This window comes from Pleurodeles waltl, chromosome 6, assembly GCF_031143425.1.
Source record: "Pleurodeles waltl isolate 20211129_DDA chromosome 6, aPleWal1.hap1.20221129, whole genome shotgun sequence".
NCBI classification, from domain to species: domain Eukaryota; kingdom Metazoa; phylum Chordata; class Amphibia; order Caudata; family Salamandridae; genus Pleurodeles; species Pleurodeles waltl.
In genome coordinates, this window is record NC_090445.1 from 963,811,063 (window position 1) to 963,883,151 (window position 72,089).

Sequence of the window (72,089 nt, forward strand, 5' to 3'; positions counted from 1 at the left end):
TAGTAATATTAGAAGCTTGAGACCATTTACATTGAACATAAATTACTTGTATTACTGAAAGGTTTGGAGACCCCGGATGTACTACAACCAGACACATTTCACTTTTATTCTATGTATCTCTTACAAAAGAGAAAACAGAAGGCTAAAAATGTATGTACAAGAGAATTTGGAGGAGAGGGTGTGTTTAGCTGTGTATCATCAGCAATAAATATTTAACGCTGGAGGTAAAAAAACAGTATCGCAGGGAACCATAGTCTTAAATGGAATTACTCACACAGAGATCTCCATGTGAGTCAATGCCTTCCTTTGGGTGTGGAGTGAACAATGCAATGAAGAAATGTCAAAGCAGTCTGACAACCCCCACAGACTAGCATGTTTTTAGGTAGTCACAAACCATTTTTTAAAAATCTTTCCCCCTCAGAAACGGGTGGAGATTTACACCTATCAGTGGGACAAGTACATTCTTTTCCAGCATGGCAAGGGAAAGGAACTCTCCTCCATCAAACTTGCTGTGGAAGGAGGGAGAAGTTTTTATCCATGGGGAAAAATAATCCCTGAGGAGAAAAAAAGGAAGAAAAATGTTAGCAAGTACATGTGCACTTGCTCTGACTTTTACATTAAACAATACTCTAGAGTTGATGTGCAAATGAAAAAGGAATTCACTGAAGTACCCCAGAAAGCTGCAATAGATGTAAACTTCCAGGCATAAGCTAATTAGTAGTCAGAAATCTACACACACATGCAAATTTCTAACTGTTATAAAAACTGAGGGTTAGATGCACTAACCACTTAATGGTCACAAATGCTCCAATTCAGTATTTATGTTAAAAAATGCTTTTTCTTATGTACTAATACCTTTTTAGGTGTCCGAAAAGTTTCACAGCTTCCAAAATGGAACTGCGAATGGAAATCAATGAGGTATCTGGAAGGGGGATTGTTATGGGCATCCTTTTTGCCAACACCTCAAAGGTGGTGGTAATGCAGCTGCAAAAAAGAAGCCCTTTGTGATTGTAAACAAAGATTTGTTGAAGAGTAGAGAGTGCTCCATAGGACTACTGCCAACTCTTAAGCAGACAAGACAAGTAAGCTTTTCTTTTTAAATGCAGTTCTTTTTCCTTTAATGAAAATTGGTTGCATTTTTTTAAGTTTACTTTACTGAACAGCAATTGTTGACATGGTGGTCGGCTGTACCCAGCAGACCAAGATACCTCTAATGGTGTAAAATTGTAGTGAGTTGTGATTTGCGCCCTACATCCTTAATATTCATGAGATAGGCCTGTTTGGGGCCTACTATGAAGATGGTACATAGATCAGTTCTTAAAAGTCTTACTGGTTACAAAAATATTGGTCAAGATTTGCAACCAATATTTTGTGACCCAATACATCTGTCCCTGAGTGTTTAAAGACCTAGAGAGAGTGTGTAAAGTTGCAGGCAGCTTGTTGGTCTACAATAATACTTTGTTGGCCCTAGTATGTTAGAAGAAGAAATGGGATAACATAAGTGTGATTTGGGGATTTTTTATTTTAACCCACTAAAAACAGGCTACTACTAACCTGTTAGTGGTGGCTGCAATCTTGGAAATGTCTGTTTGTTATACTTCCATGATGGCCACCCAACAGTGAGACACAACATGACACAAGATGGTAAGAGGCAACGCAGCAGGCTTTTTGGATGAGTATTTTCTGTACTTCCAAGATGGCAGTAATATTCTGTGATGCAACATAGCTTGAGGTTATGTGATTGCCATCTTGGATGTGTAGTTTTTATACTTCCATGATGGCTTTCACATTGCAGGATGCCACATGGAATGACACAAAGTGGCATCCATCTTGGAAGTATTAAAAAGATAGCATTCCAAAATTAAAGAACACTTTTCACACTTTCAAGATGCCCGTTACCTCACATCCACATGCCACATGATGGCCTCCTTGAAAAGATACACATCTAAAATGTAGCTGAATGTGAAACCTTAAATTAATTTAGTTTATTTGGGTGATTGAGAACGTCCCATCATATTTTTCATAAATGAATAGTACAACTGCTTGGTGTTTTCAGAGTGTTCAAAACTGAACCATCCTGTAAAATGTACTTTGATGTACTGTCTGTAACAGAGCAGCTAACACTATGAAGCTGATAATATGAATACATTCTCCTCTTAGATCAAACTTCTGTGTGCATAGTGTGCTTCAACCAGATGTGTTTTCAATACAAATGACATTTCTCAAACAAGCATAGAGTCAAACATTTGATAAAAAAAATACATGCCTTTGATAGCAATTAAAAGTTTAAAGATATTTATTTATGACTATAATGTAAGTGACGTTTGATCTTTTACAACAAGTTAAACTATCACCAAGACTACCACACATGTGGTTTTGTTGTAAACAGGGATGTGAATGCAATAGCATTTATGGTTTCTCAAGTGTTGTACACCACAAGAGCCACCTTACATTAACCTCATCAAAAGGCTACTAAAGCTACCAAATCCACCCATAAAGATCAACTGGTACCTGAGGTAAGAGACACTTACTAAAGAACATTAGCACAAAAAAGAAATATTTCAAATGTAATATTTTTTTTTTTTTTAAATAGCTCTATATCAGTTTTAGAATATGCAGCCATATTGTACAACCAAGCACATCAACCTACTGTGAAGGGAACCTCATTTTAAATAGACGGAAATCCCCATCCCACCATGGTTGCAGCCAGTCCTTGGTCATGAGTCCCTGGCCATAGCTGAGGATCCATACAATATCATATCAACTCAACTCAACTCAGGGATAAGCAGAGCTCTAAACAATAACTTTGTAAAATAGCCAAAACAACAGTTGACTCTCGTCCATCCTGGTGTGCCCCATTTCACTTGTGACTAGACCCCTCTAATACCTACTCCCTCCTACTACTTGCTCCCGCAAGATTGCTACTTGTCGGACCGTTCTGTATTGTGGCCCAGTTTCATCTGCAGCCTTGAGGTCTCTAAGTGTGTCCCCTCCATTAATCACATTGTCGGTCAAGTTGAGAATGCCGCCGTATCTGCATTCTCAAGGCGGTCTGTCATCCTACTCCGACACCAATTTATCCCACACAGTGATTCCTGTTATCTGCCCTGTTTGATGACTGAGCGCTTACTTGGTAGCCTGTTCTACCACTGCCCATTTTTTTGGCTCCCTGTACCAGGATGGCACAGGTGACGGCTTCCACACCTTCCATGCCCTTACTGTGTGACATTTGTACAATGTCAACGTAAAGTGTATCACGCCACACTCTAATTTATTTTTGTTTGATCTATGCATCCAGCCAAGCAGATAGAGCCCAGGCTGAACATCACATTCCTCATCTACTAGGTCTTAGTGGCGGCCCATTGCTTGGCTGGGATCTCACAGTTAAAACATTGTGACTATATGACCCTAACATCCCCACACAATGTAAGGATGTGTGATGGCTCTTCTTCCACAACCATGTGACAGTAAACACTGTAATGTCACATTTACAGTTAGTTTCAAAGGGCCCTACAATGTCCACGCGTCATGAACAGGCCAGGGCCTATTTCGCATTGTTCTGCTAGTTGTTGGAGCATACACAACCTGCCCTTCTCATATAAGCCCCCCATCTGTGTGATTCCAGATTGTGTCCATGGTCGGCTTTCAAAGGTTTTAATGATTGCTTTCAGGTATGGTTGTGCCCATAGCTAAAGGAGTGCAGGGGCACGGGTGTTTCCCTGTATTCAAATATTTGGACCAGCAGTTGTTCACAACCTTATAAATTCTGGGCACCCTCGCTCCCGGCATTTGGTGTATCTCACTTTCTGGTTCACTTGGTGCTGAGAGCCATTGCATTGGCCACTGAAGGTGCGGCACTGCATAACGTCAATCATAATCTGGAGCACCCAGCCACCCTCTTCGAGCAGAAGTTGTCTCTTAGCGAGCACCACTCTTTGGTGTAACAACATGTTAGAATTATGAACTATACAGTAGCTGATGTACTAATTGTAGACATGAATAAAGTTCATAATGATCCACTGCACCAATTTCAAACCAGAATATAAAAGGTTTTGCTATATCATTGCCCCCCATAAGGTCTCTTAAGATGCAAATTAGGTCTTGCAGAGCCACCCAGAGGTCAATGGACAGAGACATAGAGCAATGGGATTGAGCTGATACAGAACTGCCACAAGACCACAGATCTCATTAAATATATGTATTGCTCAATAGTGATGGTATAAACTGAGCTTGATCTTCAAGATCTGCTGTTAATCGTAAGAATTAAAAGGGGAGGTAAAATACTTATATAGAAAATTTTTCCTCCACAGAGCCAAAACAAGTGTCTTCAATATGTCTTTTTCCTTTCTTGCTGGTTGAATGCAAGATTATGGCCCTCATTACGACCCTGGCGGTCGGCGGTAATTTGTGGAAGGTACTGCCAATGGGCTGGCGGTACCTTTTCCCAAATTAGGACATTGGCAATTGGCCAATGTCTCCAGCCAGGCGGCTGTCACATTCCCACCCTTGAGATTATGACCCCACCTACCACCATGGTTTTTGTGGCAATCTTACCGCCACGAAAACGTGGCCGTAGGCACTATCAGTGCCAGGGAATTTCTTCCCTGGCACTGATAGGGGTCTCTTACGCCCCCTCCCCAGAGTCCTACCCCACCCTACCTCTCCGCCTCCCAACCCCCGACATATACATACCTACACCCACAGACATACACACGCACACACGCATACTCGCATTCACCCACGCATGCATACATTCATACACACACACACATCAACACACACTGACATACATCCTAGCACACACGCATTCACACAACACAACATAAACAAACACTCACACTCATTCATGCACACATACATTCCACACGTCACACACCCGCATGCACGCACACACAAACATACACCCACACCCCCACACACACACACCCCCCCCTCCCCTGGTGGAGCACCTGACTTAACTGCTTGCAGGAGACGGGACACGGCGTTGCTGCCAGGTCGTATCATGTGTCATGTATCATGTGTTCTACTGGTGTGGCGTGGCGCTGCTGCCGGCAGCAGCCCCAACTCACCGGCATCCGCCGCCATGACTGTAGCCGAAATTCCGTCAGCCTTCTGGTGGAATTCTGGCTACGGTCATAATATGGCAGATGGTAGGTAGTTATTGAGACGGTCTTTTTGGAGGTCGACGCCGTGGCGGTAGGTGGCATTTCCCCCATAGGTCATAATGAGGGCCTCAGTACCTTAATTCCAGGCCAATAGGTTTTGATATAGAAAAATATTAGGTAAGTACATCAAATGGAAGGTACTTTGCTCAGTAATACTTAGGACTTTGGATAGATTCAATATTGTATTGCAACAAACTATTTTAAAAGTGGACATTGCAATTTTCAACAGTTCTGGGGGGAGGTAAGTAAAGTACAGTTTCTGAGGTAAGTACCACACTTACGGGTTCAGTCTCCAGGGCAGAGGTAGCCCACCATTGGTGGTTCAAGGCAACCCCAACCACCCAGCACCAGCAACACAGGGCCGGTCAGGTGCAGAGGTCAAACAGGAGCAAAAATAACGTGGGCGCCTATGGAGACAAGGGGGTACCCGGGGCCAGTCTGCTTGCAGGTAAGTACCTGCATTGTCAGAGGGCAGACCAGGGGGGTTTGGAGGAGTACTGTAGGGGCCCCAAGTAGGCACAAAAAGCACACCCTCAGCGGCACGGGGGTGGCCGGGTGCAGTGTGCAAACAGGGCATCGGGTTCTCTATAGAACTCTATGGAGGTACTCAGGGTCACTTAGCCGCTGCAGACAGGGCGCCGGGGGGCCTCTCCGGCAAGAGTCCATCTGGGCAAGGGTAAGGGCTGCCTGCTGCTTGTTTCTGCACTGGTGGTTGGTTTCTCTCGGGCCTGCAGTGCTTCTCCAGGTGTCGGATATCTTTGTCCCGGGAAGTCGTGGTCAGGGGGGTCCTCGAGATTCCCTCTGCAAGCGTCGTCATGGGGGTGCAGAGAGGTCAGCCCAGGGTGGACACATCACCGGAGTTGCCTGGGGGTCCTCTCTGGATAGTTGGTTTCTCTGGACACAGGCTGGAGTGTTGGGTGCAGAGTAGTTGGACTCACGCTTCTGGAGTGAGGTGAGAGTCCCATTAAACTTGGTTTCTTGGTCTTTTCTTTGGACAGGTCTGCTGTCCACGGGTGTTTCTTGGTCCTCAGTGATGCAGGCAGTCGACTGGAGGCTTTTCAGGGGTCGCTGGTGCTGCAGAAAGCATTACTTCTTTTCTTGCAGCTTTTCGAAGCAGGAGACAGGCGAGTAGGGCTGAGACCGAGTCAGTTGGTGTCTCCTCTTCGCTGCAGGGTTTTCAGCTCAGCAGTCCTTCTTCTTTCTTGAAGTCATTAGGAATCAGAAGAGCTGGGTTCAGGGTAGCCCCTAAATACTAAATTTATGGATGTGTTAGGGTGAGAGGGTAGTAGTCAAAGGCTAATGTCCCTGAAGGTGGCTACATCCTCCTTGTGCCCATTCCCTCTGGAGGATTTGTCAAGGAAGGGGTCACTTCAGCTCTGGACACCTTAGGGGTGGTCCTGGCTGAGGGGATGATTCCTCCTTGTTTTTCTCATTATCCCTCCGGACTTGCCACCAAACGTGGGGGCTTGTCCGGGGGGGGAGAGCGGGCATCTTCACTAGCTGGAGTGCCCTGGGGCACTGTAACATCAGGCTTGAGCCTTTGAGGCTCACCGGCAGGTGTAACAGTTCCTGCAGGGGGAGGTGTGAAGCACCTCCACCCAGGACAGGCTTTGTTTCTGGCCACAGAGTGCACAAAGGCACGCACCCCATGTGGTCAGAAACTCGTCTGGGAGTGGCAGGCTGGCACAGACCGGTCAACCTTGCACTAGCAGTTGGGCTAATAGATAGGGGGCATCTCTAAGATGCCCTCCGTGTGCATTTTTCAATAAATCCCACACTGGCATCAGTGTAGGTTTTTTGTGCTGAGAAGTTTGATACCAAACTTCCCAGTACTCAGTGTAGCCGTTATGGTGCTGCGGAGTTCGTAATGACAGACTCCCAGACTATGTACTCAGTATTGCTACCCTGCACTTACAATGTCTAAGAATTGACTTAGACACTGTAGGGGGCATAGTGCTCATGCAGCTATGCCCTCACCTGTGGTATAGTGCACCCTGCCTTAGGGCTGTAAGTCCTGCTAGAGGGGTGACATAACTGTGCCACAGGCAGTGGTTTGTGGGCATGTTACTCTGAGGGGAGTGCCATGTCGACTTTGGTGGTCATGACAACCCTGGCGGACGGTGTTAAAGCGGCGGTAAGACCGCCAACAGGCCGGCGGTAAACATTTTGCAATTACGACTGTGGCGGAAACCGCCAACAAAGACAGCCACTTTAACACACAGACTGCCACGGCGGTACAGACAAACAGCGCGGCGGTCACCGCCAACAGACAGGCGGGAGACAATGTACCGCCCACACTATTATGACAGGCCAATCCGCCACCTTTTCCGGGGCGGATTCACCGTGGATAAGAACACGGCGGAAACAGGCATTTCGAATGAAAAACGCTCACCTCTACACACTCCACGAGGAAGGAGGACAGCATGGAGACAGAACTTCATATTCTCCCAGCGCTAGTCTTCCTGCTCTTCTACGAGGAGCACCAACGCCGGCGGCGAAGAGCATGGTGAGTACTGCACCTACGACATAGGGGAGGCAAAAAACAGGGACACACACACTCAAAACCCCAACCCCCACCCGACCCTCACCCACTACAACACACACACCAATGCATATCTATACTTTACAGTAACACCCCCCAACCCCCCCGGAAGAATGCAAAGACAAAAGGAAATGAGTGTAACTATTGTAATATATCAAAATTCAGTAAGCAAAAATATACATATATACATACACTATAAACAAAATATACACCACGATTAGTACTCTAGGTTTTGCACCATTCATAGTCCGTGGACCACTGGGCCCAAAATGTATGGGCGAGGCCCACACAAGATACCCGAACATGACGGAGAGAACACTGCAGGGGCATCAGATAGAAATACAACAGGCACCTCAGGGGGAAGGGAAGGGGGGGTACCTTAGCCGGATGAGTGCACAACGCCAGATCCACGAGGGGGCACCATGCCCATTGATGTATCCTGGGGAGTGCAAAGCCACAGTCTCTCAGGTCTCTACAGTGGGTGGGTTGCCCACTGATCAATCCTGGGGAGTGCAAAGCCACAGTCTCTCAAGTCTCTACAGTGGGTGGGTTGCCCACTGATCAATCCTGGGGAGTGCAAAGCCACAGTCTCTCAAGTCTCTATAGTCGGTGGAATGCCCACTGTACCATCCTGCGGAGTGCAAAGCCACAGTCTCTCAAGTCTCTACAGTGGGTGGGTTGCCCACTGATCAATCCTGGGGAGTGCAAAGCCACAGTCTCTCAAGTCTCTACAGTGGGTGGGTTGCCCACTGTACCATCCTGGGGAGTGCAAAGCCACAATCTCTCAAGTCTCTACAGTGGGTGGGTTGCCCACTGATCAATCCTGGGGAGTGCAAAGCCACAGTCTCTCAAGGGGATGCATGTCTCCACTGGTTCTGGAGGGGGACTGGTGCCCAGAGTGCTTCATCCTGTGCAGGAGAGACGGAGTGGATGCATGTCTCCACTGGTTCTGGAGGGGGACTGGTGCCCAGAGTGCTTCATCCTGTGCAGGACAGACAGAGTGGATGCTGTTCTCCACTGGTTCTGGAGGGGGACTGGTGCCCAGAGTGCTTCATCCTGTGCAGGACAGACGGAGTGGATGCATGTCTCCACTGGTTCTGGAGGGGGACTGGTGCCCAGAGTGCTTCATCCTGTGCAGGACAGACGGAGTGGATGCATGTCTCCACTGGTTCTGGTGGGGGACTGGTGCCCAGAGTGCTTCATCCTGTGCAGGACAGACGGAGTGGATGCATGTCTCCACTGGTTCTGGAGGGGGACTGGTGCCCAGAGTGCTTCATCCTGTGCAGGACAGACGGAGTGGATGCTGTTCTCCACTGGTTCTGGAGGGGGACTGGTGCCCAGAGTGCTTCATCCTGTGCAGGACAGACGGAATGGATGCTGTTCTCCACTGGTTCCGGAGGGGGACTGGTACCCAGAGTGCTTCATCCTGTGCAGGACAGACGGAGTGGATGCATGTCTCCACTGGTTCTGGAGGGGGACTGGTGCCCAGAGTGCAGCACTCACCCCGTGACGGTCCCAGTTGCGTCACTACCCCTGCCGCTAATGGGCTAGCGGTGCTCACCTTAGCGGTCTTTGCCCTGTTCGGCGGTCCTTGCCCTGTACAGCGGTGCTTGCCATGGCGGTCTTTGCCCTGTTCAGCGGTGCTTGCCCTGTTCAGCGGTGCTTGCCATAGCGGTCCTTGCCCTGTTCAGCGGTGCTTGCCATGGCGGTCTTTGCCCTGTTCAGCGGTGCTTCCCCTGTTCAGCTGTCGTTGCCCTGGCGGTCCGTCATTGCCCAGCTGGGCTGTGGCTGGCGGTCCTTCATGGGTCAGCTGGGCTGTGGCTTGCGGGGCCCTCCTGGGCAGCTGGGCTGTGGCTTGCGGGGCCCTCCTGGGCAGCTGGGCTGTGGCTTGCGGGCCGTCCTGGGCAGCGACGATGGGGCTGGCGGTGGCCTCCTGGGCAGCGACGATGGGGCTGGTGGTGGCCTCCTGGGCAGCGACTATGGGGCTGGTGGTGGCCTCCTGGACAACGACGATGGGGCTGGCGGTGGCCTCCTGGGCAGCGACGATGGGGCTGGCATTGGCCTCCTGGGAAGCGACTATGGGGCTGGCGGTGGCCTCCTGGGCAGCGACTATGGTGCTGGTGGTGGCCTCCTGGACAGCGACGATGGGGCTGGCAGTGGCCTCTTGGGCAGCGACTATGGGGCTGGTGGTGGCCTCCTGGACAGCAACGATGGGGCTGGCGGTGGCCTCCTGGGCAGCGACTATGGGGCTGGCGGTGGCCTCCTAGACAGCGGGGATCATGGCGGTCTTCTCCGCTGTGCTGCTCCTCCCAGACTTTGCAGGTTTCTTCTGCCGCTTCCCCACCTTGGGAGGAGTCACAGCTGAGTCCACACTCCCCCCGGGACCCCTGTGAGTGGCTTGGTTGGCTGGAGCATTCCCCCTCTCCCGCCGGGCACTGTGCAACTTCTGGTGCTTCACAGGGGGGGGACTGGCTGTGCTGTGGCTCCGTGACAGACTGGCTGGCCTGGTGGCCGGTGCACTCCACATACCTGTAACAACAGGCACCACTGGTCCCGGATATTTTTTGGCTGAGGTGCAAGTAAGGGACCTATGAGTTGGGGGGGGGTGGGAAATAGGTTAAGGGGGGACAGGAAAAGTTGTTTAGACACACTGGGACGGGTAGCTGGAGGGGGTTTGGGAGTGGAGGAAGAGGTGGCGGTTGTAGGAGGTGTAACTTTTGTGGATTTGGGTGCAGGAGCATGCGTTGGAGGCTGTCGTGAGGTGGATGGCTGTTGGGTGGGTGTGTGACTGCTTTTGTGTATCTTCAGAGGGGGCATCACAGACACACTGGGAGAGGACACAGGGGACGTGTAAATGGTAGGTGGGGGTGGTGAGTGCACGTGAGCGGGGTGTGGTGGTGTGTGTGCTGGTGCGGGACGTAGTGGCTGTAGTGGTAGTGCATGCAGGTGTGAGTGTAGATGAGACCGGGAGGGAGGAGGGAGACGAGGAGGAGAGGGACACAGTGGAGGCAGTGGATGTTGGTGTGTCTGTATGTGTGTGATGCTTGCGTGAGTGCCTGTGGGATGTGTGGTGCTTATGTCTGCCTGAGCTTCCCTTGTGTGGTGAGGTGTGTGCAGGCTGGTCTGATGGTGTGCTTGGGATAGGCAGAGGTACAGGGGATTGGGTCTGGGTGGAGGAAGTTGGAGGGGGGAGGCTAGATACATTGACAGTGGCTGCCATCAGTGCTGAGGCCAGAGTTTGAAGGGTTCGATGAAGGCAGCCTGACCAGAATGAATGCCCTCCAGGAATACATTTGTGTGTTGCAACTCCCTTTCTACACCCTGGATGGCATTCAAAATGGTAGACTGCCCAACAGTGAGTGACCTGAGGAGGTCAATGGCCTCCTCACTGAGGGAAGCAGAGGTGACAGGGGCAGGGGCCGAGGTGCCTGGGGCGAAGGTGATGCCCACCCTCCTGGGTGAGCAGGCACGGGGCGAAGGCTGAGGGGCTGCTGGGAGGGCGGTGCAGGTAGGGGGTGGCGGCTATACCTGTTGAAGTGGGGGGCACAGATGTTGCCGCCACCACAAAGGAGCTCCCATCGGAGGACGAGTCTGTGTCGCTGGTTGCAGATCCTGTGACCTCCGTGGTGCTCCACTCGCCCTCCGTCCCACTGGTGTATTCTGTGTCCGTAGTGTGGGCCTCCATGCCCATGTGGGATGCAGCTCCCTCCTCCGGTGCCACTGTACCTCCGCCTGATGATGCTAATGCACACAAGAACAGGTAGACCGCAAAAAAATGGGGGTGGGGACAGAAGAAAGACAGGTTGAGTGCATGGCTTACCGCTACCGTTGGCGGACAATACAGACACAGCAGCCCCCTGCACTACGTCGCGCTGTTGGTCTCTACAGTGCAATTCCTGGGAAATGGCCTACAAGGCTATGGACGACATCTGCACACATAGATGACACAGGGGCATGAATAGCTGTATTTGGCACTCTACAGAGGTGGGGTGGGGGGCCACAGGGCCATGCCTTACAAATGGGCCTAGCCTACCGAACTCGCCCTGGCCTAGGGGAACCCACAGCCCTCCTCCCCCACCCAGATACCTTAAATGTGTGCAAAGTCAGCTGAATGATAGTGTACTCACCCCCTTGTGTCTGCTGTGATGCCCTCAAGTGCCCATCCAACTCAGGGTAGGCCACCGCCAGGATCCGGAACATCAGGGGTCATGGTTCGACGGGCACCCCTCCCACGTTGGGAGGCCATCCCCAGCTGAGCCTCCGCCGTCTTCTTGCTCCAGCGGCGAATGTCCTCCCATCTCTTCCGGCAGTGGGTGCTCCGTCTGTGGTGGACCCCCAGGGTCCGGACGTCCTTGGCGATAGCACGCCAAATATCCTTCTTCTGGTGGGCGCTGACCTACATGAAATGTACAGGGGAAGAAGAGAAGTCATTGGCAACTGCACCGTCAAAGTGAGTGGCCCACATCCCTACCCTTGCCATGTGGCACATGCATTCACCATCTTTCATGCACGCAGAACTCTGCCCCCTTCCTTCTTACAACCAGCCCTCTCCACACAAGCCTGTGTACTTACCTGTTGGTCTGGAGGACCGTAGAGTAGCGTGTACTGGGGGAGGACCCCGTCGATGAGCTTCTCCAACTCCTCTGCAGTGAAGGCAGGGGCCCTTTCCCCAGACGCACAAGCCATTGTCTCTTCCAGACCGAGGTCACAGCAGCACTTGCAGTGTAGGTCCTCTCCTGTCGAAGATCAGGTATCGAGTGATTAAACAGTTAGAAAATGGCGGTCACGTCCGCAGCGGTCACGTCCGCTGCGGTGCGCACCATCACCGCCGGCGTACATCATCATTGGCTCCTGGGACCCATAGGGTCCAATGTTAACAAATGCAGCATTTCGCCTACCGCGACGGTGTACAACGCCAGCGCAGTTACCTCACATCCCATTGTCCCGCTTTAGTGGTCAGGTAGCCGCCATTTCAGGGGCCCACATGGCCTAATTACCAACTGCGTCACACATACCAAGGCCTACTCTCAACACACATTCAGGCCAGATTTTGTGTATGATTGGTGTTCTGTGTAGACTGTGGGTACATACCTCTGAGTTGTTTGACTCTGTGCTCGCTGTTGTCCTTCATAGGCACCATCCGCTGGGACATGTGAGGAGATGGCGGAATCCTCCGGTGTACCGACCGCTGGTGGACCTGTCGACAATGGAGGAAAGAAATTTTATCATCACCTACAGGTTTGACCGTGCCACAATCCAGGAACTGTGTACCCATTTGGAGCCAGACCTGATGTCAGCAATCCGCCATCCCACTGGAATCCCCCTCAAGTGCAGGTGCTATCAGTGCTCCATTTCCTTGCAAGTGGGTCTTTTCAAACAACTGTGGCCGTGGCATCAGGGATGTCCCAGCCGATGTTTTCCTACATGTTGTCCAGAGTGTTGTCTACCCTACTGAAACACATGCGGAGCTACATCGTTTTCCCTCAGGTGGAAGACTTGCCTACAGTGAAAGGTGACTTCTATGCCCTTGGACATATCCCCAACATCATAGGTGCCATTGATGGGACCCATGTGGCTTTGGTCCCCCCCACAGGAGTGAACAGGTGTACAGGAACCGGAAGAGTTATCATTCGATGAATGTACAGATGGTAAGTTTGGCAGACCAGTACATCTCCCATGTGAATGCCATGTTCCCTGGCTCAGTGCATGACGCCTATATCATGCGGAATAGCAGCATCCCTTATGTGATGGGTCAACTACAGAGGCACTGGGTGTGGCTATTAGGGGACTCTGATTACCCCAACCTGTCATGGCTACTGACCCCAGTGAGGAATCCCAGGACCAGGGCAGAGGAACGCTACAATGAGGCCCACGGGAGGACTAGGAGGGTGATCGAATGCACCTTCGGCCTCCTGAAGGCCAGGTTTAGGTGCCTCCATATGACAGGTGGATCCCTATTCTACTCACCAAAGAAGGTGTGTCAGATCATCGTGGCCTGCTGTATGCTTCATAATTTGGCTTTGCGACGACAGGTGCCTTTTCTGCAGGAGGGTGGTCCAGATGGCGGTGTTGTGGCAGCTGTGGAGCCTGTGGACAGTGATGAAGAGGAAGCAGAGGAAGAAGACATTGACAACAGGGACTCAGTCATCCAGCAATATTTCCAGTGAAACACAGGTGAGAATACATTCCTGCCTACTACAAGTACTTTTACACTTCTACCTCTATCCTGTCTGTCGATTTCACCCAGTGTGTGGTCACTGAGTTGTCACTTTCCCTTACGGTTTCACAGGTGTGGGTTCCAACGTGTGTCATCTGCTTAGATTCCTCATGGACTAGAGCTGTGTGACATAGGTATGTTGACATTACTATTTCCTGGAAATTTTGTCACTGTAATTGCAAATACACTATTTCAAAATCACAGACAGACTCCAGATCTTTTGGTGCTTTAGGTGTGTTTATTTACATACAAAATATTGGAGCAGGAAGTTAAATGGTGAGGGGTGATGGCGGAGGAGTGTCCATTGCAGAGTCCAGTCTATTTGTCTCATAGGTGCGCTAAAGGACCTTAGGAAAAGAGTAGGAGAGGGCTGCTACATTTGTCCCAGCGATGCGAGGGAGACATGGTCCTGCCCTAGATGTGATTGGACTCTGGAGAAGCCTATGGGTCCTGACTCAGATCAGGCAGAACCCTCCAAATATAATGTGAGGATTCAGCTAATAAATTGCCGCTCTCTGCCAGCACACAAACTAGACATAAATGTCTTGCTGAGCGAGGGGGCACCAGATGCCCTCTTTTTGACAGAAACGTGGCTCCATGAGGGTTCAGGGCCGGATTTAGCTCTTGCAGTACCCAAAGGGTATGTGATAGCAAGAACCGATAGAGATAAAGGGAAAGGAGGGGGAATAGCAATTATTTTTAAACAAGATTTTCTTTTTAACTATAGTCCCCTTGCCCTAACAGGGTGTGAGGGAATGATTTTTTCCATTACCTTCAATCCTACGTTTACATTTACAGGAGTACTACTCTTCTGCCCCCCGGGGACTTATGATGAATTCCTGAACCTATTACCAGAACGGATGGCAAGTCTTATTTGCAATAGGCCGAATTTTACTTTATTAGGAGATTTTAATATCCAAGTTGATAATTTAGAACTGATGGCAACTAAGCGGTTAGTGAATGATCTGGAAGCTCTGGGATTACACCAATTGATCAGAGGCCCCACACAGGAGAAAGGGCATACTTTAAACCTGGTGTTTAGTAATCTTTCATCGTTGGTCGCACTACCCCCTACCCCTGTAGCATGGTCCGATCATTTTTTAATCACCTTAAAGGCTAATCTAACTAATAGGTTTGGACACCACCACCACTCCAACAGTAAGATTAGGAAGTGGAATCAACTAAAGAAAACAGAATGGGTCAATTCACTGAATAGAAATAAAAAATATTTTATGAGGGACCGGCAGATAGACCCTACCTCTTTTAATGAGTGGATCTCTGATAGTCTGGACAGAGTACTGCCCTATACACCCCTCTCTGGGCAAAAGAAGGGAGGAAAGGCTCCCTGGTTCAATAACCACTTAATGACATTAAAGAGGAACTGTAGGAAGATTGAAAGGAAATGGAGGAAATCACTAAAGGAGGAGGACAGAGAAGAGTACAGAGGTTCAATTAGGTTGTACCAGAAGGAGATCAGATTAGCCCAAGCGATCTTTTATGGAGATAAAATTGAAAAGGCGTCAGGATCTCCTAAATAAATTTTTGGTGTGCTCAAGGAGCTATTGTATATTCCTGCATGCCCGGAAGCAATGGAAGCTTCAGAAGAACATAGCAACAATTTTGCCTACTTCTTCTTAAAGAAGATTGAGGACATCTATGAAAACCTCTCAGGGGAAGTAGGGGGAGTCGCAGGGCATGCGATGGAGAAGAAGGAAGGTGACAATGTTTTACAGAATTTTCTTCCCATCTCTGAGGAAGGAGCTTTGGGGCTCCTCAGTAAATTAAAATCAGGCTCTCCACTTGATCCCGCACCTCCCCATATTATTATGCAGGGAAGAGTAGCGCTAAATCCGGTAATAACCGAGCTGTTAAACAGCTTGCTACAAAGTGGGATGGTGCCGGACTCTTGGAAACATGCAGTGGTCAAGCCCCTTCTAAAGAAGCCTAATCTAAATGGAGCGGTCTTTAAAAACTACAGGCCTATCTCGCTCCTTCCCATGATGGCAAAACTTATTGATAAGCACGTAAATATACAACTATTGCGCTTTCTGGAAGAACATAAGATTTTGCATATAACTCAAATGGGCTTTAGACCGGGCCACAGCACTGAATCTGCCATGATTGCGGTTACGGAAGAAGCGAGAAAACAAATGGGCCAAGGTCAGGCAACTGCAATAATAATGCTAGATGTGAGTGCAGCATTTGATACGGTCAATCATGATCTACTCATTCAAAGAATGGGAAATAGTGGGATTAAAGGAAGGGCGCTTAAATGGTTAAGCTCGTTCTTACAAAATAGAACCTTTTAAGTCCTGTATCGTTCTTTTTTTCTCAGCCCAGTTGAAACTTTTATGCGGAGTTCCGCAGGGCTCATCTTTAAGTCCCACTCTGTTCAACATTTACATGTCCCCCCTAGCAGAAGTCATAGAACCCTTTGGGGTATCGCTGGTGTCATATGCGGACGTCACACAGCTGGTGGTCTCCTTCTCCCCCAATATGGAGGCGGACAACTCGGCCTTGCCTGCCTGTCTCCAAGCGATTGCTGCCTGGATGACAGAAAGCAGGCTGCAACTCAACGAAGAAAAGACAGAAATCATGTTTTTAGGAAAACTGGCCAACCCTGCTAAAAAGATAGAACCAGTAATACATTTAGATTACTTACCCCTCCCCCCCCCTCAAAGCTCAGATTAAAGCCTTGGGAGTTTGGTTGGATCCCAAACTCACCATGGAACATCAAGCCAAGAGAACGTCAGCCACCTGTTTTGGGATTCTTAAGCTACTAAGGAAGATTATTGGTCTGCTTCCGCCATTGGCCAAAAGATTGGCCATTCAAGCCCTGATTTTATCCAGATTAGATTATGGAAACAGCCTCTTTTTGGGATCTCCAGGTTATGTAGTTAACAAACTACAGGTGGTACAAAATGCTGCAGCACGTCTGCTCTTTAATCTGCCTAGGACCACATCAGCTAAAAAAGCTCTGATTGAACTGCACTGGCTTCCAGTGGCAAAAAGGATGAAGTTTAAGGCTCTTTGCTTCTTCCACAGAGCTACATATAAAAAGGATCCTCATTATCTAAAATCATTAATTTCACTATATACACCCACAAGAGTTTTGAGATCAGCCTCTAAAGCCCTGGTAGTGGTACCCAAAGTAAAGAGAACATCATGGGGAGGAAGATCCCTGAAATACCAGGGAGCCAGACTTTGGAACTCCCTACCCACGAATATTCGCATGATGAATCAGGAGACTGAATTTAGGAAGGCCATTAAAACCTGGATATTCTAAATTCTTCTAAGTTCCCCCTCTCCAGGGAAGTTTGAGATTCCTCCAGTATGTTCTAAACTTTTCAAACTGATCAGCGCTACGAGGCCTCCGGGTAGCTGGCGCTATATAAGTCTCAATAACATATCATAACATAACATAACAGGTGCATTGCCCATATGGGCATAGGAAGTGGAGCTGGGGCAGTTCCAATATGGACAGGGTGACAAAGTGGGACAGTGAGTTGACAATCAGGGTGGTCTCCTTTCTTGGCGGGGGTCTTGGCATTGTGCTCTGTCTTGTTCCTGGATCTCAGGGACTGCTTGTGGGTGGTTCTCCATCTGCAGGGGGTTGGGTGCTGGTGCTGATGGAAGACTTGCCTACAGTGAAAGGTGACTTCTATGCCCTTGGACATATCCCCAACATCATAGGTGCCATTGATGGGACCCATGTGGCTTTGGTCCCCCCCACAGGAGTGAACAGGTGTACAGGAACCGGAAGAGTTATCATTCGATGAATGTACAGATGGTAAGTTTGGCAGACCAGTACATCTCCCATGTGAATGCCATGTTCCCTGGCTCAGTGCATGACGCCTATATCATGCGGAATAGCAGCATCCCTTATGTGATGGGTCAACTACAGAGGCACTGGGTGTGGCTATTAGGGGACTCTGATTACCCCAACCTGTCATGGCTACTGACCCCAGTGAGGAATCCCAGGACCAGGGCAGAGGAACGCTACAATGAGGCCCACGGGAGGACTAGGAGGGTGATCGAATGCACCTTCGGCCTCCTGAAGGCCAGGTTTAGGTGCCTCCATATGACAGGTGGATCCCTATTCTACTCACCAAAGAAGGTGTGTCAGATCATCGTGGCCTGCTGTATGCTTCATAATTTGGCTTTGCGACGACAGGTGCCTTTTCTGCAGGAGGGTGGTCCAGATGGCGGTGTTGTGGCAGCTGTGGAGCCTGTGGACAGTGATGAAGAGGAAGCAGAGGAAGAAGACATTGACAACAGGGACTCAGTCATCCAGCAATATTTCCAGTGAAACACAGGTGAGAATACATTCCTGCCTACTACAAGTACTTTTACACTTCTACCTCTATCCTGTCTGTCGATTTCACCCAGTGTGTGGTCACTGAGTTGTCACTTTCCCTTACGGTTTCACAGGTGTGGGTTCCAACGTGTGTCATCTGCTTAGATTCCTCATGGACTAGAGCTGTGTGACATAGGTATGTTGACATTACTATTTCCTGGAAATTTTGTCACTGTAATTGCAAATACACTATTTCAAAATCACAGACAGACTCCAGATCTTTTGGTGCTTTAGGTGTGTTTATTTACATACAAAATATTGGAGCAGGAAGTTAAATGGTGAGGGGTGATGGCGGAGGAGTGTCCATTGCAGAGTCCAGTCTATTTGTCTCATAGGTGCGCTAAAGGACCTTAGGAAAAGAGTAGGAGAGGGTTGCTACATTTGTCCCAGCGATGCGAGGGAGACATGGTCCTGCCCTAGATGTGATTGGACTCTGGAGAAGCCTATGGGTCCTGACTCAGATCAGGCAGAACCCTCCAAATATAATGTGAGGATTCAGCTAATAAATTGCCGCTCTCTGCCAGCACACAAACTAGACATAAATGTCTTGCTGAGCGAGGGGGCACCAGATGCCCTCTTTTTGACAGAAACGTGGCTCCATGAGGGTTCAGGGCCGGATTTAGCTCTTGCAGTACCCAAAGGGTATGTGATAGCAAGAACCGATAGAGATAAAGGGAAAGGAGGGGGAATAGCAATTATTTTTAAACAAGATTTTCTTTTTAACTATAGTCCCCTTGCCCTAACAGGGTGTGAGGGAATGATTTTTTCCATTACCTTCAATCCTACGTTTACATTTACAGGAGTACTACTCTTCTGCCCCCCGGGGACTTATGATGAATTCCTGAACCTATTACCAGAACGGATGGCAAGTCTTATTTGCAATAGGCCGAATTTTACTTTATTAGGAGATTTTAATATCCAAGTTGATAATTTAGAACTGATGGCAACTAAGCGGTTAGTGAATGATCTGGAAGCTCTGGGATTACACCAATTGATCAGAGGCCCCACACAGGAGAAAGGGCATACTTTAAACCTGGTGTTTAGTAATCTTTCATCGTTGGTCGCACTACCCCCTACCCCTGTAGCATGGTCCGATCATTTTTTAATCACCTTAAAGGCTAATCTAACTAATAGGTTTGGACACCACCACCACTCCAACAGTAAGATTAGGAAGTGGAATCAACTAAAGAAAACAGAATGGGTCAATTCACTGAATAGAAATAAAAAATATTTTATGAGGGACCGGCAGATAGACCCTACCTCTTTTAATGAGTGGATCTCTGATAGTCTGGACAGAGTACTGCCCTATACACCCCTCTCTGGGCAAAAGAAGGGAGGAAAGGCTCCCTGGTTCAATAACCACTTAATGACATTAAAGAGGAACTGTAGGAAGATTGAAAGGAAATGGAGGAAATCACTAAAGGAGGAGGACAGAGAAGAGTACAGAGGTTCAATTAGGTTGTACCAGAAGGAGATCAGATTAGCCCAAGCGATCTTTTATGGAGATAAAATTGAAAAGGCGTCAGGATCTCCTAAATAAATTTTTGGTGTGCTCAAGGAGCTATTGTATATTCCTGCATGCCCGGAAGCAATGGAAGCTTCAGAAGAACATAGCAACAATTTTGCCTACTTCTTCTTAAAGAAGATTGAGGACATCTATGAAAACCTCTCAGGGGAAGTAGGGGGAGTCGCAGGGCATGCGATGGAGAAGAAGGAAGGTGACAATGTTTTACAGAATTTTCTTCCCATCTCTGAGGAAGGAGCTTTGGGGCTCCTCAGTAAATTAAAATCAGGCTCTCCACTTGATCCCGCACCTCCCCATATTATTATGCAGGGAAGAGTAGCGCTAAATCCGGTAATAACCGAGCTGTTAAACAGCTTGCTACAAAGTGGGATGGTGCCGGACTCTTGGAAACATGCAGTGGTCAAGCCCCTTCTAAAGAAGCCTAATCTAAATGGAGCGGTCTTTAAAAACTACAGGCCTATCTCGCTCCTTCCCATGATGGCAAAACTTATTGATAAGCACGTAAATATACAACTATTGCGCTTTCTGGAAGAACATAAGATTTTGCATATAACTCAAATGGGCTTTAGACCGGGCCACAGCACTGAATCTGCCATGATTGCGGTTACGGAAGAAGCGAGAAAACAAATGGGCCAAGGTCAGGCAACTGCAATAATAATGCTAGATGTGAGTGCAGCATTTGATACGGTCAATCATGATCTACTCATTCAAAGAATGGGAAATAGTGGGATTAAAGGAAGGGCGCTTAAATGGTTAAGCTCGTTCTTACAAAATAGAACCTTTTAAGTCCTGTATCGTTCTTTTTTTCTCAGCCCAGTTGAAACTTTTATGCGGAGTTCCGCAGGGCTCATCTTTAAGTCCCACTCTGTTCAACATTTACATGTCCCCCCTAGCAGAAGTCATAGAACCCTTTGGGGTATCGCTGGTGTCATATGCGGACGTCACACAGCTGGTGGTCTCCTTCTCCCCCAATATGGAGGCGGACAACTCGGCCTTGCCTGCCTGTCTCCAAGCGATTGCTGCCTGGATGACAGAAAGCAGGCTGCAACTCAACGAAGAAAAGACAGAAATCATGTTTTTAGGAAAACTGGCCAACCCTGCTAAAAAGATAGAACCAGTAATACATTTAGATTACTTACCCCTCCCCCCCCCTCAAAGCTCAGATTAAAGCCTTGGGAGTTTGGTTGGATCCCAAACTCACCATGGAACATCAAGCCAAGAGAACGTCAGCCACCTGTTTTGGGATTCTTAAGCTACTAAGGAAGATTATTGGTCTGCTTCCGCCATTGGCCAAAAGATTGGCCATTCAAGCCCTGATTTTATCCAGATTAGATTATGGAAACAGCCTCTTTTTGGGATCTCCAGGTTATGTAGTTAACAAACTACAGGTGGTACAAAATGCTGCAGCACGTCTGCTCTTTAATCTGCCTAGGACCACATCAGCTAAAAAAGCTCTGATTGAACTGCACTGGCTTCCAGTGGCAAAAAGGATGAAGTTTAAGGCTCTTTGCTTCTTCCACAGAGCTACATATAAAAAGGATCCTCATTATCTAAAATCATTAATTTCACTATATACACCCACAAGAGTTTTGAGATCAGCCTCTAAAGCCCTGGTAGTGGTACCCAAAGTAAAGAGAACATCATGGGGAGGAAGATCCCTGAAATACCAGGGAGCCAGACTTTGGAACTCCCTACCCACGAATATTCGCATGATGAATCAGGAGACTGAATTTAGGAAGGCCATTAAAACCTGGATATTCTAAATTCTTCTAAGTTCCCCCTCTCCAGGGAAGTTTGAGATTCCTCCAGTATGTTCTAAACTTTTCAAACTGATCAGCGCTACGAGGCCTCCGGGTAGCTGGCGCTATATAAGTCTCAATAACATATCATAACATAACATAACAGGTGCATTGCCCATATGGGCATAGGAAGTGGAGCTGGGGCAGTTCCAATATGGACAGGGTGACAAAGTGGGACAGTGAGTTGACAATCAGGGTGGTCTCCTTTCTTGGCGGGGGTCTTGGCATTGTGCTCTGTCTTGTTCCTGGATCTCAGGGACTGCTTGTGGGTGGTTCTCCATCTGCAGGGGGTTGGGTGCTGGTGCTGATGGTTCTGAGTTCCTCCCTGAACCCCAAATATTGTTCCTCCTGCATGCGCTGGGTCTCCTGAAACTTGGCCAGGACCGTTGCCATCGTCTCCTGGGAATGGTGGTATGCTCCCATGATGGAGGAGAGGGCCTCATGGAAAGTGGGTTCCCTGGGCCTGTTCGCCCCCTGTCGCACAGCAGCCCTCCCAGTTCCCCTGTGTTCCTGTGCCTCCGTCCCCTGGACCGTGTGCCCACTGCCCCCAGGTCCCTCTTGTTGTTGGGGTGGTGGGTTATCCTGGGTTCCCTGTATTGGTGGACACACAGCGGATTGACGTGTCCTGGGGATGGAGGTATGGGCCCGCTGGGTGGGTGCTGTGCTGGTGTTACCAGAGGGTGGAAGGTCTGTGGTGGCCTGTGCCTGTGTGAGGGGAACCGACTGTCCCGATGCCCACAATGGTCCGGGCTGGTCATCTGGATCCAGTTGGACAGAGCTGCTATCATCACTGTGGGCCTCTTCTGTGGGTGGGGTGGAGATGTCTGGACCCTCTTGTCTGGTGACGTTGGGTAGTGGTCCTGCAGGGGTGTAAAAGCTTAATTATTGAATCTGTGTGTGTCATGGTGGGCAATGGGTGGGTGACCGTGTACCCCAGTGCTTGCATTCCTATGTGGGGACTTGTGTGATGATGGTTTAGGGGGGTGTATGGGTATGTGCAGTGGGCATGCTTTAGTGACGGGTGTCCATGGGTTGGTGTTGCATGTAGGGCTTGGTGTTGGGATGGGTGGTTTGTGATAGTGGGGTATATGTGAGGTGGTGGAGTGATGAGGGTGAGGGTACGGGTAGGAGTTTGTGATGGCATGCAGGAAGGGTGGGGAATATAGTAGTAAAGATTTGCCTTACCAGAGTCCATTCCTCCACTGACTCCTGCGAGGCCCTCAGGATGCAGAATCGGCAAGACCTGCTCCTCCCATGTTGTTAGTTGTGGGTGAGGAGGTGGGGGTCCGGCGCCCGCTCGCTGAACCACCAGGTGGTGTCTGGAGACCACGGAACGCACCTTCCTTCGTAGGGCGTTCCACCTCTTCCTGATGTCGTCCCGATTTCTTGGGTGTTGTCCCACTGCGTTGACCCTGTAGACTATTCTTCGCCATAGCTCCATCTTCCTTGCAATTGAGGTGTGCTGCACCTGGGATCCAAATAGCTGTGGTTCTACCCGGACAATTTCCTCCACCATGACTCTGAGCTCCTCCTTCGAGAACCTGGGGTGTCTTTGCCATGCCATGGGGTGGTGTAGGTGATGTGTGGGGTGGTGTGTATGGTGATAAGTGTGGTGATATATAGTAGTGTGTGGTGTTTTGTGCGTGGAAGTTGTGTGGGTGATGGTGTTGAGTGCCTGTGGATGCTAGTTTGTGGATGGTGGTGTCTCTCTCTGGCCTTCTCTCTGTAATATTGGTCGTAGGGGTTTGTGGGTGATGTGGGTGTGTGTTTTATATTGTAATGGGTGTGTGGGAGTGGTGTGTGTATGTGTATCAGGTTTGTGTATTTTGAATTGTCCAATGTGGCTGTGTTTTGTAAATGTGTGTGTATTTTGAGCGCGGCAGTGTGTACCGCCAATGGAATACCGAGGTTGAAAGACCGCCGCGTGGATTCGTGGGTCGTGATAGCGTGGGCGTATATCTGTTGGCGTGACGGTGGAAGTTTTGTTTTCGCCAGTTTATCACTGACCTTTGGTGTGGCGGACTTGTGTGGGTGTCTGAATTTTGTCGGATTTCGAGATGTGGGTCATAATAGCTGTGGCGGAATTCCGCGGCCGCGGCGGTGTGTTGGAGGTCTTCTGCACGGCGGTAAGCGGCTTTTACCGCCAATGTTGTAATGACCCCCTTTGTCTTTTCTCCCCACTAGGACACACAAGCTGCAAAGCAGTGTGCATGTACTGAGTGAGGGGTCCCTGGGGGTGGAATAATACATGCTGCAGCTCTTAGGGACCTTCCCTGGCCACAAGGTCCGTGGTACCAGGGGTACCTTTTACAAGGGACTTAACTGTGTGCCAGCGCTGTGCCAATTGTGGAAACTAAGATACAGTTTTAGGGGAAATAACACTGGTGCTGGTGCCCAGTTTTATGGTCCCAGCACACGTCCAATCAAAGTTGGCATCAACACTAGGCAAAACGTGTGGGGTGACCATGCCAACAGTGGCATTTTCCTACACCCAGCTACCCCCAAATCCAACCTGGAATGTAAACTGAATTACCGTTCACACCTGACCATTCAATTCCAAATACCTTTCTGGTATCACCTCTACTACACTAACCCCTCCACACACAATGCATCAACTTAAATGCATGGCCTGCATTTTCTTTAACTTTAACGTTTACCATGTCAATTTTTTAACAGCTGTGCATCTCATTCACACATTTGTGCATGTAATCACAACTACAATAGACCATAGGTACTCACAAATATTTTCCAAGGGCCCAAAAATGTTTGGTCAGTGGTGTGACCGAGGGCTGAACTGATGCCGGCAGGATGGTGGCCAGGAAGTTAGGAGAGGTTGTTAAGGTGGATGTTAATGGAAGAGAAGCATGTACCAATAATGGTTGAATTGAATTGCACAATGTGGACCCAGAAAACGTGGGATCAGTTCTGGCTTCCCCATTTGATCCAATTGTGTCATCCTAGGCAATTGTTTTATTACACTTTCCCACCTTTTTTTTCATTATATAAAGGACCTCAAAATACAAGACTTCATGGTGTGCATTGTAGAAAAACTTCTCCTGTGCTTGATTTAATAAACTATGCTGCTGTTCATGTATAACACCGGCCACCCAAAGGGTGCACATAACTGAATTGTCTCTTAGTTCACTATTGGCATTGTTGTCAGGGTGAGGAGGAAAGTATAAATGTTTCTAAATACATGTTTGAAAACTATCACTTTAAAATAATATTTCTCAATGCATTAACATAATCTGATTTACTAAGATGAAACAGCTCTGCATGATAATAAAATACACTTTTTGAAATTTGAAGAGACTTTAACACATTTTTCCACGCTTGCTGCAAGGTGTTTTTATAAATCAAGGTCTTCCTAAAGTTGAGCGTTGCTGGACATTTTAATCACTTCCTTTCTTTGACTATAATTAACATTTCAATAAATGCTTCCTCATTTATATAACATATTTTAATGTTAGTGCTGAGTCGAGCAAACAGAAGTGCAGTGCTGCTGGGGCCCACTCTTAAAGGTCAGGAGGGCTGCATGCGGCCTGCGGGCCATACTTTGAGTGTCACTGCAATAGACACTGCTCACCATTGCTCTATGTGCTCTGCAAAGAGGCCAAGGATTAGATGATTAAGGATTCTGAACCCCTTTATGACCCAAGACGAGGCACTATGAGGAATTCTCACTGCATTCAGGCTGAACTCCACAGGTCTCAATCGTGGCCCACCCATAACCTAAACTCACACAGAAACTCTTAACACCAAGTACTATACATGAGTAATAAGTTGCATGAAAAAACTAGAAACACCATCTTGAAAAAAACAAATACTATTAGGGAATGAAAGAGTAAGTAAAATGTGAAATGCAAAACAGGAACATTGCTGTTCCCAGGCTGGGATAGCAGTGTCTCTTTGTGCTGGCTGTGGCTGTTGCTGGTGGTGCATTTACCAATGACGTACCGGCCCCATCAGCCCCCCAAGTGGTGCCACTTTTGCATTCTAAAAGAAGACTGCTTGCGCCTGTCATCAGAACCCAAAGGGAACACACATGGGATGATGTAACCCCCCACAAAAAGCCATGGTCTTGATGGACAGTCCATCCAAGAAATGACAAGCCAGGAGCCGCCCCAAAGCACTCCCTCTGTATTACTTGTGGTTGGTCACAGAAACGGCTTAATAGTGCTTAGTTAACTGGCTAGAAGTCATATTGTTTGGCTCACACCATCACTCACTGTGGTATGTAGAGGAGCTAAAGTTTGTAGGTGCATGTAGTCAACAACTTTAGGACCCATTGACAGCCACTGCATGAAACTGGCACTGCATTCTGCCTCAACCCCAGAGCTCTCAATCAAGTCCCATCATAAACATGCACCCACAATTTCTTTTCAAGACACCTGAATGCAACTCAGTTCACAGTGTGCACTGTACAAGTCATATGCTGTATAAGAAAATACATATTTACATCACCTGGAAAAGCAAATCCTCTTAAGAAATGGATGGTGAAATACAATGTGACCCTTCCATGTGCCTCAGTGTATTTTGTTCAAAATGGACTGGTAATGGGGTGACAGAAGCATGTGCCACGGTTTGAGACTACAGTGCTACCTCACTTTCATAATCACTAATTTATTTAAAAAGCCACACAACAGCAGCGCCGTCTAGAAGCATTACGGGCACTTTCATGAGCAGGAGTACTTTCAAAAAGTCATATAATCTGCCTTGTAGCTGTGCTCCTGTTAACGAAAGGAATGTAGCAAGTGGTAAGCGCAGGAGCCACTTGCTGCTGAACTTGGTGTGACCCTCTTTAACCCCACAGCCTGCCACTCGTGTTTGCCTCTTTCACTGAGGTCTCTTCCTCCACCCAAGACTGCTTCTTTGTATCCCTGCAGGAAAGTACTCTCTTTCTTGACATGTTTACCCCTATTTTCTCCCTGTTGTCAGTATGTTTGACTGTGTTTACTGGGATCCTGCTAACCAGGACCCCAGCAGTTTTGCTCTCTCCTGTAAACTGTACTTTTTTCTTCCCATAATTGGCATACTGGTCCCCCCATGTAAGTCCCTAGTATATGGTACCTAGGTACCCAGAGCATTGGGGTTCCAGGGGATCCCTATGGGCTGCAGCAGTTATTTTGCCACCCATAGGGGGCCCATGCAAAGGGTTCTACAGGCCTGCCATTACAGTCTGCGTGAAACTGGTGCATGCACCCGTTCTCACTACAGGTCACTGTACCAGGTCACTATAAGTCACCCCTATTGTAAGCCCTCTCAGCCCAGAGGGCAGGGTACAGGTACCTGTATGTGAGGGCACCCCTGCACTAGCAGAGGTGCCCCTACAAACTAACTCCAGACCCATTTTCCAGGACTTTGTGAGTGGGAGGACGCCATTTTACGCATGTACTGGACATGGGTCTAGCTACATAATGGTAACTCCGAATCTGGGCATGCGTGGTATCAAACATGTCAGAATCATACCCCAATACTGTTGCAAGTATTGGAAGTATAATTCCATGCGCTCTTGGGGCTCCTTAGAGGACCACAAGCATTTCTACCACCAATCTTACAGGGTTTTCCGGTCAGCCCAGCTGCTGCCACCCCTCAGACAGGTTTCTGCCCTCCTGCTGCTTGATCTGATCAAGCCCAGGAAAGCAGAACAAAGGATTTCGTTTGGGGGAGGAAAGTAACACTCTCTCCCTTTGGAAATAGGTGTGACTGGCTCCCCAAATCACTGGTATGCTTTAAAGGGTACATTTGGTGCGCTTTGTGCATAAACCAGTCCACACCAGTTCAGGGACCCCCAGTCCCTGCTCTGACACGAAACTGGACAATGGAAAGGGGAGTGAGCCCCCTCCACTCCCCCCAGCACCTTGAGACCCTCACAGGTGAGTAGCCACGCTTTACAAATACTGATTGATTGACTGATTGACCGCTCCCCTGTCCATCACCACCCCAGGGGTGGTACTCAGAGCTCCTCCAGTGGGTTCCTGGGTTCTCCCATCTTGTTTCCAAGATAGGCAGGGAACACTGGGCGCATATGAGTGGCCAGTTCAGGCAGGTGACGTCACAGTCCCCTCCTGATAGGTGCTTACCTGGTTAGGTGACCAATCCCCCTCTCAGGGCTAATTAGGGTGTCTCTCTTGGGTGGGTCCTCAGTTTCAGCTTGCAAGACTCCAGCAGGTTTCCTCTGCAACCTCCACTTCAACCTCTTGCCACTGGAACTGCGACTAGACCCTCCAGGAAAGGACAACGCTGCAACCAAAGAAGAAGACTCTTCTGCATTATTTTTTGCACGACTCCTGCCAGCTTTGCAACATTTCCCCAGCTGTGCATCCTCAGAAGACAGCAACTCTTCAGCCTGCAGAAGAAGAAGAAGGAATCTCCCTGGGAGTCACTCCCCTGCAACCGCAGGCACCTACAGCAAGCGATGACTGGCTGCGTGGATCTCCCCTCATTTTGAACTGCATGGATCCTGCATCACAGATCATGGTCCAGAGTAGTCTGATTGGTCCTCTGTGCCAGCTGTTCAACTTTGGTGGAGGAAAGGCTTTGCCTTCCCATGCAGCACAGTACCCCTGTGCACCGTGTCACTTGCAGTTGCCGAGGCTTGTTTGTATCGCTCCAAGGTATCTTTAGGGGACGTGTAGCTCCAGCCCCCAGCACTCCTTCCTGCAAAACACAGCGTGGTTCTCCGGTGGCGTGGGATCCTGTTTTGTAGTGCTCCATGGGCTTCTTCTGCAACTTCACTGTCCCCATCCAGTGGGACTCCTGCGGTGCTGCCTCTGCTCCTGGTCAACTCTCTGCAACGCTGAGGGTTCTCTGTGACTTCCCCTCGTGAGTCTTCCTGGGCCTTGCTGGTCCCTGGCAGCACCACTTTTCCACTAACCACAAGTTTGCCTTTGCCAAGGCATGTCGGGGAATTCCTGAACCGATACCCATCTGCAATATTCACACCAGCATGGGATATCATCTGCATCCATCAGGAACTCTTCTCTGGCTCCAGGGCTGCAGTGCTGACCTGTTCTTCTCCACCATCAACCAACTCCTGTAAGTACAGCTACTAGCTCCTACTTTTCCTGAACTCCACTGTGACTCTTGGACTTGGTGCCCTCGCTCCGCAGGGCCTCTTACTTCAGGAATCCACTGCTGGTGTTCTCGCAGTCTTCTCTGTGTGTCTTTTATTTCTTCTTTTCCTCCTCTTGGGTGGTTTGTGGGAATTGCAGTGATTTACTCCTGCTTTCCTGGTCGCTGGGGGGCATTGTGTTACTTACCTCTGTGGTTTTCTAGTACTCCCAGCTCCCCTCTACACATTTCAGTTACCTAAGTAGGGGTCCTGTGTTCGCATTCCATTTTTTAGTATATGGCTTGCTCTCCCCCTAGGGTCACTGTTGGTTATGGCTATTTGCACTGTTTTCTACCCTTTTGAGTGCCTATTTACGATTGCTAGTGTATATATGTAGGCCCATATTTATAATTTTTGATGCAAAACTGCACTAACGAAGTTTTGCGTCAAAAATTTTAGCGCTGACTAGTGCCATTTTTTTACACAACCCGGGCGTCATATTTATACTATGACGCTGAGTGGCGCTAAAACTAGGTTAGAGACATTTTTCCCGACACTAACTAACCATTGCGCTATGTCGTAAGGCAAAATGATGTTAACGGAGGAAAAATGACTCTAATCCGTTTTACGACATGTCAACACGTCGCAAAACCACAAGAGGACCTATACTAGATGGAGGAAATGGTTGCAGCGGTCATCCCAGAAGAACTGGTCACTAGTATTGCAGGACAGGACAGCGCAGACTAACAGGAAACAACACATAAGCAGTGTAAGTTGCATGGGGGGAAAATTTGCCAAAATGTCGAGTGCAAGAAGGGGGAGGCACATAGGTTACACACAATGCATGTCAGCCCTGCAAATCATGCACTGGAAAGGGCAAAGAGCCAGGGCTTGGGACCCCTGCACTGCCCATGTCAGGTGCATGGGCTGTGCAGGGGCACCCAGGGGCACACCACAACACAACACCAACAACCTCTGCATGGGGTTTCACCTCCATGCCAAAGTTGGTGGAGATGCTGAAACAGACCAGGAGGGTAGTGTTGAACGTAAAACTGGTCTGGTGTCACAGGACAGCTGGTATTGCCAGTATGTAATCTGCAGGAAATTGCCCAGTGCCAGGCCATTGGCCCAAGGGGCATTCCCCATTGACAAGAGTTGCCACTACCACCTGTGATGTTGGCGCTGCTCATTTAGGAAATGGCAGTTAGGTGCCCATAGGACAAACACACTCAAAATGAGGGTTCAGTATGACTACATGTTCAATCACCATCCAAGTAGCATCAGGCCCCTATCCAAATACAAATCCTGTCAACTGGTCATGTCCATAGACTTAATAACCATCAGGCAGTGTCACATACATAATGATGTACACAGCAGTAATCTCATACCCATGCTGGCCATCTCTGGGTTTACCCCTGTGCCTGTGTCACATTAGCTGTAATGCCACCATGCAGCATCTCAGGTATCATAGTGCAAGGAGGACTACAGTGAGGGTGAGGACATATGTGTGTAGGAAGGCGAACCCACCCGCACGGTCAAAAGAGCAAATGGAACTCTGCCAGGTCCATCAGTGCAATGCAATGTAGCACACATGCACAAACATAAAAATGAGGAACTAGCAATGGTAACAAGAGCATTGTGTCTTTGCAATGTCATGCCTGTGGTGGTGCTAGGTCTCAGCTCCGCATGGGTGTCTGTGAAATATGAAAGAATGGGACGGGGCATATTGTCATGTGTGGTGCTGTGGCATCAGCACTGCAACACCAATTGCAAGACCTCACCATGCAAATGGAAGCATAGGGAAGGTTGATGAGGATAAGAAGGTGCCAACCCACAAATAGGACACAACTCACACCTAGAAGTTGTGACACAGACAATTGTGGAAATTGCCCTTCTCTAATTGTGACATGCAGATGGGGCATGGGTCTGAGAGACTGCAAACATTAAGTACAGGAACAATGTATGGGAACCCAGAAGACAATGAGCCACCAATAGGAAGTCAGTGACTTCACATATGAACTGCCACAACACAGACAAACTAGTTGTACAATATCTTACTGCAGAGGACGATGGCTCTCCTGCAGTTCTGCCTGTCCTGGACTACCCTGATGACCTGGTTGACCAGATAACAACCATCAGCCAGGAGACCCTCCAAGATGTCCTGGGAACTCTCCAGACACCACTTCCAGTCGCAAGGAGGACCATTCACGTAGCAGCCATCCCAGAGGCCCACCTACCACCCTAATAATATGACCTGCCAGATCCAACACAGTTGAGGACTCAGGGACCACCTTTGAGAGGACAGTAGTGGGAGTCCAGGGGGAGCTTGCCAGGGAGGTGCAGGTGGGGATGCAAAGTATGGCAGCCAGCCTTGAGGGTATGCGCACATGCATCATAACAGCCACTGAACAGACAGCAACCAAACAAGGCACACAACCCCCACTGCATAGAGTCCAGCAGTGTCTGAGGGACCTAACCACCGTCAGGAGGGAGTTGACACAACACCTGCCCTCCCAATCTTGTTGCAGCATGCATGAAAACAAGCTGCAACGGAACTCTATGCACCGGGGACTGGCCTTCCTCAGGGCAGACATGGCTGCCTACCACATGGATGTTGCTGCCATTCTAAAAAATCAGCAGATCCTCCTTGCTGCAGTGATGCCATATGTAGTTCCACAGATGGCAGCTGCCAGGAACTTGGTGTCCACTTCTCCAGCCACTGAAGTGTGTGTGGCCACACCACCATCACCATCAAGGACAGAGGAGACAACACACACATCAAAGGATTAAGATGTGGAACAGATCATCTTTGCCCGTAGAAGTTCCCAGTAGCACCAGCCCATGCCACATGGGCAGTGATTTCCCTTTGTCCTGTGCTTGACATCATGCCAGTGTTGCTACAGTTGGTGACATGCACTCTTCACTGACACACTGCTAACTTTCCATTATTGACTGCAATTGTCTCTCACTACTCAATTGGCAATTCATGTTCTCCTGCTCTGAACGATACTTTACCGAAGCATGACCAACGACATGTCCCTCAACCCTGGACTTATGTTGTGTCACAATAGAATGGTTAATCAACAGTGGGGTCACAGACCTGGACAACGTAAATATTGCACCTCAACACTTGTAAATAAACAGCACCTACACAACCAGCATGTCTCTGTGTAATGTGACACATCTACCATGCTGTAGAATTGTGATGTGTGTAACATGTCTATAGTCACAGAGTGTCCGTACAAGAGTGCACAAATATTGGTGGCACATATCTACGCGCAAGGTACCTACATGATGAACATCAGTGCTGGACACATCTCCTACGAGCAAGTCACTGTGTTGAACACAGGTATGCCTCACCCACTACATACGGCAGTAATGGCTATGAAAGAGTGCTCAGGCAATAACGTCAGTGGGGAGTTCCAGTGAAACACACTGGTGTGAAACAGATATACTTAACCTCATCTGAAATTGGCACTGCGTGTGAAACAGATATACTTAACCTCATCTGAAATTGGCACTGCTCAGTTTAGCAGTGTGCACATGAAATACAGGCGGTAGTCAGAAGTCTCACAGTGCCCAACATTCCAACGCAGGACCCAAACAATGACAACTTAAAAACCACACATATCTGCCCAATACATGGGAAACATAGTCACCTTGAGTGGTGGGTACAGTGAATGGCAGGTGCATTGACAAGCAGATGTGTTGTAGCTGCCAATGTGACAGCTCAGATGTAAGTGGGAATGAACATATCAAGAGAGGGATCTGGATGTAGGATGGAATTCCTAGGCCAACACACAATTCTCACTGTACACTCATGGGAAGACCCTGAGACCCAGCATATGACACATGCAGTAAGGAAGTACCCCAACTTTTATTATATAGGTATAAAACTCATCTAAAAACTATGAAAAACGCCTATCCCAACCTAATCTATCCTACCTCCACATTACCCACAACTGGCCCCAACTACCCTACGCTAAACTTACTTACCACATTTAACAACACACTCTAAACATTGTCTCCCCCCCCCCTTATATCAAGAGACACATGCAGGACAACCTTTACTAACCTAAACATATGCTACCTAATGCTAAACAAATATATATTTTTTCTATATTTGTTAACATTTGTTTTAACACATAAATGGCCCAACATTACCCAACAAACTAACATGTCATAATTTGAAAACCCACCCCCCAAACCTACTTATCCTATCTAAACAACTAACGTAATCTAAACTATTACTAACCCCATAAAACCCATTACAAAATATGATACAGAATAAGGAGGGAGGGGGCTGAACTGGGGGTGAACAGGAGGCATCAGTTCATAGGTTGACCCTCTTGAGTGTCCTCTTGATGGCCTTCAGTCTCATGGAGTTGTGGTCCATCTCCTTCTTGAGGCTGTCCAGCTTCTTGAGGACCAGATTCATATCCCTCTGTAGGTCCTTAATGTCCGACATGTCCATAGCCGCAGGCATGGTGGACTGTGGTGCTGATGTGGAGGGTGTTGCAGGTGAGGCAGAAGTGACGGTGGCAGCTGTGGCCCTTGTTTGGCTGTGGTGCTTGGCCACTCTGTGTGGGCAGTGTGGGTCCCCCCTGGCTGAATGCCCACCATTTCCCAGTGGCTCGCTCCTTCCGATAGCGACAGACTCCACTACCAAAATGTGGCGATAGCACACTGCCCTCACTGTCCGTGTTGACAGCTGTTAAATTGAGACAGGCAACCATCAGTGTCAGCATAGTGTGATGTATGTACAGATGATACTCTAACACTCTACCTCGATTTGCACATACACTCCAAATCACATTCCGGATAATACAATGTCCCTGACAAATGTAACGGCAACGCTGCCTACCCATCATGTCATTGACACCAAAGGGATGCATAACAAGATTTGGAACCAAAAAAAGTATCCGTGCATTGATGTAGTGCAATGTGTCACAACGCTAAGGCAGCAACAACTTCACATGGGCCAGGGCCACTAATCTTCATCATCTAAGTCAACTTTAAACCACACAACACCAGTAACTAGTAGAGGCATTGGGAGTATGGTATGCAGTTGGTAATCATAAGGGGTCAGTGTTGATTGGGACACATGCAAGCCTGATTGAGATGACTGTCGTCTACACTGTGACCATCACATCTACTTACAAATATGTTGTTCCCCTGCCCCTGTGCCTCAGGGGAGATGGCCATGCAATCCATCATCACAACTGACGTGGTCAACCACTAAGGCATGCCCACTTATACATGGAGTTAAGGAGTGGACCACATGTAAGAAGGGCTACCACCTAGGAAGCAGGTATCCATAGGTCATTCACATCTACATTCATGTGTCCAGGTGTGGACACCCATCAACACCTGACCTGCCAACACAATTCCCTAAACACCCATTATGATGCCAGCACACGTCTGGCATTGACCTGCATTGACGCTTATTACATACCAGATAAGTGTCACATAAATGGAGTAAGACTTATGGAGCACTATGATGGGAGACAGTTACCGACCCAGCCCTACATTTACATTACAATACAGGGATGCACCATTTTGTGTGGAAAACTGGTGCATCACTGTGTGAGAATGACAGTATTACCCACTGCCAATATACCAACAGTGGTGGACTTCCAAGTCATATATGGGCCTACATGTGGCTAGTTATCACCCTATTCACACACTGCTGCCCATTGCGCAGCACAAGACTCCCAAGATATGACTCTCTGCTCATGAATGGGTAACCCTTGCATGGAACACAATGTCACCATCCAGCCTACTTTGAAATCTTATCATGTGCCAGCTCATCATAACTAGCATAGAGTGCAACACGCAAGACTCACTCACACAACAGCTGCAATCACTACACAGGACAGGCATTATCACACTTACTGGATACATCTGGGTCCTGAAATCTTGCCACTTCTCCAGTGGTGTAGGGGGCAGGTCCACCTGTAAGACATGGATGGAAAAACATGCTCAGTGTCATTTCACTGTCACTACGAGTGGACAACACGTCACACTGTGTAACATTTTACATGAGTGAGCTAGTGATCCTGCTTGAAGACAGTACAACAAACATACCACTGCAAACTCACATTTACATTGACACTCTGGTGATTGATAGCCACACATCTGCACACATGCACTGGGCCTAAGACTCATGTAGAGCTATACCCTACAACAACCATACGTGGGCAATCCATTAAAGATGGTATTCCACGGCATGATTTGGATTTGGGTGACAAATCTATGGCGCACTGCAATACAAGTGACTCAGGTATTGTGGCTTGTGCTTCAAGGCACACAGAGTAACTGTTTGATGGACATGGGGCTCAATTTTTAGTTTGCAATTATCATGCGTTCAGTGATCCATGACTGATGTGGCACAGTTGTATGTTGGTAACAAATGCCCCATTGCCAGTGTCCCCAAAGGCCGGTATGCCCCCTTTGCCAACATAATGGCAGGGATCATGTGTGTGTAATGATGACAATGTAGCGCTATACATGGATTGGCCACTTTGCTGTCAGGATCCAGTGAAATATGGTATGCTGTCAGTGTCTTGCCTTATCATCATTGACACAATGCAGGGGCACAGGTGTTGCCATGGCCCCAGAAATGTGTGACTAAGTGATAGTCGTACATGACTCAACAAACCTCTGACCTGCATTGTTAAAATGTAGACATGTGAACTCCATCTCAGTACTAGGACAGTTACACTTCATTCTGGTTGCATTCAACTTGTCCACAAGCATTGCATGCAGCACGCCAACACATCTGCTACTGTCACTCAGGAGCGTTCTACAGTAAACGTATGTGAATGGGATACTCACCAACAGGACCACCATTCACCACACCCAGATGGTCTAGCAGATCCTGCTCTCTGGCCACCAGATCAGCTGGTGATCTTTACGGCTGCTTCGGTGCACCCACTTCAGGTGGTGGAGCACCTTGCCCCACCGCAGCCACCTCGCCTCCATCTGATACCCCTGTATCACTCTGCCCCCCATCTCAAGCATCATTGGCAAGACGTGGACCACTAGCCACACGAAGCCTCCGAGTTTCTCCTCCCCCATCCGTGTCAGCCTAACCCTTCCTGACGTCCCTCACGCACAATGAAAAACAGTAAATAAGAAAATAAAATTTGACACAAATGAACCGTACAGCCCAAACTTACTAACCCCAACTAATCTACTACCCGGACAGATACCCCACAGTACAAGCACAAAGAGAAATACAGAAAACTACTCAAAATCACAGACACAATTCACACCACAGACACAACAAGAGAGACACCACAAGATACAAAATCACCTAAAACACACCTCCAACGCCAAGACACAGCCACATAGTCGAAAGATGCACAGACTGTAAAGTGAAAGTGAAAGTACACCCACTGTACCATGCCTGTAAACAGGGTTTCCTATTACATCACTTCCTGTACCTTTGCACCACGTTTTACCTCATGTATGTATGTTTCTGACGCATAAGATTTTTGCTTGACTGTTTCCAATGCATTACCTATGTGTGCTTCAATACACTGCGCATTACCTGTATGCTTCGATTTCACAGGATATCCGCATGAGTGTAGTGCGAAGTTGGAATTCACGCCAAGGGCCTGAGGTTGGAAACTTTGCGTTTGCTGACGTTTTTGACACATATGCATCAAGATTTTTGACTCTACGCGCGATTGCGTGATTTTGTTCCATTGACCATGGATGCACCCTGTATCAACATGCAAATGGGATGGGATGGGTTGCAGTGTGTAATGTTGTGTATGGCCACATTTGGTAGACCATGCAACTTTGTGAGCTGGGTGTGTATGGTCTGTTACACTGATGTGTGTGTTTCTGAATGATATGTATGCATGTGTGACAAATGTGGGGGTCATTCTGACCCGGGAGGGCGTCGGACGCCGCCCGCCTGGCGGGAACCGCCAAATGGCCGCTCCGCGGTCAGAAGACCGCGGAGGCCATTCTGACTTTCCCGCTGGGCCGGCGGGCGCCCGCCAGGGGAGCGCCCGCCGGCCCAGTGGGAAAGGCCCTGCAACACAGAGGCCGGCTCCGAATGGAGCCGGTGGTGTTGCAGGGGTGCAACGGGTGCAGTTGCACCGTCGCAATTTTCACTGTCTGCTATGCAGACAGTGAAAATCATGCTGGGGCAGTGTTAGGGGGCCCCTGCACTGCCGATGCCAGTGGCATGGGCAGTGCAGGGGCCCCCAGGGGCCCCACGACACCCGTTCCCGCCATCCTGTTCCTGGCGGTCAAAACCACCAGAAACAGGCTGGCAGGAAGGGGGTCGGAATCCCCATGGCGGCGCTGCTTGCAGCGCTGCCATGGAGGTTCAGCCCAGCCAGGGGAAATCCGGCGGGAAACCGCCGGATCCCCTTTTCTGACCGCGGCTTTACCGCCGCGGTCAGAATGGGCACTGAAGCACTGCCAGCCTGTTGGCGGTGCTTCCGTTGCCCTCGGCCCTGGCGGTCTTAGACCGCCAGGGTCGGAATGAGGGCCAGTGTGTCTACATTTGATGGCAGTCAGTGATCTACAACAGTCATGGTATGTGTTTGTGAATTGTGTTGACTTGTGATGTGTGTAGTTGTTTGACTTACAGAGCATTACATTTAAGACGACATGCACAACTCAGGCATTGTTGATGATGGTTGATGAGTGCTATGTAGGATATGTTACCCCTCAACTGTCTCTAAATGTTGGTAATGAGTTCATGGTGACTTGTCTGTGGACTACACAAATGTCTGACATATGTACATATTTGGCACGTACTGCTTTTGACACACTGTGCCTAAATTCCACCCATATCATGTTTTGAACACATGTAAGTTTGAACTCAATACAATTATCTATGCTTCTTGTGTTGTTGTGTTGGACCTGCTGCCCTAGCTGCATGTGTTCTCATTATTTCTGATGTGCATTCCAACGAAGTGTCCAGTCTAAGTGTGTGGGCATGTGTACCCTGTGTCAGGATTAGGCCCCATGGCAGTGGCAGGACTGATTTTCAGGGATGGACTGCACAGGGCAAGTGGTTTGAACATTGCTTGTCATACCTTGGCCAATCATGCTATCCATTGTCACCAATAATGTCCCCCTTATCACACAAGCTGCTTGCAGACATTGCAAGTCTCACACTTAGTAATGTCAGTGGTGTGTTCATGCATTCCTGTCCTCCTGATATTTTACATCCACTGCCTCATGTATGGGGCCCTTGTTTACCTCATTATTGGAGATGTTATAGTTGTATGTCATGAGCTACAGTTGTACAAGTTGGCAACGTGGATTTGACTCATATGTTGTGGTCCATTGATTGTGTCCTTCAGTTGTGACATTCAAGTGATGAGTCTATTTGTGATGTGTGTGATGGTTGCAGTACAATCATACGCATCACATGTGATGTTGCAACAAAAGTTTTCAGATTTCTATTTGTGACATGTTCCTTGAGGTGATACTCACATTCCTAAGGTACATGTGATGGAGAATGAGGACACCAGAACAGAATTGTGTGATCAAGTAAGGTGTTTATTTACAAATATTAACAAGGTGTGTAGAGTGACTATAAAGTGAAAAAGTTGTGTACGATTTGCTGTCTGAGGGGCATTCCAGCAGCTGTGTTCTGCTGTTCCCCCTCATTTTCCCTGCCACCATCCTCCTCCTCAGGCAGTTCTTGGTCCGGCTCATATAATGGGATGTTCATCCTCACACAAATGTTGTGATGTATAGCACAGGTCAGTATAACTTTACAAACAATATGTGGGGCATATAGGAGGCTGCCTCCTGTGATGTCCAGGCACCTGAATCTGGACTTCAGGATGCCAAAAGTCCTTTTCACAATGGTGCGTGTCCTCCGATGTGCCTCATTATAGGCATGCTTTGCTGCTGTGCTTGGGTTGGGGAATGGGGTCATGATCCATGGCTGGATCCCATAACCCTGATCTGCTGCAAAAGATAATAGGATTGAGTATTTTGTTAATGCTTATAACAGGATTGTCATGTAGTATGGCAGTTGATATATTGTGTTGTTTGTGACTAATATGTGTTTGCTGCATGCTGTGAGTACCTGGCCTTCTGTAAGGTCTTCTCAGCACCTGGTTGTTGGACATGACAACTTGTGTTTGGCTCAAGGACCTGGCATATATAATTTTGTTACCGAACTGTTGGCCAGTATGTATGTATCATGAGTAGAGTCCCATATGTATCAGTGTGCTTTCACTGGAGGGGACGTGATACACCCACACACACAATGGGTTCAGATGTGGTGGTAACATGGTTGCACTACATGGCCTGGACATCCCATCCATTTAGACATGTGTCATTGCAGATGAAATGCGAGACTGAGGCCCATTGAATTGGGTAGGTGACAATGCACAACACATCTCCAGAATTGGCAGCACTGACCTGTTAAGTATTGACAATGCACGATTGTCCAATGTGTGACTTGTTTCTAGGCAACCCTTTGAAGTTCCCTCTGCCAGTTACTCATGTGCAGCCGTGCACCTACACTGCCGACCTAGCACCAGGGAACCTGGCTAATTGCCTGTGGAGGTGGATGTATTTGTACAGGAAGGACCACCTCCCTATGCATATGCTGTTTTGATGGACTATTGGCTCTTTCAGTGTGTGCAGCAGTGTGCAGTATGCTTTGATGGCACATTAATATGTGTTCATAGCACAGTTCACTTCCTTATTGCAACCTGCAAACAGCACCCCTGGAGTGGTGTTTGATGTTGGCACTGCCCCAGTATTTCCGTGTCACTTACATCCGAGTCAGCATCATCATGCTATGTGTCACATGCTGCAACATACATTGCACACCCCTTCCATTCTACATACTGCTTGGGAGGGTGGCCAATTGACTATTCAGCCTCAAGTAATTGGAAATAGTTCACCTTCCAAGTTGTACTTACAGTGCAGGGCATGAGATTGTCACTGTGGGCTTTCACATTGGTCCCTTGGCTCTCCTGAGTGACAGCAAATGTTGTGGGAGCCGTCAGGTGTCCAAGGGTGTGTATCCCATTGTGTCAGGGTGTACAACATAACTCCCAGAGTCACACCTCAGTGTCACCCTGCCCATGTGTTAATGTAGTGGTGTATGTCTTGGGTGTCCTACAGGGTTGTTGTGCTGTGTGTATATTGCTAGGTTTGGAGACTTACCGACAAGTAGGTGTAAGGAAATGGCTCCCTGTTGCAGTTACCCCCCACTTTTTGCCTGATACTGATGCTGACTTGACTGAGAAGTGTGCTGGGACCCTGCTAACCAGGCCCCAGCACCAGTGTTCTTTCACCTAAAATGTACAATTGTTTCCACAATTGGCACACCCCTGGCACACAGATGAGTCCCTTGTAAAAGGTACCAGTGGTAGCAGGGGCCCTGTGACCAGGGAAGGTCCCTAAAGGCTGCAGCATCTGTTGTGCCATCCTAAGGGACCCCTCACCTAACACATGCACACTGCCATTGCAGATTGTGTGTGTTGGTGGGGAGAAAAAGGCAAAGTCGACATGGCATTCCCCTCAGGATGCCAGGCACACAAAATGCTGCCTGTGGCATAGGTAAGTAACCCCTCTAGAAGGCCTCACAGCCCTAAGGCAGGGTGCACTATACCACAGATGAGGGCATAGCTGCATGAGCAATATGCCGCTACAGTGTCTAAGTCTATTCTTAGACATTGTAAGTACAGTGTGGCCATAATAAGTATATGGTCTGGGAGTTTGTCAAAAACGAACTCCACAGCTCCATAATGGCTACACTGAATACTGGGAAGTTTGGTATTAAACTTCTCAGATTAATAAACCCACACTGATGCCAGTGTTGGATTTATTAAAAAATGCACACAGAGGGCATCTCTAAGATGCCCCCTGTACTTTACCCAATCCTTCATTGCAGGACTGACTGGTCTGTGCCAGCCTGCTGCTGAGAGATGAGTTTCTGACCCCCTGGGGTGAGAGCCTTTATGCTCTCTGAGGCCAGAAACAAAGCCTGCACTGGGTGGAGATGCTTAACACCTCCCCCCTGCAGGAACTGTAACACCTAGCAGTGAGCCTCAAAGGCTCAAGCTTCGTGTTACAATGCCCCAGGGTACTCCAGCTAATGGAGGTGCCCGCCCCCTGGACACAGCCCCCAATATTGGTGGCAAGTTCAGGGGAGATAATGAGAAAAACCATGAGGAGTCACCCACCAGTCACAACAGCCCCTAGGGTGTCCTGAGCTGAGATGACCCCTGCCTTTAGAAATCCTCCATCTTGATTTTGGAGGATTCCCCCAATAGGATTAGGGATATGCCCCCCTCCCCTCAGGGAGGAGGCACAAGGAGGGTGTAGCCACCCTCTAGGACAGTAGCCATTGGCTACTGCCCTCCCAGACCTAAACACACCACTAAATTCAGTATTTAGGGGCACCCCAGAAAGTAGGAAACTAGATTCCTGCAACCTTAACCAGAAGAAGGACTGCTGACCTGAAGCCCTGCAGTGAAGACGGAGACGAAAACTGCTTTGGCCCCAGCCCTAACAGCCTGTCTCCCAACTTCCAAGAAAACTGCAACAGCGACGCTTCCAACAGGGACCAGCGACCTCTGAAGCCTCAGAGTACTGCCCTGCAACCAAGAAACTCCCATGAACAGCAGCCCTGTTCAACAACCTGCAACTTTCTTGCAACAAAGAAACAACTTTAATGACTTCACGTTTCTTGCCGGAAGCGTGAGACTTTCCACTCTGCACCAGACGCCCCCAGCTCGACTTGCAGAAAACCAACACTACAGGGAGGACTCCCCGGCAACTGCGAGCCCGTGAGTAGCCAGAGTCGACCCCCCTTAGCCCCCACAGCGACGCCTGCAGAGGAAATCCAGAGGCTTCCCCTGACCGCAACTGCCTGTAACAAGGGACCCAAAGCCTGGAACCAACACTGCACCTGCAGCCCCCAGGACCTAAAGGAACCGAACTCCAGTGCAGGAGTAACCCCCAGGCGACCCTCTGCCTAGTCCAGGTGGTGGCTACTCCATGGAGACCCCCCTGTGCCTGCCTGCATCGTTGAAGAGACCCCCGGGTCTCCCCATTGCTTTCTATACAAAACCCGATGCCTGTTTACACTCCGCACCCGGCCGCCCCTGTGCCGCTGAGGGTGTACTTTCTGTGCCTGCTTGTGTCCCTTTGTTGCCATACAGAACCCCCCTGGTCTGCCGCACCACGACGCGGGTACTTACCTGCTGGCAGACTGGAACTGGGGCACCCCTGTTCTCCATTGAAGCCTATGTGTTTTGGGCACCTCTTTGACCTCTTCACATGACCGGCCCTGAGCTGCTGGTGTGGTAACTTTGGGGTTGCCTTGAACCCCTAACGGTGGGCTACCTTGGACCCAACTTTGAACCCTGTAAGTGTTTTACTTACCTGTGAACTTAACATTTAATTACCTCCCCCAGGAACTATTGATTTTTGACTGTGTCCACTTTTAAAATAGCTTTTTGCCATTTTTGTCAAAACTGTACATGATATTGTGATTATTCAAAGTTCCTAGAATACCTGAGTGAAATATCTTTCATTTGAAGTATTACTTGTAAATCTTGAACCTGTGGTTCTTAAAATAAACTAAGAAAATATATTTTTCTATAACAAAACCTATTGGCCTGGAGTAAGTCTTTGAGTGTGTGTTCCTCATTTATTGCCTCTGTGTGTTCAACAAATGCTTGACACTACCCTCTGATAAGCCTACTGCTCGACCACACTACCACAAAATAGAGCATTAGAATTATATCTTTTTGCCACTATCTTACCTCTAAAGGGAACCCTTGGACTCTGTGCACACTATTTCTTACTTTGAAATAGTATATACAGAGCTAACTTCCTACAGTAGGCCATTGCCATATTGTCCATCCTGGAAGTGCTCACTGATCCTACTGTGCCGGAATATGATGGAGTCATGGACACTCCCAGGATACTTGGTCAAGATGTTAGTGAACAGTCCCTGATGGTCAACTATGGCCTACACATTGATAGAATGCGTGTGCTTTCTGTTCCTGAATAGGTGCTCTGTTGCTGCAGGTGGGACGATCTGGACATATGTGCAGTTTCTCTCCTGCTGCTTCTTCTGGGTGTTGGGGAAGCTGGTGTGGCGGATTGTCAGGAAGATTATGGCATCTAACACCTTGGGCTGGAAAGCCGAGAATGAGGGCTGTGATACCCCAGCAACAAGGGCACCCGTAGTCTGGAAGAAGCCACTTGCCAACATATGCAGGACAGCTAGCAGCTTGGTCACAGGTGGTATGTTGTGTGGTGTCTGCAAGCTATCTGTTAGTTGTGGCTCAATATGGAACAGCAGCTGCAGTATGGCTTGGCAATTGAGTCAATAGTTCCGAATGATGTCCTGATCCCTGAGGCCAAGGAGAGTTGTCCTTTTTCTGAAAAGCCTCTCCTGCCTTCTGAGTTGCCTTTGTGGGCCGCGTTGGGGTGGTGGTGGTTGCTGCTGTTGGTCCTGTGCTCTGTGTTGTCTTGCAAGCTGCATCAGTAGCACCTTCATGTTGTCCCGTTGGTCCGTGATGTTGCTTGTGTGTGTTTTCCTTAAGTAGTGGTGGGTTTGCCTCATTTTAACACCTGCCCTGACCCAGGCATTAAAATATGACGCAAATCAGAGTTAACATAATTTCTTAGGTCCGCCTCCCACCCGTGCGTCATTTTTTCCCAGTTGGATAAATATGGCGCTAGGGGATTTGAGTCATTTTTTGGATGGGACGCCTACCTAGCATCTCATTGAAGCAAGGTGGTTTCACGCATCCATAAAATGACATTATCTCCATATTTGTGATGCTATATGGGTCTAGTGTCAAAGTATATATATGGAGATAAGTTTGCGCTGAATTAGCGTAAACAAATTACTCTAATTCAGCACAGAGTATAAATATGGGCCTTAGTGTATTACTCACCTTCTATTGGAGGATTGCCCTACTAGTATTTTGTGGTTTTGGGTTCCAAAAATAAAGTACCTTTATTTTTGTACAACTGAGTGTTTTCTTTCATGTGTATAAGTGTTGTGTGACTACAGTGATATTGCATGAGCTTTGTATGTTTCCTAGATAACCCTTGGCTGCTCACCCACATCTGTCTCTAGAGAGCCTGGCTTCTAGACACCGCCTACACTTCACTAAGAGGGGAGACCTGGACCTAGTATAAAGTGTAAGTACCATAGGTACCCACCACACACCAGGCCAGCTTCCTACAATCCCGCAACAAGGAAATGGTTGTTTTTCATGCTGCTTGCATTTTAAAAGCAGATGCGTGAATCAGTCTCTCATGGGATGTACTGTGAAGCGAAGTGTGTGCTCACTTCTTACAATACACTACATGCTTGGGGTGGCATAGGTGTGTGCGCTTGCCTTACAGGGGAGAGTGCTCTCAATGTTGGTGGAAAGGAAAAAGTACACTCAGGTGGTTGTCTAAAGTATGTTCAGATACAGATAACAATCTCAACTTGTATTTTTTTTAATATTTTGTAATAGTGCCCAAAATCTTTTAAACAAGATATTGGATTTGGATTCTGCTGAGCATTTCATTTTTATCAGGATGTTACTTGATATATAAAGGAGCTGAAGTAAGAAACAAATTACTTACCTGAACACTGTGGTTCTCCAGTATTTCATAGATGCACATGCTTGAATTTTTGCGCATTGCCAAGGTGGAAGTCCCACTGTAACTATAACAAGTAGTACAAAAAGGCATTGTGCAGCAAATCTCAAACAAGTGACATTGTTAACCAATTCATATTGTTTTATTAAGAACTAAACTACAACCAATCAGGAAGCAGCTCCTAAATCACTCTTTCCCTTAGGAGCCAACATACCTCAGATTGTTCAGCATGAGTATACAGGTAATATAGATGAGGTATTCAATGTGGTGAGCTCCTATCAGGGAGGAGGTGGGTGGCATGTGGATTCATGAATAATATCAATACTGGAGAACCACTATGTACAGGTAAGTAACTTGTTTTTTTCCAATATTGAATCGTTCATTAATTCACCTGGGTATGTCCCCCGAATATTGATAGGAGAGAATATCGAATACAAAATAAATAAATAAATAAATAAGTCTAGATTTTCTATACACACCTATGTACATATGTCATACATATATCTTTAAGGTACATAGATGTTGAGCTAGGGGTAGTAAATCTATACTTCCTGATATAGACATACCTTTTGATATTTTGTGCCTCAATAATCTGTCTTCTATATTTTTATATCACTATATTGTGGGTGTCAGTATTCAGTAGTGTAATCGATCACATGCTTCAACCCAAATGGCAAGCATTAATAAATCATAATGTAGGGGTAGGAAGTGTAAGCAGCAGGTAAGAACTTTTTCTATTGTTGTTGTTGTTATTATTGAGCATGTTACTTACCTTCAGTGTCGCATTATCTGGTGGAGACTCTATCTAGCTGCAAATTGCTTGCCTTGAAATTTCCAGGCTTCAGCATGGAATCCGGATTTTTTTGCTCAGCAGTACCCTGCGTGTTCAATCAGGTGGCATCGTTTGGATCCACGTGGCGTCAGCGTCGTCATTGGACTGGCTGTGTTGCCATGGACGCCTATAAAGGCACCACCCCGGCACGCGTACGTCAATTCTTTTCCCCATATACTTCCACACCAGAAGCGCAGAGTCATGGATAGAACTAACAGTTTGTATGTGCAAAAACTAAGGCCCTGAAAGGGATAAACCCTATTTCTCTTAGATATATCTGCAGTGCAGGAAGGCATGGGTGGGCATAAGGTATCTGCAGCTAGATAGAGTCTCTACCAGATAATGTATTACCGAAGGTAAGTAACTTGTTCATCTGATAGAAACTTCTAGCTGCAGATTCCTTACCTTATAATGTATACCCAAGCCATAACCTCCTGGTGGTGGGCTGTGGAAAAATCTTCTCATCCTAGTAAGTCCTGTAGGACCGGACGGACTAAGTGTCCGTCTCTCCGGACCTAATTGTCCAGACAGTAGTGTTTTGCAAACATGTGCAAAGATGCCCCCGTTGCTGCTTGACAGATATCCAGGACTGGAACACCTCATGCTAGTGCAGTGGTAGTAGCCTTTCCCCTGGTGGAATGAGCCCTCCAGCCCTCAGGGGGATGCTTCTTGGCCAATACATAGCAGATTTTAATGCAGAGAATGACACAGCGCGAAGTGGTTAATTTCTGCACTGCCTGACCCTTATTTGCTCCCATGTACCGCACAAAGAGTTGGTCATCCACCTGGAACTCTTTTGTGCGGTTAAGGTAGGATGACAATGATCTTTTTGGGTCCAGTCTTTGAAGTCGCTACTCTTCCTTAGAGGGATGTGGTGGAGCAAAGAAGGTCGGCAGGATGATGGTCTGACTCAGATGAAATGCGGTCACCACCTTGGCGAGGAAAGAGGCACAAGTTCTGATAACCACCTTGTCTGTGCACATAGTGAGATATGGTGGCTTAGATGAAAGAGTCTGACTCTCACTAACCCTCCTGGCAGATGTTATTGCTACTAAGAAGGCCATCTTGATGGTGAGTAGCCAGAAGAGACAGTTGTGTAAGGGCTCCAAGGGAGCACACATGAGAAATGTGAGGACAACATTTGAGCCCCATTGAAGCATAACAAAGGGCATAGGGGGAAACATATGTACAAGCGCTTTAAGAAATCTGTGTACAATAGGAGACTTTTAAAGTGAAGGCTAATCAGGCAGCCAAAGAAATGCCGATAAGATGGAAAGACAGCCCTTGAGAGTACCCAAGGCAGAACCCTGCTGGGCAAGGAATAATATAAAGAGAAGGATATCGGAAAAAGAAGCAGAAAGAGGATCAATAGATCTTTCTGCCCAATAATATATAAAGCGTTTCCAATGTCAGGCATATATCATTTTAGTGGAAGGTCACCTGGATGGCAAAACAATTTTACAGACTTCAAGAGGAAGGTTGAATGCCATTAACTGCTGCTGCTCAATCTCCACGCATGAAGGCGCAAAGTCGACAGGTTTGGGTAGAGAATCTTCCCCTGCTGCTGCGAAAAAAGATTCTCCCAAAGGGGCAGCCAGATCGGAGGATTACTTGGGCCCGGTTGTTCGTGATCTTCTTGAAAACTCTGGGCAGAAGTGGTATGGGTGGCCTGAACTCCACTCGTGACAAAACGCGTCGCCAAGCGATTGCCGCCTTGGAAATTCCAGCGCGCATAACTAATGACATTACGCATTCTCTGTGGAGCCGAACAGCTCTAACCAAGGTTCTCCTCACTGCTGAGGAGTCCTGCACCACCTCCGGTGGAGACACCATTTGTGATCTGCTAGGCATCACCATGTCTAGCGATGTAAGGCCTCTTGACAAAGGGTCCACGACACCACATCGCCCTGCTTATTGCAGTACCACATTGCGGTATTGTTGTCCGTGACTACCTGCACAATCTTCCCTTTTACAATAGGAAGAAAGGCTTTCAATGCCAGTTGGATCTCCCAGATACGGAGTCCGGATTCCACCAGAGACCAGAGGCCTCTGATCTCCACCTCTCCCAGATGGCAGCCCCATCCCAGAAGTGATGCATCTGTCACTAATTTGAGATCTGGTTGGGGAAGGGAGAGGAGTCTGCCTCTGACCTATTCGTAGTTCACTAACCACCACTGCAGGTCTTTTGTAATTCCCTCTGAGATCTGAACCGTGCCGGTGAGATTCCCCTGATACTGTGCCTACTGGAACTTCAGGTCCCACTGGAGAGCCCTTGTATGCCATCTGGCATGTTTGACTAACAGGATGCAGTAGGCCACAAGGCCCAGCCACCTCGGAGTCTGTCTCACCGAAATCCAGGATAGAGGCCAAAACATCAGTATCATAACCTGAATATCCAGGACTCGCTGCTCAGGGGGATAAGCCCGAAACTGCATCCAGAACAGCTCAGATGAAAGTGAACTTCTGAGAGGGAGTCAGGTGTCGGCACGTTTATAGTGAACTCCAGCAAATGCAGGTGGTTCGCCGTAGTCTGAAGCTGGGTGACGAGAGCCTGGGGGTAGAAGTCTTCAACAGCCAATCATAGAGGTAGGGGAACACTGAAATAACCTAACCTGCACAGATGAGCTGCTATCACAGCCATCACTTTTGTGAACACCCGAGGGGCATTGGTGAGACCGAAGGGGAGCACGGTAAACTGAAAGTGCTCGTGGCCCACCTTGAACCGCAAGTAGCGACTGTGGGCAAGCAGGATGGGGATGTGAAAATACACATCCTGCAAGTCCAGCGCTACTGTTGAGTCTCCTTGGTCTAGGGCAGACAAGACCTGAGCAAGAGTGGGCATCTTGAATTTCTCCAGCTCTGGATCATCTGGTGGGTGTCAGCGGTGTGACACTAGAGGAGGCCGAATGTGTGCACTCTGCGTCGTTTCAGATCCGGCACTGGATCCAGGAGTCCCCATGGCACCGAGGCCCATGCCACCGGCGTCGAATCAGATGGGGCCCTGCTGACCCCACAGGGCCCAGAGGCATGCAGGTGGGGCTGCCCGCTTTAATACGAGGATCATGGCATCGTAAAACTCTCCGAGCTGAGCGGGCGTCAGTCTGGCTCCTGGAAAGGGGGGGGGGGGGGGGCGGCTCAAAGTCAGCCCTGGCATCAGTTCAGCAGAACTGTGCCTGGAATGCAACGTTCCTGAGATGCCTCGTTGGCCGACGAGCATAGCAAAGTCAAAGTCCACTTGGACTTCTTCTTCTTTTTGTGCCTCTTGCCCAAGTGCCTGAGGACCTCGAGTTTGAAGAAGAGGACTCAGGGCTCCTGGAGCGGTCCCGCGATCTCTTCCTCAATCGGGACGGTGACCTCCTAGGAGTCGCACCAACCGAAGTCAACTGCCGGGCATCCATGAACTTCAGAGACCGTTCTACCCAAAGCTTTCAGGGTCATGGCCCGGCAGACGGAACACAACTTCTATTCATGGTCTCTGCCGAGGCACCAGAAACATACCTGATGGGGGTCGGTCACTGACATGGCACTATGACATGCACAAACAACAAGTGATGGACGGAATGCTGAACATTGTCAAACACTCACCCCCAGTCATAGATCTGGGTTTAATCCATCGTTCTTTTGCTCACCATGCCACCCCAGTTTGGACCCAGCCATATGCAAATCAGTCTTGACCCTGTTCCTCATGGGAACAGTCTGGACCGAACTGCCAAGCCAGGTCCTCACTGGACCGGAAACAAGCATCCTGGGACCGGTTTCGGGGTTTCACCCCTCATCAGCCAGGCTAGCTTGAATCCAGTGGCATGGGAAGCACGGGACCCACGTCTGGGCATACCCTTCCCACTAAGGGCGACAAAGCAAAAACAACAAGTGATGGACGGAATGCTGAACATTGTCAAACACTCACCCCCAGTCATAGATCTGGGTTTAATCCATCGTTCTTTTGCTCACCATGCCACCCCAGTTTGGACCCAGCCATATGCAAATCAGTCTTGACGCTGTTCCTCATGGGAACTGGACCGGAAACAAGCATCCTGGGACCGGTTTCGGGGTTTCACCCCTCATCAGCCAGGCTAGCTTGAATCCAGTGGCATGGGAAGCACGGGACCCACGTCTGGGCATACCCTTCCCACTAAGGGCGACAAAGCAAAAACAACAAGTGATGGACGGAATGCTGAACATTGTCAAACACTCACCCCCAGTCATAGATCTGGGTTTAATCCATCGTTCTTTTGCTCACCATGCCACCCCAGTTTGGACCCAGCCATATGCAAATCAGTCTTGACCCTGTTCCTCATGGGAACAGTCCGGACCGAACTGCCAAGCCAGGTCCTCACTGGACCGGAAACAAGCATCCTGGGACCGGTTTCGGGGTTTCACCCCTCATCAGCCAGGCTAGCTTGAATCCAGTGGCATGGGAAGCACGGGACCCACGTCTGGGCATACCCTTCCCACTAAGGGCGACAAAGCAAAAACAACAAGTGATGGACGGAATGCTGAACATTGTCAAACACTCACCCCCAGTCATAGATCTGGGTTTAATCCATTGTTCTTTTGCTTACCATGCCACCCCAGTTTGGACCCAGCCATATGCAAATCAGTCTTGACCCTGTTCCTCATGGGAACAGTCCGGACCGAACTGCCAAGCCAGGTCCTCACTGGACCGGAAACAAGCATCCTGGGACCGGTTTCGGGGTTTCACCCCTCATCAGCCAGGCTAGCTTGAATCCAGTGGCATGGGAAGCACGGGACCCACGTCTGGGCATACCCTTCCCACTAAGGGCGACAAAGCAAAAACAACAAGTGATGGACGGAATGCTGAACATTGTCAAACACTCACCCCCAGTCATAGATCTGGGTTTAATCCATCGTTCTTTTGCTCACCATGCCACCCCAGTTTGGACCCAGCCATATGCAAATCAGTCTTGACCCTGTTCCTCATGGGAACAGTCCGGACCGAACTGCCAAGTCAGGTCCTCACTGGACCGGAAACAAGCATCCTGGGACCGGTTTCGGGGTTTCACCCCTCATCAGCCAGGCTAGCTTGAATCCAGTGGCATGGGAAGCACAGGACCCACGTCTGGGCATACCCTTCCCACTAAGGGCGACAAAGCAAAAACAACAAGTGATGGACGGAATGCTGAACATTGTCAAACACTCACCCCCAGTCATAGATCTGGGTTTAATCCATCGTTCTTTTGCTCACCATGCCACCCCAGTTTGGACCCAGCCATATGCAAATCAGTCTTGACCCTGTTCCTCATGGGAACAGTCCGGACCGAACTGCCAAGCCAGGTCCTCACTGGACCGGAAACAAGCATCCTGGGACCGGTTTCGGGGTTTCACCCCTCATCAGCCAGGCTAGCTTGAATCCAGTGGCATGGGAAGCACGGGACCCACGTCTGGGCATACCCTTCCCACTAAGGGTGACAAAGCAAAAACAACAAGTGATGGACGGAATGCTGAACATTGTCAAACACTCACCCCCAGTCATAGATCTGGGTTTAATCCATCGTTCTTTTGCTCACCATGCCACCCCAGTTTGGACCCAGCCATATGCAAATCAGTCTTGACCCTGTAACTCATGGGAACAGTCCGGACCGAACTGCCAAGCCAGGTCCTCACTGGACCGGAAACAAGCATCCTGGGACCGGTTTCGGGGTTTCACCCCTCATCAGCCAGGCTAGCTTGAATCCAGTGGCATGGGAAGCACGGGACCCACGTCTGGGCATACCCTTCCCACTAAGGGCGACAAAGCAAAAACAACAAGTGATGGACGGAATGCTGAACATTGTCAAACACTCACCCCCAGTCATAGATCTGGGTTTAATCCATCGTTCTTTTGCTCACCATGCCACCCCAGTTTGGACCCAGCCATATGCAAATCAGTCTTGACCCTGTTCCTCATGGGAACAGTCCGGACCGAACTGCCAAGCCAGGTCCTCACTGGACCGGAAACAAGCATCCTGGGACCGGTTTCGGGGTTTCACCCCTCATCAGCCAGGCTAGCTTGAATCCAGTGGCATGGGAAGCACGGGACCCACGTCTGGGCATACCCTTCCCACTAAGGGCGACAAAGCAAAAACAACAAGTGATGGACGGAATGCTGAACATTGTCAAACACTCACCCCCAGTCATAGATCTGGGTTTAATCCATCGTTCTTTTGCTCACCATGCCACCCCAGTTTGGACCCAGCCATATGCAAATCAGTAGTTGTTTTTGCTTTGTCGCATGATTTGACAATGTTCAGCATTCCGTCCATCACTTGTTGTTTTTGCTTTGTCGCCCTAAGTGGGAAGGGTATGCCCAGACGTGGGTCCCGTGCTTCCCATGCCACTGGATTCAAGCTAGCCTGGCTGATGAGGGGTGAAACCCCAAAACCGGTCCCAGGATGCTTGTTTCCGGTCCAGTGAGGACCTGGCTTGGCAGTTCGGGCTGGACTGTTCCCATGAGGAACAGGGTCAAGACTGATTTGCATATGGCTGGGTCCAAACTGGGGTGGCATGGTGAGCAAAAAAATTATCTGTGACTCGGGGTGAGTGTTTGACAATGTTCAGCATTCCGTCCATCACTTGTTGTTTTTACTATGACATGCACCGCATGGCTTGAACCCCATCTTCCTCAAAGTCACACAGATTAGGAAAGGCTTCAACAAAAGGTAGAAAAAGGCCTGCCAAAAAGGCGGAGGTAGCTCGAATCCAAACCTGCGCTTAACCGGCGCAGACGGAAAAGAACTGACGTACGGGCACCGGAGTGGTGCCTTTATACGTGACGTCACAGGCTGCTCCAATGATGCAGACAACACCACATGGATCAGAAAGATGCCACCCAACGGTGCACGCAGGGTACTGCTCAGCAAAAAATTCCAGATTCCAAGCTAATGCCACGAAATTCTAAGGCAAGGAATCTGTAGTTAGAAGTCTCTATCAGATATTATTATTAATAACATTTAACCCCTTAGGTGTGCATGACAGAATGGTTTCATTACGCGCACCAACGCTCTTGTGCCGAGGACGGAACCATTCCATCCTCATCACAAGTGCCTCCAATCCCTCTGCTGTTTACAGCAGGAGGATTTGCTTTTTGTAACAATAGCTTCAGGAGCTGGGAAAGAGCTTTCCCAGCTCCTGAGGCTGATTTAGTTTTCAGTGAAATGACGAGCAGTGCTCTACGACACACTGATGTCCTTTCACTGAAAACGAAAGTGAAATGAGCCGATCGGCTCATCTCACTTTGACTGCCTAAGTGCTCATGAAGCTATCTCTGCCACCCAAACACCTAGGCAGGTGGGAAAAGTATCACTGGAAAGAGGAGAATCCTTGCTTGGGGATTTCTGTAGGAGGGGGATGTCCAAGCAAGGATCCACACAATAGACACCAAGGAGGGGTGGGAGCTGCCCAAAATGGGCATGTCAATGCCCCCACCCCTCTCCAGACACAGTCTTTCTGCTCCCCCTGGGGGGCAGATGAAGGTTATTACCCAGGATCTGCCCCCCAGGGTGGCAGAAAGCACACTAGACAACAGGGTTTCCTTTTTATATTAAGGAGGGGTGGAGGCTGCCCACAATGGGCATGCCAATTTCCCCATCCCCCAGACACAAATAGGAACAGCCTTTTTGCCCCCAAGGGGCAGATGGGGTTATTATCTCCATCTGCCCCTTGGGGGGTTGCCCACATTGGGAATGCCAATGCCCCCACTGCCCCCAGACACAGTCTTCCTGCCTCCCCAGATGGCAGGTATGGGTTATTACCCTGGATCTGCCTCCCAGGGTGGCAAAAAGCCCACTAGACACCAGGATTTTTTTTTATACATAAGAGGGGTGGGGACTTCCCACAGTGAGCATGCTACAGCCCCCATCCCACATAACCAAATAGGAACAGCCTTTTTTCCACCCCCAGGGGGCAATGGTATTTTTTACCCCTGATCTTGCCCCTAAGGGGGAGCAGAAAGCCCGCCAGACACCAGGGATTTTTTTTAAATAAAAAAGTGGTAGGGGACTGCTCACAATGTGCACGCCAATGCCCCCGCCACCACCCCCTGACACAAATGAGAACAGTCTTTCTGCCTCCCCTGGGGGAGTGTAGAGGGCAATTAACCGCATCTGCCCCCACAGGGGATAGAAATCCCAGTGGACACCAGGGATTACTTTTTTCTTGTTTGTATCGGTGGGGGCCTCCCAGCATGGGCATTTCCCTCCTAAATAGGGAAACATTATTTTTGCGACAGGGGGCATATTGAGCCAGTTGCCCCCATTTTCCCCCGGGGGGTAGAACGCCCACTCGACACTAGGAATTACTTTTTGTTTTTTGAATCAGTGAAGGCTACCCACCCAACATGGGCATGTCCATGTTCCCACACCCAAAAAGGGTGCGGGGCAGATGAGGGCAATTACCCCATCTTCCCCTCCCCCACGAGACCTAGACAATTATGAAAAACAGATATTTTACGAAATCCAGGGTGGTGTGCTTCACATCCACCCCACACCATTTTCTTATCCGCAATTCCATTCAAACCTCAAAATGTGACTAAAATCACACATTTCCCTTGCATTTCTGTCCCATATTTTTCCGGAAACCGAAATAAACCACAAATTTCCAACCACCCAGCATTCCCCTCAGTCTCCGTATAAAAATGATACCTCACTTGTGTATGTGCCCAAAGCAGAGTAAGCCTAAAAACGTATTTTTAAAAAACTCCCCATTTGGACCCGCTTTAGTTCCCCTTCAAACTAAACACGTTTTTGGCGCTTCCCTGTCACAGGCACTTACACCACCCACACAAGTGAGATTTCATCTTTATCGGGGAACCAAGGGGAACGCTGAGTGGTAGTAAATCTATGGCTCCCCTCACTTTCAAGAACTTAGAAATGTGAGGAAAATGTGTTATTTAGACAAATTTTGAGGTTTGAGGGATTCTGGGTAAAGAAATGTGGCGGAGTGACACAAGTCACCCCTCTCTGGATTTCCCTACCTGTCTAGTTGTCAATCATTTACAGGTTTGCTAGGTTTCCCTAGGTGCTAACTGAGCTAGGGCCTAAAAACCACAGCTACTCACTTTGCAAAAAACAGGTCAGTTTTGCATGGAAAAGATTGATGAATCCATGTTGCATTTTGGACTGTTTCCTGTTGCTAGAACTAGTTCTACCCACACAAGTGAGGCACCATTTTCATCAGACGACATAAGGGAATGCCGGGGTGAAGGAAGTTTGTGGCTCTGTGCAGGTTCCAGAACTTTCCATCACAGAAATGTGAGGAACATTTGTTTTTTTAGTCAAAGTTTCAGGTTTGCAAGGGATTCTGGGTAAAACAACCTGGTGGAAGCCACACAAGTCACCCCACCCTAGAATCCCCTACGTATCTTAGCCCATATTCATTCTTTTGTTAGCACTGCATTTGTGTCATTTTTTTACGCAAAAGCAGCACAAACTCACAAAATAAATTTTCTGAGTTTGTGCCGCTTTTGCGTCAAAAAATGACACAAATGCGGCGCTAACAAAAGTATAAATATGGGCCCTAGTTTTCAAAAATGTATAGGTTTGCTAGGTTTCCCTAGGTGGTACCTCAGGTTGGGCCAAGAAACCCCAGCTACCCACTTCACAAAAAACGTGTCACTTTTGAGTGGAAAAATTTGATGTATCCATGTTTCATTTTGGCCAGTTTCCTTTTGCAGGCACCAGACCTAATCACACAACTGAGGTACCATTTTTATTGGGAGACTTGAGGGAACACAAAATAGTAGAACAAGTGTTTTTACCAATCGTATTTCTCTGCATTTGAACCTTCCAAAAGTAGGACAATGTGTAAGAAATAAGTAATTTTGAGAAATACCCTCAAATTCACATGCTAGTATGGTTACCCGCAAACTCATAGATGTGCAAATAACCCTGCTTCTAAACTCCATATCTTGTGCCCATTTCCAAAAAACACTGGTTTACTTGATACCTACTTTTCACTAGTTATTTTTTACCATATCAATTGCTGTATACCTGGTACACAATGAAAAAACATTGTAAGGCGCGCAGCTCAGTTATTGGCTCAGGGTACCTCAAGTTCTTGGTGAACCTATAACCCCTATATATTCCTGCAACCAGAATGGTTTAGCAGATGTAACGGTATATTCTTTTGAAAATTAGTCTTACTTAGAAAAAGTTACAGATGAAAACGTAAACACAAATGACAGTTTTTTTCACCTAAATTTCAACTTTTTTTATTTCAACTGTTACTTTCTATAGGCAAATCTTGAAGGATCTACACAAATAACCCATTGCCGAATTCAGCCTTTTTTCTAGTTCTAGTTTTCAGGAATGTATAGTTTTCTGGGTTCTACCATTGGTTTTACACCCATTTCTACCACTAACTGGAAGGAGATTGAAAGCACAAAAAATAGGAAAAAAATGGACTATGCCCCCGTAAAAGGCCAAAACTGTGTTGAAACCTGTCTGTTCCTGAAAGCTGAAAAGATGGTGAAAGATGATGATTTTAGCACCACAAATGCTTTGTTGATCCCATTTGCATGGAAAAAACAGACACTTTCTTCTGCAGCACTTTTTTTCTATTTTTCCCAGAAAACTCAAAATTTAGCTATATTTTGCGCATTTTCTCTGCCCCCTCCAGGGGAATCCACAAACCCTGGATACCTTTAGAATACACAGGATGTTGGAAAAAAGTACACAAATTTGGCTTGGATACTTTATGTGGACAAAAGATATGGGGGGGCCTAAGAGTGAATTGCCCCAATTAGCTAAAAAAGACATAGCACAGGTGATCGAAAGGCCTAGCAGCAAAGGAGCCAAGGGAAAGCTGACCTCTTTAAAAAAGATTGCTGCTTGACCAACTGCTGCCCTAAGTGGGAAGGGTATGCCCAGACGTGGGTCCCGTGCTTCCCATGCCACTGGATTCAAGCTAGCCTGGCTGATGAGGGGTGAAACCCCGAAACCGGTCCAAGGATGCTTGTTTCCAGTCCAGGGAAGGCCTGGCCTAGCACTTCGGGCTGGACTGTTCCCATGGGGAACAGGGTCAAGACTGATTTGCATATGGCTGGGTCCAAACTGGAATGGCATGGGCAGCAAAAAAACGATGGATTTAGGCCCAGATCACTGTACTGGGGGTGAATGTTTGACAATGTTCAGCATTCCGTCCATCACTTGTTGTTGTTGTCACTGCAATTCACTGTCACATGCAACCAGTAGTGTCTGGTAAATGTATGCCTCTTAGTTCATGTAGCAGCTTTGCATGTGTCTGGTAAGGATACTACAGCAAACAGGGCAGTAGAAGTAGCTGCGCTTCATCTGGAGTGTGTTCAGATCTTTCCACTTGATAGATGTCCAGTCTTCTCAAGACAGAAAACTATAGCTGCTGAAACACAAACTAGCTTTTCTGCTTTTTGACAAAGCATGCCCCTTCATAGGAGGTGCAAAGGCTGTGATGAGTTGATCAGATTTTCTATACATTTTAGTTTTCCCTATATAGAACCATTTCCTGACCTCCAACTTATGAAGTGCTGTTTCCACTACATTCATTAGATTTCTAAAGAATGTCTGCCGGATTATCGGCTCATTGAGATGGCAGTTCAAATTAATTTTTGGTCCTCAAAATGACTCCATCATCTTTGAATTGCATGCAAGGCTCTATTATTGTAAAAACTTACATTTTACTGATTCTCCTGGAAGAACCGAGGGCTAGAACCAAAGCCATCTTCCTGGATAAATGTTTTATTCCTGCCTTGTGAAAAGAGTCAAATTGGTCTCTCATTAATTGTATGGAACTGTATTCGAAAATAGAAGGCTCCTTAATTGAAAGATAAACCCTGAAGAGTCTTATAAGAAATTCTTTAATCAGTTTGTTAGACCAAATCAAAATTTATTTTAATGATATACAAAATCTGGAGATATAGATGGACCTTTACTGAAATATTGAAATTACCTGAGTGAGAAAGGTTTAGCAAATATGGAAGATTCCATTCTAGTGTAGTCTCAAAAGTATGAATGTTATTGTGAGAGCAGTTGCCCTGTAAGTCCTATTTGTCATTCAGGATCTGTCTTTAGCCAAGGTTTCTCTACATTTCAGAGAAATAATGAAGAGATTACATTTATTGTAGTCAGGAGCCAAGTCATGACTCCAGTGTTGGACAAGCAAGTTGACCCTTGTTCAATGTTAAAATTCCTGGCACTGACCTGGGGGAAAAAGATGTTGTTCCGGAGAAATACCTCTGTGTACCATAACTACCATGGCCACAATAGAGCCAAGTGATTGACTTTCTCTTCATCTTGTTCAGGAATCTGGGTATCAATGGAAAGGGAGGGAATGCATAAAAAAAAATCCCTGTTTGTGCTATCTGAAATGCATTCCCCCTATTACCAGTCGGTCAGCCGGCCAAACACACATGCGCTCTGAGGGGAGTGCACAGTGCACTCCCCTCTGCTCGTATCCTAATGCCCCCCCCCTTTCACAAGGAAGGGATAATAAACAGAGTTTATTATCTCTTCCTTGGGAAACGATTTGCCGTGGTTGCTGCTGGCTGGCTTGGGGTGGGGGGGGGTGACGGTCCTCCGCCCTTATGAAGGAGCCGCCCCTGTCTATGACCTCTTTAATGGGTATCTGCTGGCATAGAATCAACATTTGATGTTGAGGTTTTCTTAGGCTTGACAGCCTTAGGGTGGTCTTTACCCAAAAATGTTTTGCTTTTGTACCACCCTCCCATTTTTGCTGATCTTGTTTTGGTTGGCCTTAGGACTCTGCACTTTACCCCTGCTAACCAGTGCCAAAATGTTTGTACTCTCTCCCTCAAACATGATAAATTAGCTTATACCCAACTGAGACTTTTTATTTACTTGTACATCCCTAGTAAAGTGGTACCCCATGTACACTAGACCTGCAAATTAAATGCTACTAGTGGGTCTGCAGGGCTCATGGTGCCACCCACTTAAGTAGCTCTTTAAACATGTCTCAGGCAGCCACTGCAACCTACATATGCAGTTTTAAACTACCACATAAATGCACCTTTTGTCAGACATTAACCTTCCTTTTTAATACATGTATGTCACTCCTAATGTAGGCCCTACACAACCCATAGAGAGGGGTCCCTATACCGGCTCCCTCTTCCTGCCCACTTAGCAGGTATCCCCCACTCCGCCGCTTGCTACTGATATTGTTTTGCTTACTCCCAACCTACTTTTATCGTGTTTGTCAGCGTTTTTGCATTTGTTTTCCCTTTGACCTGTTTTAATGTATCCTTACTGTTAATCGTTTGTTAGGGTTTTGCTATTGTCCTGTCTTAGTTATCCTTACCATTAATTGTTTCTGTTAGCTTCTTGCCATTGTTCTGCCATTGTCTCGTTTTAGTTATCCTTACTGTTAATTGTTTTGTTCGCATGTATTAAAGTGCCTGTTTTTACCCTCATTGCGTTTCCTCCTGTTGTTTTGCTGTACCGGCGCTGGCTCACTGCTTGCTCGCTGCTTGCTCGCTGCTCGTTTTTCCTGCCTGCTCACTGCTCTCCCTCGCACTTCCCAGCTCCCATCAGCCCCGCCCACTGCCCTTCAGTGCCCCTCCCTCCTCCCAGGACCTACTTAATGGAGTGCACAACTTGGCCGAGCCTTGACTGTGCCCAGCACCAGGAACCCTGGTTCTCTCGCCACACAAAGTTACACTGCCAACGAGCCCTGGACTCCAGACTGCGCAACAACTGCTGCCTCTTCTCGTTGTATGGTAGGAACTTTTACCTGCTGACTGTTAGAAATGGGGTTTCTGGTTGGCAAGGCTATGCACCTAAGCAAAGCAGAACCCACCCACTCTAGTCAGGGCGAGGGAGTTATACACCCAAGATAACCCCTGCTCACCCCCTTGGTAGCTTGGCACGAGCAGTCAGGCTTTCCCCAGGGGCAATGTGTAAAGCAATTGCACAACACACACAACACACATGACACACTATCTCCACCACAAAGGAAACACAACACCAAGTTATATAAAAATTAAATTGTATTGTACACAACATCATTAGACCAAACACAACATGTCAGCAATACACTGCTACCCAAGCAGTTGTCAGAACATTATACAGTTAATATTACTCTGCAAAAGCAAGCAGCACATACAACTCATAGGTTACTGGTTATTCTGCAACATAAGCAGTAGTCAGGTTGTCATTATTACTAAAATGCGCATATCATGGTAAGACACCTATCACTAGAAATACATAGGTCATAGTAAACATTTTACCAAAAATGCACGTCTTAGTAAACATATGTTATCCACAAATGCCAGGACATTATCATAAACCACACATCCTAGATGCACATACTGTGAAAAATCACCAAAAATGGCAAGCCATTGGGATCATCCACATAGCTGCTCATATCAGGGGAGCATTCTTGGTAGGCAAATATCATATTGGCAATACATCACCAGGTATGCCAAGACATCATCCTAAGAGCACTACTTCTCAAGCAAGTTACCCCACTCCTCTCATGAGGGTCAAGTTGTTGAAGGCTGGCAGGGGAAACTCTCCTTGGATTCCCAGCGTAATGGTCCTGGTCAGGGCTGCCGACCCTAGGGAGGAGGTGCTTGGCGGCGCTCCTGCCTCTTCCGTCCTAAGAGACTGCGTGTCTCCTGCTTCAGGAACCCTGTCTGGTGAGCCTATTTTCCTCATCCTACAGGCAAGATGGCCCACAGAGGGAAAACTGCAGCCCGTTCACCACCTGGCTCCAACTCAATCTCCTGGGGCCTGTGGCGGTCAATGCACCTGCAGCAGGTGCCTGCTTGTGGCGCGGGGGCACTCCTTAAAGCCCTTGAAAGAACGCACTTCATCTCTGCTGGTTGAGAGGCTGCCCCCGGGCTCCTCTCCCTCTTCCCAGCATCAGGGATGGTCAGTGCGCATCCACAGCGATGTGGTTGCACTTTCCAGGCACCTCACACCTGTTAACGAGGAGTGATTCCCATGCTCTCAAAAAGGCAGACAGAAAGCGCTCTCTGGGTGCTTACTCATGCAATCAAGCACTCCTCCTTGAGCGTAGGGATCAGAACGCTTTCCTTACACCACAGGAGTCTTCAGTTGCAGCGCTCTCCAGTGCTGGGGGACAAGGAAAGCTGCAAGGGAACAGGGGCCTCAGCACCCACCCCCGGGAGACAGAAGAATGGCGCATGGGGTGGTAGGGCCGAAGAAAATAGGCCAGCACAAGGGATTACAGTCAGTGCCAGTTCCTCCTAGTGACCCAGCAGGTCACAGGTCAGTACAACAGCAGCAGTCTAAGGCGGTTCCTGGTGAGTCCCTCCAGCAGCATTCTGTGTCTAGTTCACTAGTCCATCAGTGTCTCTCTTAACACGGGGAAAACCCCCTGTACTTATGCTCAGTTTTGCATAAGCTTTCACAAAGAGGGGGAGAAGAGGTTCCAACCAATTCCAACTGGTCCTAGGAGTATCCCCTTTCTCCTCCAGTACAGGCTCCAGACATCAGTTGGGGGTAAACAAGCCCTTTGTGTGAAGCCAGGTCACAGCCTTTATAAATGCAGGTGTGCTCCACCTCTCCTTCTGCCTCTTACATACGTAGCACCGGGCCCATAGGGCTAGCTAGGGCCTACCTTAGGGGTGACTTACGTGTAGTAAAAGGGGAGTTCCAGGCCTTGCAAGCAAATGTATATGCCAGGACCCTGTGGCAGTAAACTGTGCATGCAGGCCCTGCACTAGCAGGCCTGAGATAGGTTTGAAAGGCTACTTCTGTGGGTGGTGCAAGCAGGGCTGCAGGCCCACTAGCAACATTTAATTTACAGGTCCTGGGTATAGAGATACCACTGTACAAGGGACTCACAGGTCAATTAAATGTGCCAATTAGGTGTAAGCCAATCACACCAACTTTAGAAGGGAGAGAACCTTCACTTTAGCATTGATCAACAGTGATAAGGTACTCAGAGTTGTAGAGACAACAACAAGAGGTCAGAAAAATAGGAGGAAGGCAAAACGTTTGGGGATGAACCTGCAAAAAGGCCCACGTCCAACACTGGTACTGTCTCTTCTCCTGCAACACTGAATCACCTGCACCCTTGACAATTACCACCACTTTGACCACAACTGACTCAGAACAACTCCACTGCCTCCTGCTCAACGCCCGATCACTCTGCAAATAAACTACAGAGATCTGGGACACCATCTCCACCCTCACCCCAACCTGCTCTTCCTCACTGAAACCTGGCTCAACTCCCCCATCCGCTCCTGACATTGCCTCAGCAACTCCCAGTGGCTACAAGATAGCACACCAGGACCACGTCAACAAACACAGAAGTAAAATCATAGTCTTCTACAAAGAAACTATTCACTGCACCAGAGTTGCAAAAAACACCACCCGATCATGGAATACCACACTTTTGAACTCCAAACCAATGCCAAAATCACCATCAGAGGCACCATCACCTGCACACCTGCAGGACCACCCCCCAATTTCTGTGACAACATCCCCAAATGAATCGCCCGCTTGCCATTGACTCCAAACACAACATCCTCCTTGTAGACCTAAATTTTCACCTCAACAACCTTAATGAGAAGACCACCGCCAAGCTTCTTGAGAACAGGATCAACATCTTACTCATCCAACTAGTCACCAACCCCACACACTACTGAGAACACATGTTCGACTCCATCGTCACTGCCAGCAACAGAATTAAGTACAGCCACCTTCAAGTCATCCCTCAAAAGAACTGAAAAGGAGTGCCTTAGCTCACCACATCATAGCTAATTCTAAGCATAGCAAAGAACTCTTCAACATCGACAGAGAGCTCTCCAGCCCCTCAGCCATGGAAAGCATCATCACCCCTTCTCAGAAACTCTGCTACCCCTTGCAGACTTCTTCCCTGTCAAGATCTCCACCGTCTACAAAAGTTTCCTCAACCCCCCGCCGCCGTCATTTCAGCCCTCTCGCTCCCATGGACGCAAACCTGATGCAAAGTTCAACCACCTGCTCACCGCCTGGGACCAGATCACCACACAAAAGACCTCATTCGTCATGAACTCCATCCACTAAAGGACCCCTCACATTTTCAATCTCGGGAACAAGAAAATCAGCAACAAGCTCACTACCACTTTCAACTTATCCTTAACCACGGCCATCTTTCGTGATGAATGGCAACACACAGAAGTTAAACCCCTTCTCAAAAAACCATCTGCTGACCCCAGAGAATGCAAGAACTACAGTCCCATCTCTCTGCTCCCCTTTCCCACCAAAGTCCTCTAAAATGCCGTCAACCGCCAACTCACGGAACACTTGAGAACAAAAATCTTCTCGATACTCCCAATCCAAATTCCACACCATCCAGAGCACAAAAACCACCCTGATTGCTGCCATTGATGATATTAGAACCCTCCTTGATGGGGGAAAAATGGCAGCCATGATCCTCCTCGACCTGTCAGCAGCATTCAACACCCTATTGCACCACACTCTTTTCAAGATGCTTCACCATATTGGAAGTCAAGGAGATACCCTCAAATGGATTGTCTTCTTGCTTACCGAAAGAACCTATGAAAATTCGCTTACCACCTTTTACCTCCGAAACCAAAAATATAATCTGTGGCATCCCTCAAGACTCGTTCCTCAGCCCCACACTCTTCAAGATCTACATGACCCCCTTGGCCAACATCATCAGAGCCAACAGAATGAACATCATATCCAAGACAGCACCCAACTCATCCTCTCACTATCAGAAGACCCCTCCTCCCCAAGGGCTAACTTCCACACGTACATGATGGACATCGCTGACTGGATGAAAATGAACTGCCTAAAACTTAATACAGATAAAACAGAAGTGCTGATCTTCGGGAACAGCAGCTCCTAGTGGAACAACTCCTGGTGGCCTTCTGAACTAGGACCCACACCTACTCTGACCACAATTGCAACCTTATCATCATTCTGGACAGAAAGCTCACCATGAAAAAACAGATTCACACAGTATCTTCCACCTGCTTCTCACTCTTTACATGGTTTGTAAGATCCTCAGATGGTTCCCCGTCAATGCCAAATGAACCATCACTCAAGCCCTAGTCACAGGGTGACTGGACTACGTCAACACATTCTACATAAGAATCACCATACACCTCATGAAAAGACTTCAGGCCATACAGAATTCAGCAGCCGGTCTCATCTTTGACCTACTTATATGGACCTTGACCACCCCCTTTCTCATAAAGCTCCACTGGCTCCCCATTCAGAAGAGATGTCAGTTCAAGATGATGATCCACATCTACCAAGACCTTCATAATCGAAGACCAGTCTACATCAACCACCACCTGGACTTCCACCAGTCCTCCAGACACCTGTGCTCTACTTCCCTCTACCTCAGACACATCCCCCACATCTACTGAAGCAACAGTGGAGGATGAACTCTCCTTCTCCGACCTCATGGCAAAATACTGGAACGACCTCCCCCTTCACCTGCTGACCTCATCCTCACTTCTGGAATTCAGGAAAGGACACAAGACATGGCTGTTCAATCTAGATACCCTCATGGGTGATTACCTGCGCTTTATCCATCGTTACTGATTAATTGACTGATTGCATTTAAAAAGTTGGACATATACTTTTAAGGTTTACATGTCCTAGTAGTGAAAGCCCTGTAAATTTGTTTTTCACTGCTGCAAGGCCTACCTCTCCCTTCGTATAACACTGGGTTACCATATTACATTAAATAAGTGATAATTTTCAAATGGAACCAGGTAGGAGCATTGAGTTTGGTGTCTAAAGAATTGTAATTTAAAAACCCTCTTTAAAGGTAAAATCAGACTTTAAGTCACAGTTCTAAAAATACCACTCTTAAAAAATTGGTAATTTCTTATTTCAACCATTTTGTGCCTGCAGCCAGTCTTCTGGGTCAGTTGAAGAAATGTTAGTCTTTGTGTATTCCATTCAGACAATGAGTCAAGAGGGAAATAGGTGTTATCACGTTGGGCCGTCTTGATCAGAATGAGGGGGGAGTGCTGTCACCTACCACAGTTACACCACAAAGGTTCCCTCACAAACAGGTTTCACACTAGAGTTTTGTGCCCACAGACAAGCTAGGGCCAGCACAGAGAGGAAGGGAATTCCAGACATGTTTTGGAGGTGAGCAGAGCTTCTGCTGGAGAATTTTCCATTCCTTTACATTTTTGATCTAGCAGAGGTGTCACCGTCTCTACCATTGCTGCATTTTTCATAAGTTTCAAGCATTCCACGCATATGTAGTCCACTACGGGAATAGCTTTTACTGACTTTTTAGCCGAAACCCTAAAGTCACATAGGAAACTTTCCATCTGTTTCACAGGCACTGGGAGATCAAACATTGTAGAGGCTCTTTCCAGAAGAGCACAGAATCATTCAATGTCATCTGGAGGTGAACTAGCTGGAGCCAGAGTAACAGGGGCTGAGAGCAGTGCAATGTGATGGGAGGCTGATCATGGGTAATTTCACCTTTCTCCAGCTCTTTAGCATCATCATTATCACTATTCACGTAATTGTCGTAGATTGAAATGGGTGCTGAAGTTCTTGGAAGCAAAGATTGTTTCTGTTGTGCAACTGGGTTTCACACTTGAAAATGAGGAGTGTAAGGGGATGCAATTGCAGACTGAGTCAGTTCCGGCGGTGGTTGTGGTTAACCTGATTCCAGGAACCTTTTATGATAATCTACCAGCATTTGATGAAGGTCAGTTATTAAAGCTGTTGGCAATTGCATAGTAATGACTTTGATTGTCTTTTGTATCATCATATGAGTACTGCTCTTCAAAAGTCTAACAAGAACTCACCTTCGCCTGAGTTCTATGTTGGAATAAAAAATACCTTCAGGGTACGCCATGTCCTCCTTTTGGCACTTTAAGTGAAGTTGTGTCAGGCTGTATGCAGTCAGAGATGCCACTGCCTGAGAACTGGAGACCCAGTCCCCGGGCACAAACAAACCCCACAAAATGGAAGGTTTTTGCCATCCGGCTTCGGGCCAGCTGAAACTTCCTCCCCACTTTATGGAGAGACCACAGAAGGGTCGCTTCCATAGGGGAGAACTTGTCTTTTGCATTGCAGCAAGGAAGGACAGCAGGAGAGATGCATGCATGGTCCCTCCTGGGTATGGGAACTGTGGAGAAGAGACACCTCTCCCACCCAGCATAAACCTCAATAAACTAGAGATTATTTAACTGGGACTCAACCCCAGCAGAGCAGGATCTGTCAGTCAATCTGTTGTTAGACTAATATGCAGGACATTTTACAGTCCTGTGCTTCATCTGGTAGGCACTGGAAGGTTTCAGAGTGAGAAAGATAAAATCAGATTCCTAAAACTAAGTAAAGGATAATGACAATGAGTAATGATGAGGGACTTTGAACACTAGTTTATTATGTCATGTTTGATGGTCAATCTTTTGGGGGGAGAAAAGCCAGAGTCTAAAAGTGACATGTGTCTGCGGCCAAAAAGCCATTATGATCATGCCCCAGTTGGGCAAACTCATTTCTAGGAGAAATACCTCGCACATCTTTTGCAGTATTGTGTAAGCAAAAGGGCCTTCATCACAGACAAGCTGGGGTCAGCGCAGGGAGGAAGGAAATTCCAGACATCTTTTGAAGGTGAGCAGAGCTTCTCCCACTTTAGAGCCGGCGTCAGGTATAAGTAGTGGCCCCTCAGGTCCAACTCTTCAGATCACGTCTGGACCCGTGGACTATACCAGGAAGTATGTCTGCCCAGCTGTGAAGTCTGCCCTGCTGCCCAAACCCTGTTGTGCTGACCTAGTAATCTTCTGCTGCGAGCAGCCTTGCTGAATCCAGCCTGCCTGTGTGGACTTAGGACTCCCAAAAATATTTAAGAGTTAGTCAGCTGGACCCCTATTCTAGCAACATGGTTATAGCAGGTTTTTCTGATGTCAACCCAACTCTACGCATCTCGGCACAGCGTGATGCAGCTCGATGCCGACACTGGCCCAGCGCGACGCGCCTCGTCCTCTGCTACAATACATCACAGAAAATGTCTTTGCAGCCCCAGCAGCTTTCTCAATGACAATGCAGGACCTCACATTGGAAGTTTAAGTCAATGGCCCCTATTCAAAACAATTGGAAGTAATACCAATCAAAGATAACCTATGAGGTGCAGTAGGTCAGGTCCACTTGCCTTTTGAGGCTAATTTATGTTGGAGCACGGTTATAAATTGGTAATCTTCCTAGTGACAAAGTTTATCTTCAGCCTTAGAAAAAGTATCCACAGGGCTGGATATGTCTTTTTTAGTCTGCTACAGCCTCCAACTTCACAGTCAAAAGATTGTAGTGGTAAAATGTAGCCAGGGAAATAGTTTCTGTCTTTTGAACGTGGCTGCACTCGTTTGCTGTAGATTAACAATTTCTAAATTCCAAATGTTTCCAAATGCTATGCGACTTCTATTGTAGTAGTCGATAAGCATCATAACTTTTATCAAATATTTTGTTGGTCCCAGGCCACACATTTAAGTTGGAGGAAGGCTTGCTATGCCTCCATTTCAGTTCCTTTACAAATTATCCTATGATTGATGGTTCCTGACATTCTTCTACAGCAGCTCCAACCCCCTGCGTCCACATGGGCTACTTCAGTGCCCAGGCACAGGAAACAACGTTCACAAAGCAAGCAGGCTCCCTGCAATATCTGAACTAGTATGCCCTCCAGGATCAGCAAGTGATTAGTGTTACTAGAGTAAGAAAACAAATGTAGCTCGAATGATTTAAGAATTGGAGACAACACTCTTCCACATTTGGGCAGGCATAAATCCTTTGGAGTAGCGGGCAGGGAAGTCTTCTTCTTTCTCTATCCAGGCACCATCCATTCAATCTTCCATGTTGTTAGTGGCTCCAACAGTCTCAGGATGAACTCTTTACACAAGGGGATTTAGATTTATGGCTTTCCTTTAACAGGGATGTGTATCTTGGGTGTGTAAGGAGCAAGTTTCCTTCCTTTCCTACACCCTCAGTTTGGGCAAGCCTTTGACACCACCTCAACTTTAGGAAGATTTGGTGTGAAAAGAAATAGTCATGTGTGTACCAAAGGTGGTATTCAGATGAATGTTGCCAGTCTTTTATTAAAAACGGCTGCTAAACTCCAGTCAGACAATATTACAAATTAAAAAATGATGGAAAATGTTGTACATAATCTAAATGTTTCCATTATCTTTGTGATGTTGAATTAAATACACACCACACATTTTAAGCTTGTAACAATAAGTAGGCAAGGTACGCGGTCACAAACCAATCACAGTTTGCAACCTTTTTTAATTGGTGGTAACCCATTTGCAAAAGGGAAGGGGTCCCCAGGGGACCCCTTCCCTGTTGTGAATGGCACTGCAAACTTTTTTTCAGAGCAGGCAGTGGTCCTATGGACCACTGCCTGCTCTGAAAAAAATGAAACAAAAACGTTTCATTTTTAGTTTTTGTAATGCATCTCGTTTTCCTTTAAGGAAAACGGGCTGCATTACAAAAAAAAAACTGCTTTATTAAGAAGCAGTCACAGACATGGTGGTCTGCTGTCTGCAGCAGGCCACCATCCATGTGAGGGCCGCCACTCGCAAGGGGGTCACAAGTTGCGACCCACCTCATGATTATTCATGAGGTGGGCCTTTGCGACCTCCTTGCGAGACGCAGATGGTGTCAGGGACACCATCCAACATTCCAAATTGCGACTCGCAAATTGCAAGTCTCTCTGACTCGCAATTTGCGGGTCACAATTCGAAATGTTCCTACAGCTGGCCCATAGTCCCTTATTAGCATCACTTTCCTAGTTACATCAGAGAGTAGCCACTAGATTTCTCAGGAGAAAGCTATCCTAACCAGAGAGCATTGATCAGTAATTAATCAAGAATCTATTGCTTATTTTATGGTCCTAAGATCATTTGGACTATAACACAGCAGGCCTGATTTACAAAGGTAAACTTACACTTTTGTCTACGTTTATGATTATTTGCTATATATGAAAGTTTTGTATGAGTAGTATCTTTATGACTGCAGAGTCTCGGCAAATAAAAAGATAGGGCTATCTTATCTTTTATATGCGGAGACTCTGCAGTCTTAAAGATACGCCTCGTAAAACACCACTCTTAATAGCAAACAGCTGCAAACTTACACAAAGATGTAAGTTTACCTTTGTAAATCAGGCCCTCACTTTTCCAGCACCGCCTTCACAGACAACAGGTAATAAACACGAAGTGGAATAGCCAAACATGTAGGAATGTCCTAATATCAATGACTGAACATGGATATTGTTCCTTGTATGAGAATTGACCAAGGGCATGCTGAGGGACTTTCCGGAAGCAAGTTTTGAACATCATGATGATGAACCATTCAGGATTGGTTTAACCGCTCTTTAGAATTTAATCTGTCAGCTTAAAATCTGAGAGATGTGAGAAAAAACTATCTACTCTTCAGTAAAATTTATTTCTTGATTCTACAGCATTATCGGCTATAGTGAAAATAGGAGGAACACCCAAGCATTTCTTGCGATTTGGTTGGAGAGCTGCTCCTTTGAGTTTCCATCAATGAAAGTTTCTTGGCAGTGACTCAACAACCACAGAGCAACCACTTACTCTGTGTTGGAAAGCTTGCTCCACTTAGGGAAGGCGTTCTGAGGCAGAATTGTCTGGCCAGGACTGCCATGCCAGGCAGGAAGACTCATCAATTGGCACCATGTGCAGGGAAAAAACACTCTGGCGGTCATTACAACATTGGCGGTAAAAGCCATGTACCGCCGTGCGGAAGACCGCCAACAGACCGCGCGGAAATTCGCCACAGCTATTATGACCTACAGCTCGGAATCTGCCAAAATTCAGACACCCACACAAGTCCGCCACACGAAAGGTCAGTGATAAACTGGCAAAAACAAAACCTCCCCCGTCACGCCAACAGAAATACGCCCACACTATCACGACACACGAATCCACGTGGCGGTCTTTCAACCGCGGTATTCCATTGGCGGTACACACTGCCACGCTCAAAATACACACACATTTACAAAACACAGCCACATTGGACAATTCGAAATACACAAACCTGATACACATACACACCACTCCCACACACCCAATACAATATAAAACACACACCCACATCAACCACAAACCCTTACGACAACAAATCACGAACGAAGGCCAGAGAGAGACACCACCATCAACAACACTAGCATCCACAGGCACACAACACCATCACCCACATAACGTTCACGCACCGCACACTACACACCACTACATATTAGCACACTTATCACCCCACACACCACCCAACACATCACTTACACCACCCCATGGCACAGCAAAGACACACCAGGTTCTCGGAGGAGGAGCTCAGGGTCATGTTGGAGGAAATTGTCCGGGTCGAGCCACAGCTATTCGGATCACAGGTGCAGCTCACCTCAATTGCAAGGAAGATGGAGCTATGGCGAAGAATAGTGGACAGGGTCAACGAAGTGGGACAGCACCCAAGAAATCGGGATAACATCAGGAAGAGGAGGAACGACCTACGGGGTAAGGTGCGTTCGTGGTCTCAAGACACCACCTGGCGGTTCAGCGGACTGGTGGCAGACCCCCCCTTCCTCCCCCACAACTAACAACATGGGAGGAGCAGGTCTTGGCGATTCTGCATCCTGAGGGCCTCGCAGGAGTAGGTGGAGGAATGGACTCTGGTAAATCAAATCTTAACTATTACATCCCCCACACTACCTGCATGCCAGCACATACCCCCACCCTCACCCTCACCCCATCACTCTAACTCCTCACAAATGTCCCAACATCACAAACCACACATCCTAACACTAAGCCCTGCATGCAACATCAAAGCATGGACACCCATCACTAAAGCATGCCCACTGCACATACCCATACAACCCCCTAAACCATCATCACACGAGGTCCCACACAGGAATGCAAGCACTGGGGTACACAGTTACCCACCCATTGCACACCATGACACACACAGATATAATAACCATCCTTTTATACCCCTGCAGGACCCCTACCCAACGTCACCGGACAGGAGGGTCCACACATGTCCACACCACCAACAGAAGAGGCCCACAGTGATAGCAGCACCTCTGTCCAACTGGATCTAGATGACCAGCCCGGCCCATCGGGGACCTCGGGACAGTCGGTTCCCCACACCCAGTCACAGGCCACCACAGAGATTCCCCCCTCTGGAAACACCAGCACAGCACAAACCCAGGGGGCCCATACCTCCGTCCCCAGGACACGTCAATCAGCTGTGTGTCCACCACTACAGGGAACCCAGGCTAACCCACCACCCCAACAACAGGGACCTGGGGGCAGTGGTAGTGGGCACACGGTCCAGGGGACGGAGGCCCAGGAACACAGGGGAACTGGGAGGGCTGCTGTGCGACAGGGGGCGGACAGGCCCAGGGAACCCACTCTCCACGAGGCCCTCTCCTCCATCATGGGAGCCTACCACCATTCCCAGGAGACGATGGCAACGGTACTGGCCAAGTTTCAGGAGACCCAGCGCCTGCAGTAGGAACAGTATATGGGCTTCAGGGAGGAACTCAGAACCATCAATTCCACCCTGGGCACAATCGTAGGGGTGCTGAAGGAAGTACTCAACACCAGGAGGGACACTGTGGCACTACAAGGGACCCCTGACACTAGCCTGGACGATGAACTGCCCACCACCTCCGCCGGCGCTAGTGGACAGGACGCCCCGCCACAGGACCACCACACCAGCACCCCACCCCCTGCAGAGGGAGAACCACCTCGCAAACAGTCCATGAGATCCAGGAACAAGACAGAGAATGATGCCAAGACCCTCGCCAAGAAATGAGACCACCATGATTTTCATCCTACTGTCCCACTTTGTCACCCTGTCCATCCTTAAACTGCCCCATCTCCACTTCCTATGCCCATATGGGCAATGCACCTGTGAGACTAATAGACTGGACTCTGCCATGGACATTCCTCCGCCATCACCCCTCACCATTTTACAACCCCCTCCAATATTGAGCATTTAAATAAACACCCTTAAAGCACAAAACAATCAGGAGCCTGTCTGTGATTTCGGAATACTGTATGAGCAATAACTGTGGCAAAAGCTTTTTCATTGGCAATGTCAACATACCTATGTCACACAGCTCTAGTCCATGAGGAGTCAAAGCAAATGTCACACAGTGGGACCCACATCTGTGAAATCATAAGGGAAAGTGACAACTCAGTTACCATACACTGGGTGAAAACGACAGACAGTAGAGAGGTAGTAGTGCTTAAGGACACATAGTAGGCAGGTCTGTATTCTTACCTGTGTGTCACTGGAAACATTGCTGGATCACTGAGTCCCTGTTGTCCATGTCTTCTTCCTCTGCTTCCTCGTCTTCACTGTCCACAGGCTCCACAGCTGCAACAACACCGCCATCTGGGCCATCCTCCTGCAGAAAAGGCACCTGTCGTTGCAAAGCCAAGTTGTGAAGCATACAGCAGGCCACGATGATCTGGCACACCTTCTTTGGTGAGTAGAATAGGGATCCACCTGTCATATGGAGGCACCGGAACCTGGCCTTCAGGAGGCCGAAGGTCCGCTCGATCACCCTCCTAGTTCGCCCATGGGCCTCATTGTAGCGTTCCTCTGCCCTTGTCCTGGGATTCCTCTCTGGGGTCAGTAGCCATGACAGGTTGGGGTAACCAGAGTCACCTGCAAATGGCGTGGGACAACTGTTAGACACACACTAATCTGGAGGGATATTCCCAGACCCACACAACCATTCCCACTGACTAGCTTCCAGGTGCTCACCTAATAGCCACACACAGTGCCTCTGGAGTTGACCCATCACATAAGGGATGCTGCTATTCCGCAGGATGTAGGCGTCATGCACTGAGCCAGGGAACATGGCATTCACATGGGAGATGTACTGGTCTGCCAAACATACCATCTGTACATTCATCGAATGATAACTCTTCCGGTTTCTGTACACCTGTTCACTCCTGTGGGGGGGTACCAAAGCCACATTTGTCCCATCAATGGCACCTATGATGTTGGGGATA